The sequence below is a fragment of the Daucus carota genome, chromosome 3, assembly GCF_001625215.2.
Source record: "Daucus carota subsp. sativus chromosome 3, DH1 v3.0, whole genome shotgun sequence".
Taxonomy (NCBI): domain Eukaryota; kingdom Viridiplantae; phylum Streptophyta; class Magnoliopsida; order Apiales; family Apiaceae; genus Daucus; species Daucus carota.
The window spans coordinates 34438943-34511031 of NC_030383.2; the positions used below are offsets into that span (position 1 = coordinate 34438943).

Below are 72089 nucleotides of genomic sequence, written 5' to 3' on the forward strand. Positions count from 1 at the left end.
CGTTATATAATTAATATGGTTCGTTTTAATGTCCACTAAAGTTCGTAGAATAAATTCGACAGGATGTATTCTAGTTTAGTGATTAAAACAACCGAGTGATCAAAGCACAGAAAACTGTGGATATAACGAATAGCAAGTTACTAACAACTTGAAAGTTTACAAAGCTTTGAACAAGAACTAATGAAGAGGTTGAAGCCATATTTATAGGCAACACCTTGAACTTGTATGACCAACTTGGTATGACCATGCTACAAAGATCAGTATGACAATGTGAACTAATGTCATACTACAATTGAAATCAGTATGACAATAGGAGCTAATGTCATGCAACAATTGAATCAGTATGACAAACTGAAGCATTGTCATACTATACAATTTTCGGTATGACAATTGAATATGACATAAGACTTGGAGGCTAAGTAAGAAGCAGTATGACAATGCAAAGTAATGTCATACTACTTTACTTCGGTATGACAAAGCATACAAATGTCATGCTATCTCAAAATCGGTATGACAAACCATAGCATTGTCATGCTATGTCAAATCGGTATGACAATGTAGGTTATGTCATGCCACTTGACACGGTATGACAAACTATGGCATTGTCATGCCAACTGTAAAAGAAACATTCCAGGTGCGGTATGACAATCTATGTGATTGTCATACCGTGCCCAAAATCAATATAAATTGATTTTTCTTTAATATAATTAATTCAATAATTATTCACTTAATTATATTAATCATATAAATTCATAAATTAAATTAATTCAAGTGTGAATTAATTTAATAAATAAATTACATAACTTATATAATTATTTTGAGATGTGAATAAATTAAAAGAATAATTATACAGAGCACAGTCTTCAGCAGCAGGTCTTCTGACTTCCTTTAAAGGATCTGATTCTTTGTCTTGATTGAACGACCACCTATTGTTGATGCAGAATATTTAATTGGAGTAGCTGACACACAAATGTACTGTCTGGTTCATCTGTATCTAGCTGAATCAAATATTCTTTATCAAATAAACATTTGAGAAGTGGCTTGTTCATCGAGTCTTTGTCTTCGTAGTTCATCTTCATAAGTAGAAATAGTTTGGAATCTTCTGAATAAATAAAGTATTAACTTTATATCTTCTGGACTTTTGGACGTGCTACAAAATATTATTTGTACACTGAGGCTTGAACATATTAATGAACTTCTTTCAGTGGTGTGCAGCAGCATCCTGAAATTCTTCAGACATATGATTTTAATAAATCACTTGACGTTCTTCGTACGGATTCCTTCAATAGAGTTTGCTAATTTACTTTCTTTCTTATCAGAGTTGAGTTAATACTCTTAAATACAAATAGGCTTAACATATGCCTTTCACTAATAGTTAATTTATTGATATTATCCACCAATATCATGTCAAGACTATATTCTTTCCCCCTGTTTCAATTTGTCGACTCCTACATAGCGATTATAAACAAAATCAGATTCTGAAACTTGCTTCTAATATACCCGAAACTAAAAAAGGTAGTTCTAATTTTTGATATTTTTCATCCAAAAATTTCAGAAAAATAGAACGGAGCGATGTGAGAGGCGCCACCTACACGCCCCTCGCTTCTCCACCATATTTTTCTTATACAAAGTAAATCATACAAAAATTAACAACAACAAACATGTCCGATAAACAAAACAAATATTATAAAAGAATAACCAACAAACGTACACCACTAATAGTTAATTTATTGATATCATCCATCAATATCATATCAAGACTATATTCTTTTGCCCCTGTTTCAATTTGTCGACTCCCACATAGCGATTATAACTATCTTTGCTTGGAACAACCTTTTTTTTTAATACTATATAAACAGCCTTCACTTATCGTTACAGAAGAACAGCACCACCGAGTTAGAAATCAAGCAAGAGAACTATCACGAGAGAGAGGTAGAGCTGTGGTATTGAGATAGAGAGGAGGCTATGTTTAGATGATCCAAAACCCTACGATCTATAGGGGTATTTATAGGGTGCAGAGAGACTTGTGTGCTACTCTTTCTCATAATTAAATAATCTGAAACAAAATCAGATTAAAACTTTCAAGCTGCTATATTCCATAAATAATCTGAAACAAAATCAGATTCTGAAACTTGCTTCTAATATACCCGAAACTAAAAAAGGTAGTTCTAATTTTTGATATTTTCCATCCAAAAATTTCAGAAAATTAGAAAAATAAAACGGAGCAATGTGAGAGGCGCCACCTACACGCCCCTCGCTTCTCCTTTATATAAGTATATTGATTACAGTAGTTTTGCATGTATCAAATATATTTATTCAAATTGAAAAATTATATAAGTTTTTTGTTTACAAGCTTTTTTTTTTGTTTCTTAAAATTTTATTTAATTTGCGGAATCCGAATACGAGCTGAATTAGAGTTCAGTATTCGATTCGATTAACTAACTACTGAACCGAAGTAACTGATATAATGCGATTTGTCAACTGAATTAATATAATTCGGTTCAAATTCAGTTATTTTTAGATATTTTGATTTTTCTTTCGGTTTTTATCAAATTAATTGAGAAATCGAATAATCAAATTATATTAATAAAATAAAAATAATTATTAATACTTATATCATATATGTATGAAATATAGTTTATAAAAATCGTATGTAATTTCTTGAGTAATGAGTCATAATTTATAGTATTTCAGTTTCATATTGATATTTTATAAATTTCTATACATCGAGTAGATATGATTATTACATTGTGAATATTAAAATAAGTATTAATAAGTTGAAATATAAATTAACCTATTTGTTAGAAATTTTGTTTGAGAAATATATATATATATATATATATATATATATATATATATATATATATATATAGAGAGAGAGAGAGAGAGAGAGTTTACTCCAACAGAAACCTCCTTATCCTAAAAACTAAAAACCAAGCTGAAATATCACTAAATCCTAAAGCAAATACCACTAAATTCTTAAACAACCCCATCTCCACCTCCACCTCCATCTTCATCAAACCCACCTCCATCTTCACCAACCCCACCTCCACTACCACCACCTCCGTCGTCGCCTCCTTCATAACCACTACCACCTCTATGCCGCCCGCCCCCTCCATAACCACCACCACCACCTCCACCTCCATTATTTCTCTAACACCACAACCTCCACACCTCCATCTTCACCAACCCCATCTTAATCGATGCTTCAACCTCCTTCAACCCCGTTCATACTTCTTTCTCCACCTCGACTCAACTTCAAACGCGGAGCTGCCACTATTCCGGCAACGGTCCAACCCCCACTTCAAACCGCCCAAACCTCCGCTACAATCATTCTTCCTCCATCTCCACCTTCACCTCCACCATCTCCATTACTATCACCACCATCTGAATCGAAAACATGAACAGATCTGAAGATTCTAAGCTGGAACATATCTGGTAGGGTTGTTAACGAAACGAACATTTAATGAAATATTCGGTATTCGAATTCGTTTAGTATTATTCGTGTTCGTTTATTAACAAATACAAATACGAATTCAAATCTTAAAAAATATTCGGTTCATTAACAAATACAAATTCGAATAGATAAATATTCGTATTCGCTATTCACTTAATTATTCGGAAATTAAATATTATATAAATATTATTTTATATTATATATAAAAATATTATATTTCTTATTTAATAGGATTATAGATTATTTTGGGACCAGATATTAAATTAAACCAGCCCCGTCCATATACTAAAAGGTTGAGCCAGTGAAAGTTCTGTTGCATGATCTTAGAGTTAATTAAGACATATTAAACTTTACATTTTGGTTGTAATTGAATTTTGTTTATTTGAATTGGACGATTGTAGTCTGTATAATTAGTATTTTATAGTTTGCTTGAATTGGTGTAGTACGAGAGTTTATTACTTTTGTCACGAGCTAGCACTTCAGTTATTTAGTTCCTTTTGGTTTTAAATGAGTATCTTAAACGAATATGAATAGTTCGTGCATCTAACCGAATCCGAATACGAAAACAAATAATTATTCGGATAATAAACGAATACAAATCCGAATGTATGTATTTAAACCGAATACAAATACGAAAATTAAGATATTCGTTTCAAATTCGTTTCGTTAACAGCCCTAATATCTGGTGATTAAGTTTTGACTAAGCCCTGCAACACCTATCACTAAATTTTAAAGAAAATATCACTAAATTGTACTGAGAATATCATTAACTTGTATTGGTTTCTAGTTTTTATTTTAAGATTGGTTTCTATTTGATCATGAGCCTATATATATATATATATGGGATAGTTCAACGAGGAACTCCCCTATCCGAGGAACTGGGTAACTGCAATTTGAGCCGTACACGTTACCATGTAACTGTCATGCACACCTTACCCTAATATAACTGCAAAACATAGACATCTGACCACCACACATCGTTAATTTTAAAACACGTGTGACATATGTTTTTCCATTTTTTTATTACATATTATTAATTTTTTTTTATTTTGATATCATACTTTTGATGATCCATATTTTTAATTTTTAGGTATGTTCTTAAATTATACTACCTATATTAAAATACATCAAAAATTATATAAAACTTTTTTAAGAGTTATGAAAATAATTATATAACATATACATGTAGAATGTAATTAATAAATACAGGACATTGGTAAAACATGTACAGTACACAAAATTTACATAACAGAACACATAAAAATTACAAAATCTATGTATCTATGTATATTATAAATCCTGAACAGTGCCACGTCATCAATGCCACATATTTCAAAAAAAGTCCACCTCAATGCCACATATTTTAGATTTTGCCATGTCATTATAATTTCCCTTATTTATTTAAGCGTATCAGAATAATCAATCACATATCTTTGAATTCCTAAAATTGAGCATAATCAATGACTGACAATTATATTAAATTATGAATGGTAATGCAATAACTATATTCCATAATCATAGCATTTTTTGAATGTTAAATTTGTACGGAACTAATTAAAATTGAAGAAGATAATTATATTGAATATACTGCCACAATTGTTAAGCTTATCATGTATCATATAACTACGTTTTAATTATATTAACTTATATATAAATAAATGAAGTGCTTAAAAATTGAAATTGAAATTTATAATTATATTTTTATTTAATATTTAATATCCGGAAGTCGTCTAAAATTTAGCTATGTTACAAATATGTTGCTTTTTAATTTTTGGAATAATATATATTACATTTTCCAACATAGTGGTATAAGTATTATAAAAAGTATTTTTATAAAATTATTACGTCATTAATTAGTATGTTAATAGCATTTTATGTAGGTCAACTTAATCATAGTATATATGTATTATTACTTAGAGACAGCAATCGGGTCGATCGAAACGGGTTTCGCAAATTCCAGAATCGAATCCAAACTATATTATAAATCCTGAACAATGCCAAATCATCAATGTCACATATTTCAAAAAAAAAGTCCAAGTCAATGGCATTTATTTTAAATTTTTCCATGTCATATAATATTCCATATTTATTTTAGACCAATCAGATGTCCTGAGATTTCTAAAATTGTGCGTAATCAATGGGTCGTTCGAAACGGGTTTCACAAATACCAATATCGAACCCAAATCTATCTATGTATATTATAAATCCTGAACAGTGCCACGTCATCAATGCCACATATTTCAAAAAAAAAGTCCACCTCAATGCCACATATTTTAGATTTTGCCATGTCATTATAATTTCCCTTATTTATTTAGGCGTATCAGAATAATCAATCACATATCTTTGAATTCCTAAAATTGAGCGTAATCAATGACTGACAATTATATTAAATTTTGAATGGTAATGCAATAACTACATTCCATAATCATAGCATTTTTTGAATGTTAAATTTGTATGGAACTAATTAAAATTGAAAAAGATAATTACTACATTCCATAATCATAGCATTTTTTGAATGTTAAATTTGTATGGAACTAATTAAAATTGAAGAAGATAATTATATTGAATATACTGCCACAATTGTTAAGCTTATCATGTATCATATAACTACGCTTTAATTATATTAACTTATATATAAATAAATGAAGTGCTTAAAAATTGAAATTGAAATTTATAATTATATTTTTATTTAATATTTAATATCCGGAAGTCATCTAAAATTTAACTATGTTACAAATATGTTGCTTTTTAATTTTCAGAATAATATATATTACATTTTCAAACATAGTGATATAAGTATTATAAAAAGTATTTTTATAAAAATATTACGTCATTAATTAGTATGTATTAAGCATTTTATGTAGGTCAACTTAATCATAGTAGATATGTACTACTTAGAGACAGCAACCGGGTCGATCGAAACGGGTTTCGCAAATTCTAAAATCGAATCCAAGCTATATTATAAATCCTGAACAATGCCAAATCATCAATGTCACATATTTCAAAAAAAAAAAGTCCAAGTCAATGGCATCTATTTTAAATCTTGCCATGTCATATAATTTTCCATATTTATTTTAGACCAATCAGATGTCCTAAGATTCCTAAAATTGTGCGTAATCAATGGGTCGGTCGAAACGGGTTTCACAAATACCAAAATCGAACCCAAATTATATTATAAATCATGAACAGTGCCAAATCATCAATGCCACATATTTCAAAAAAAAATCTACGACAAAAACACTTATTCTAAATTTTGACGTGTCATATCATATTTCGTATTTATTTTAGACCAATCACATGTCCTAAAAATCCTAAAATTGGGCGTAATCAATGACTGACAATTATATTAAATTTTGAATGGTAATGCAATAACTACATTCCATGTATCATAGCATTTTTTGAATTTTGAATTTGTACACAACTAATGAAAATTGAAGAAGATATATAATTATATTGAATATACTGTCACAATTTTTAAGCTTATCATGTATCATATAACTAAGCATTAATTATATTAATTTATATATAAATAAAATGTTTAAAAATTAAAAATTTAAATTTATAATTATATTTTTATTTAATATTTAATATCCGGGAGTCGTCTAATATTTAGCTATGTCACAAATATATCAATTTTTAATTTTGGGAATAATCTATGTATATTATGAATCCTGAACAGTGCCACGTCATCAATGCCACATATTTCAAAAAAAAGTCCACTTCAATGCCACATATTTTAGATTTTAGAAATGAGTTCCGGGTTTTCAGGTCGGGTTCGAATCAAACCCAATCCTGGCCCGAAAATTATTCGAGTTTAAAAACAAATTTTTATCCGAAACCCTATAATTTGGGTTTGGTAAAACACAATCCGCTCGGTACGAGTTAGACTCGGATCGGGTAGAATTGTGACTGCCCAATACCTCATGAAACAAGAATGTAGTATAACTATCATCATAGTGGATAGTCATTCAAATCTATTTATTCGATTTGACGTATAATTTTGATGTTCTTATTAACATAATGGTTAGTAATGTTTTGTTTGATATATAATTGTAGTTTAATATTGTTTGACATATAATTTCACTTGAATTTTCTTGATATATAATAAACTTAAATATAAGAGAGTTATGTCGAATATAATTTTTTTCTTCCTACTTTATACTTTATTTGAAAATTCAAATATAATTATTTATTAAATGTATTTGTGAAATAATAATAACAAAATTCAATAAAAATTTGAAGCCCGTGCGCGGAGCGCGGGCAAAAACACTAGTATTAATAACTACTATACAGTACGCAAAAAATTTAATTGCAAAACACATAAAAATTACAAAATATTAATAAATAATATACAGTACATAAAATAATTAAAAAATATAAAAATAATTATATAACATATACAAGTAGAATATAATTAATAAATACAGGACATTGGTAAAATATGTACAGTACACATAAAATTTAGATAAAGAACACATAAAAATTACAGAACATTAATAAATTATATACAGTACAACAAAAAATATAATTACAGAACACATAAAAATTACAAAATATTAATAAATAATATACTGTACATAAAATAATTAAAAATATATAAAAATAATTACGTATACAGTACATAAAATAATTAAAAATATATAAAAATAATTATATTACATATACAAGTAGAATGTAATTAATAAATACAGGTTATTGATAAAATAGGTACAGTACACAGAAAATTAAATAACACAAAAAATATTGTGAATCCAAAAAATTTATGTAGCATTAATAAAAATACAGAACACTAGATCGTGAGTACATGCATACAGAGCATGTGATTTCCATGTATTTTATTGAGTAACTAACTGTTACAAAATACATAAATTATATAAAAAACAAAATAAAATGACGAGAACGTGCGGTTAAAACTGAAAAGGCCATGTTGTGTTGTTAGACCTAACGACGTTAGTATACAGTTAATGTTACTAGGTTACTCAATGAAAAGGTTACCCACTGAATCTCCCCCTATATATATATTTAAATTAAATTTTACTATCATTGTCCTTTGCTTTTCTAATTTGATTGGAGCGGTGATCTTCTCTGCTTTTCTAAAATTTGATGTTTTTTTCTGATAAAAGAAGTTAATTTAATAATAAAAAAACCGTACGGCATCTATATAAACAGTAGCGTCGAACAAACAAAATACAGAAACAATAACTGATTAATCCATTCTTCTTGGAGATAAAATCACATGATTTGTTGAAGATGATATATACACATACTTCACCACTTTCGCTTCTGCCATAAATAGTTTGAGCTATCGACTGAGAATACAGTCCCCTGACAATTTCTATTACTAAATCAAGTACCATACTCACACAAACAGTGTGAAAATAACAAACTCACACAAAACGGTGAGACAACCAAAAAACCAAAACCAATCGTGACAACCTAAAATCCAAATGCGTCAATGAAATATTAGCTAAATCAAGGCAATCCTTAGATCGGGGGAACAAACCCACAAAAACAAGATAACTCGGACCACTTTCGAGGATAAAAGCATCGAGAAGAACGAGAAATCTGTAACTCCGTGAAATTGAGATCTAATAAAAAGAAGGCCGAATCGAAAAAGTTTTTGAATCTTTAGATCCGAAAAAACAAGCTAATGTCAAAAAAGTGGTATTGGAAAGAAGGAAGAAACACAAAAGAAAAGAAATAAAAGATTTTGGATCTTTCCATCCATAGATATCCCGTGGAAGCCCATGCTGCCGCTAAGCAAGAGAAAACGATAGGGCAGAAAATTAGGGTTTTCTCCTTATTCGAATGGTTAAAATTTGATGTTTTTTATTTGAGTATTCACTTTTAACTTAAAATTTAAAAATATTAAAATTATTTAGATTCTTAGTTTGTGCTGATGACACAATCCGACAATAACAACGATAATGACAAGTACCATGATAAAAAAAAACGTGTAGACATTACGGGCAAGAACAGTTAGGTGAGAGGTTCTTTCAAACTAAATACTCAAACTCAACTCACACTCCCGAATCATCTATTTTTTTTTAACATATGAAGTTTGATTTTTGACACACACTTAAAAGTGATTTGATGGGATAGTTAAAAATATTATTTTTGAAATTTTCTTTTTCTAAATAAAAAAAATATGTAATCAAAATTTAAATTCACAATAAAAATCAATTAAAAATATTAAATTTTATTATCCGGTCAGCCCACCTAAAAGTAAGCCCACCTAAAAGTATGTATCCAAGTAAAGAGTGACATTAAAAACTGAGGTGTTTTAAAAAAAAAAAAAAAACTGAGGGAGTGAGATATAAGGTGCTGCTGTTTTGCCAAAGGCTCTCATCACTCCTGGACGCACTCTTGATTCATTCATGTGCTTCTTTCCAGTTCTTGATAAGGTGTAGTAACCGAGTCCACAAAATATGTTTCTTCTCAATCATTTGCATGCATGTGTGTCGTGTTATCATCTACTTAACATAGTAGCTACTTTGTTTAGTTTTAAATTCCTTACTTTAGTTAGCTTTGATCAACTTATTACTTGCTTCTGCCATCAAATTTATGATCTAGGTTCTTAAGTTTTATGTTACTTTAAGTTAATTAGTTGCTCTGATTTGTTGTTACCTTTTCTGCTGGGTTGTGAAATAGAAAAGGGGATTTGTTGAATCAATTCCTAGCATTTGAGTTTGTTGCTAACTTAACACTTGTGGACCAATAATTATAGCTACTTGGATAGGAAGAGGAAAAATGCATGCGGAGAGGCAACAAAAATTGACCAGACAGCATACAATCTGTTATAAATTTGATATAGTTATATTACATATTGTTTAGTACTGGCAAGTGGCAACAAGAACTATGCAAAAAGTTTGTATTAATCATGAGGATTTTAATATTATTACTCTTAGTTTATCTTAGTCTCTTAGATTATAAATTTACACTAATATCACATTACAATTACCTGTAGAGGTATCGATTTGTACATATGCGTGGTTATATATCAACATAAAAGATTGTCATTTTTGAAATTTGTAATATTTATTTATAAAACTAAGGAAAGAAAAATTATTCTGTTCACTGATTTTCATATATTAACTAGCGTGGAAGCCCGTGCAAGGCACGGGCCAGCATCAATGATATATATTATTTATTTTAAGTAATAATTTTGTTATAATATAATTATGTTTTTCTTAAATTTTTAAGTATATTTTTATTTTAAAACAAACTAATAATACCAATAATATCTAATTCAATATAGTGAATATATTTTTATTTACTCAGACTAACACGAAATAATTTGTACATGAGATATTTTTATAGTGAAGTTTGGTGGCCTATTCAATCCAATTTTAATGACATAGTTAGAACTTTTAGAAGCAAATTATATATCTCAATTTATAAAATAGATAAATAGTTGAAATTGATTTAATATGTTCACAATTTATAGTCACTGTTATAGCCAAATTTGGCTTGGCCCTTGTTGGGCCGGGTACGTACCTAGCTGATCTAGACAAATATAAACTTAGCTCATCCCTCGGAGGGCGCGGCCCTCTCGTCCCTCGGAGGGGCGTGGCCCTCCGAGCCCTCAGAGTGCGCGGCCCTCGGGAGGGCTCGGCCTCTCGTTCCTCGGAGGCCTCGGAAGGGCGTGGCCCTCCGAGCCCTCGGAGGGCGCGGCCCTCGGGAGGGCGCGGTCCTCTCGTTGCTCGGAGCCCTCAGATGGGCGTGGCCCTCCGAGCCCTAGGAGGGCGCGGCACTCTCGTTCCTCAGAGCCCTCGGAAGAGCGTGGCCCTCCGAGCCCTTGGAGGGCTCGACCCTCGGGAGGGCGCGGCCCTCGGAGGGGCTCGGCCTCGGAGGGGCATCTTATGTACTCAGACAAAGAGTGAATGAGCACCTATGATAGAGTTGGAAACAAAGGTATGTGGCTGAATCAAACTATCCAGGTAGTTGTCTCCTTAAGCGAGGGTGCGCCCACTTGTGTTCATCCCACGGAAGGATGTGTCCACTGAAGACGCATCTCTTGTGCAAATATACTAGCATAGCTGGATGAAATATAGAAGACCCTTTCTATTGGAAGGGGTGTGCCCATTCGATAATTCATGAATATCAACCCTTCCAGGGGATATTGAAGACAACCCCTCCGGGGGATAAGAAGACCTACCCCTCCGAGGGATATGACGACCCATCCGAGGGACATGAAGACTAGTTACCAGGCTCATCTGGTAGTTATCAGGCTCATCTGATAGTTCCCGGGCTCATCCGGGCATGATCTACAATCCTCAATCCTGCTATCTGCCGAGTTAACCCTCGTGTGGGGGCTTGAGGTGATCATGGCTCTTAAAGGCCCTCAGGGGTAACATGAAGGCCGATCATATGTCTGAATCCTGTATTTTGGTGAGTTAGCCCTCATTGGGGGATTGAGACGATCGTGTAACTTGGATCCTTATTTGCTTTACTTCACAATGAAGACCTCACCGGGAGGTGAGGACGCGTCCCTGCACCTCGAGGAATGGCCATGGCTCTCCCAGATGACCCTTCCATGTCACAAGGAGTCATGGTTGGTGTTATCTCTCGTAGCGGAGATAATGCTGTGTCCGTGATGTACTTGGACTAGGAGTCTGAGGTAGTCGGCCTCAAGGCTAATTCTAACTGGAGTGGAACTCTAAGTGATAAGTCACCGGCTTGAGGTTGGTCTTATCCCCAAGAAGCCTAGTCCTGATCAAACTAGGAGTCTTGGTTCAACAGAACTACGTATGGCTTGATCCCCTATAAATATAGGGGTACGTAGGCACATTAGGGGATCATGAGTTGAGAGCACAAGGAGGCAACTCAAAACCCTAATCTTAGCCACCCCCTAAAACGCACAACCACCACACTCCGGTGACCAAAACCACCGTCACAGATCTTGATTCCGTCCATGAACCTCATCTTTGTTGATTACCAAATTCCTCTATCAACAAATTGGCGCTAGAAGAAGGGGCTATTCAAGATCTTCATCTTAGGAGGAAGAGATGTCACGTGACGACGATTCGTACGTAGAGATGGAGCGTTTCGTAGGAGGATGATGGCCGGAAAACAAGCGAATATGAAAGCTTCATTCATATCTTCAGAGAAGGATGAAATCCTCACCAAGAGTTCGGAGGAGGATGTTCATCAACGAAATTCTAGGAGGTAACCTAATTTGTGAGCAGGGTTTTCTGGACCGGGGAGTCAGCGAAGAATGCGATTTTCGGAGGCCTGACACCTCCGAAGAGGGTACACCTCCCCTGAAGAGGGTACACCTCCCCTGAAGAGGGTACACCTCCCCCGAACAGGGTACACCTCCCCCGAACAGGGTACATCTCCTCTGAAGAGGGTACGCCTCCCCCGGACAGGGTACACCTCCAAGTGATGTGGATCCCGACTACCACCGCGAGGAATGCATCCCCTGACACCTATGAAGAGGGTACGCCTCCCCCTGACAGGGTACACCTCCCCCTGACAGGGTACACCTCCAGGTGAAGTGGTGCCCGACTACCACTGTGAGGAATGAATTCCCTGACACCTCCGAAGAAGGCGCACCTCCGGGTAAGAATCTCACAATGCTTTTGCATGTTATTGCTAACAAGTCTGTTGTAGTTTGAGTCTTTACGAGAAGGAGATCGCCTCCCTGGAAGCCTCGACGGTTTTCTGAAGGGGCGCGCCCTCCCCAGAGCAAGTGATTCGAGGTTCGCGAGAGGCGCATGTTGAAGGCCTGACCACAGGTGATGATATGAAAGGAAAGTTACGAAGGGCGAGCTATTCAGATGGGACCTAGCTCGAAAAGTCGTAAGGGTGCGCGCCTTCCCCTGACTGGGCACGCCTTCAGGTAAATACTAAACCCCCTCAGTGTTTAGTTCCCTAATACTACTGCATGTATAAATTCACAGGTAATGTGGTGTTCGACTACCTTTATGAGGAATGCACCTCTTCGTCGTGAGGGATAGTCGCACCTTCCTCTAACAAAGCACGCCCTCATAAAGGGGTGCGCCATATCCAACTAGTATTCTATCAGGGAACGAATTGTGCGCCTCCTTCTGACAGGGTGCGCTCTCAGGTATGCTTGATGCATTGATTGCTAAATATGATTTTGTGTGAAAACAAACATACGTAGGAAAGGAGCTCAATAGTCTTGAAGAGGTCACGTCCCTCCCTAGGGCGCGCCCTCTCGGGAGTATTCATCACTTGAGTGCGCGCCCCTTATGAGTGATATGAGGGTTCCCTTGATAGGGCGTGCCCCCAGGATGAAAATGAAGGAGGATACTTGAAAGACGTGCCTTCACCTAATAGGGCGCGCCTCGAGTTCCTAAGTCATGTGCAGGGATTAATATTTTCTGAGAGGGCGCGCCTCCCCCTAACAGGGCACGTCATGAGGTCAAGTCCAACATTCTAGAGGAGTTGTTTGTCTTGATTAGGACGCGCCCTCCATTCTACAGGAACGTAGCATGATACCTGCACAGTCTTTGATCATGATACACTCAATACCTTTCAAAAGTTTGCCTAATTATCCATGATACGCTCTGGATTTAATACTTGCACATCCATGATACATTCTGGATCTTACATATCCATGATATGCTCTGGATAACGTCCCCATTGAGCCATAAGCTCTGGGACCCGTGCGATGCACCAGAATTATTTAAACCACGATAAGATTCGGGACGCCCCGTATGGGGTGATGTATGGACTGGGGAGTAGTCCTCAGGATTTTCTTACACAAGCAGGTGATTCACACATGAAAAAGATAGGCCGTGCCATTCTCCTAACTACGAATAGGCTGCGCCCTCTGCTCATAATATTTTTGGGAGAAAAGGAACATTGCAACAAGGCTACGTCATTCAATAAGTCGCGCCCTCCATTTACCATTCATAGGCATCGTGGACACAGTAAGACTTGAAAATAGTCGTGCACCTTCATGACATGAAATCGCGCCCTTCTTTTGAAAAAATTCATCGCGCGAATCTTATGATTGAATGTGTCCCTTAGAAGGAATAAGTAAGGATGCGCCACTGTCAACGACAGATAGGCCGCGCCCCTACTTTGTGTCTACACATAGGTTGTTCATAACTTATGAACATATATATCATGGCGCTCCAGACTCATCTTTAGCCACCTGAGCAGTTATAGAAAAGTGCAATGCACATCACAAGAGGAAAAGGTGAAACCATCCACCGAAAGCAGCTGAAGAGCGCGCCAATTGGCTAAATGTTCAAAGACACCGACATTATATACTGGCAAGGCCTGTGCAAAGCCTGCACCTTGAAATGTCGAGGAACGAAAACGGCTTACGTCGCATCTCTATGTGTGGACGCGCCCTCGGAAGAGGATATGTGACATGGTATAAAAATTCCCTTGATATCTTTAATATCAAGAGAATTTGGGGAGTACTTGTTAGAGCCAAATTTGGCTTGGCCCTTGTTGGGCCGGGTACGTACCTAGCTGATCTAGACAAATATAAACTTAGCTCATCCCTCGGAGGGCGCGGCCCTCTCGTCCCTCGGAGGGTCGTGGCCCTCCGAGCCCTCGGAGGGCGCGACCCTCGGGAGGGCGTGACCCTCTCGTTGCTCGGAGCCCTCGGATGGGCGTGGCCCTCCGAGCCCTCGGAGGGCGCGGTCCTCGGAGGGCGCGGCCCTCTCGTTCCTCAGAGCCCTCGGAAGAGCGTGGCCCTCCGAGCCCTTGGAGGGCTCAACCCTCGGGAGGGCGCGGCCCTCGGAGGGCTCGGCCTCGGAGGGGCTCATCTTATGTACTCAGACAAAGAGTGAATGTGCACCTATGATAGAGTTGGAAACAAAGGTATGTGGCTGAATCAAACTATCCAGGTAGTTGTCTCCTTAAGCGAGGGTGCGCCCACTTGTGTTCATCCCACGGAAGGATGTTGTTCGCACAAAATCACGCAAGCGTACGTGGTCACAAGTAGTATAGAATCAAATTCAGTTCGTTCCCACAGAGACTGGTGTATTCAGAAATATGCACTTATGCACCAATGTATGATTATTATTCAATGCTTGGACAAATAACAATTTGGTCGGTTTTATCTAAATTAACTAATTTAATCGAATTATAGCTAAGAGAATTAAAATCAAATTACTAATGAGAATAAAACATGGGATTCTAACTTCATTATATACTTCATTCAGAGTTATGCCTTATCGATATGTGATGGTTGATAACTAATCAGATAACACGAAACTGATACACGCTAACTGTCGTTATACGTGTACCATACTGCTACACATCCACAATTAAGATAGAAGGTAAACAGACACCAACTATGCTTAGACCCTATATGTCTATAGAATTTGAAAGCATAACGGTTGAAGAACAAGTTATCTATTACGATTACATAGGGCGATGCAAGATGGTTAAAATCACACCACTAATCATGTATATCGAATACATAATCCTATGTTCGCATGGCAAGTTCTAAATCAATATATCCACTGTCGCTTCAATAAAGATTAACCCACAACTTAGATGTTAGCTACGCATCCAAGAAGAATAAGCACAACCAATACGAAGAAATCAATCATTCATCACACAATTAATTGAGGCAAATCAACTACTGAAATCCATATATAAATCCGCTAGAATCCCACGATAATGATTAGCTCATAATCGAACTTCTCATCATCATGGGTTCGAATGTAAACATGGTACTGAATATGAAAAACAAAGTTAAAGTACGAGAATAAGAGTTAAGAAACAAATCCGAAACGAGCATCCAAAGTTACGCCTACTTCGAAGAATTACAAAAGTAAAAGCTATGAAATTCGATCTCGATCTTCTCCGTAGCCGTCACGTGCTCCTTGGAATGATTCTCGGTTATGTTTTTAATCCCCCAAGTCTTTCTTGTACTTCCCCAACGAACGGGCCTTCAAACGGATCAAAAACGGTCAAAACGGGCCAAAAATCCCGCTCACAGCTCAGGCCGGGGCCTCACAGCTCAGGCCGGGGCCTCACATCTCAGGCCGGGGCCTCACAGTGGCAGAATTCTCAGGCCGGGGCCTCACATCTCAGGCCGGGGCCTCACGGTGGCAGAATGCTTCTTTGCCCATAACTCTCTCCTCGGGCATCCGATTGCTTCACCGTTTTTTTTCAATGAAAGCTATGATTCTCCTCTTCATCCTCCTTCCAAGAAACCTACATAACACAACACTAAAAAATATCAAAAATACCAAAAGCTTGAGGCCATTCCATCGTTTTAAGTCAAAACGAAAGCTTCCAAGTGGATATGAAATCCACTTATCACACCCCCAAACTTAAACCGATGCTTGTCCTCAAGCATAGACACACACACAAACACTACTAATGCATGAATGCAACTAAATGCCTACATCTAAATGAATCATGAAGTGTAATCATTGTTAACATATAACCCTCAGAATATGCAACATTCTCGGCATTCATCTCTTTCACATATTAGCCATGTTCTCTTCCACTAACAAGTGTGAAGTGCATCGTGTGTGCTAGCATGCTCTCTAGTGAAACAAAACAAAGACCATCAAACTTCAACAGAGTCCTCACTATGAGCCGTTAATCAGAATCAGGTTTAAACACTTCTTTACTAAAGAGTCAACTACAATTTAGGGTCACTAAAGAATTCCTATGCCTCTCCTATTTTTTCTATTTTTTTTCTTTTCTTGCTAAGTCTAAGGTTGGGACGCTTCTCAGTGCAAGTGAGTCACGACCGCCATTCGACTTCGCTTATTCTATTTTTTTTCTTTTTTTTTAATCAAGTAATTCTCCAGTAATCAAGGGTTGTGAAAAGTCACCAAGAAATTGCTTATTTCTAATACATCTGCACTTAATACCAGCACAAGTACATGGATCGTCCCTTTCACATGGCATTGCATTCTACCCATTGATCTCAAAGGAGTACTTGATAAATTTATTCTCTTTTTTTTTTCTCTTTTTTTCTTTTCTTTTTTTTTTTTTTAGAAAGGCATATTCATCTCTTAACTCCCCCAAACTTAAGATTTACAAACTCTAAGTTCAAAAAGAGAATAATCCTAACTCTACGCCCGACTCAACGCGAGGACTCAAGAAATAAGTTAGTCTAAATCTTATCTCTAGAGCATAAGTGTAATTACAAATTTCACACAAGTAGTTTCCAAGTAACAACGCATCACATGCAATCAAGACTACTAGCCAAGAAATTATGCACATAAACTCATCATAGGACATCAACTTGGAAAACAACTTCAAGATTCATGCAAATGCAACTATATGCAACTACTAACACATACTAAACACAAGCATATATATATATAAAAAAACTAACTAATATGCAACTATATGCGATAATATGCTAAACTATATGCAACATGCAATCTATATGAACACACACTACTACTAGTCCTTAGATTACCACCCTCAAACTTAAAATATTCAATGTCCTCATTGAAGGTGATAAAAAGGATCGAATGTACCTAGAAGTCGGGAGGATCACCCTCTTCGGGTGGAGGATCAGGTGGTGAATATACCATGCCAGCTCCAAACACTGGCCAATCAACCTCCACACCAATAGCTCGAAAAGCACTCCCAAGAGCCTGAGTCAAATCCTTTGCAAAACGGCGGTGAATGTCATGCATGTCATCTATGCGCCGTGACAGCCTTCTAAACTGCACATCACTTAAGAGATCCGGTGGTAGTTTGAGTTCGAGTATGGGAGCTTCTTCAATAGATGGTTTAAGATGCTCCTGAATATTTTTAAGCTCTGTTACTCCTTGAGACTCGAATGGCATATAAACCTTCCTCTTCCATGGAGATGCATTCAAGAACTGAAGTTGCGCTGCTTCCTCTTCACCTCCGAATTCAGCTTCACCTATTAGAACCCTTTCCAAGATGTCAGTTTTCAGCCTTGGGTCAATTTCTGGATGAGCTGCAGCTTCTATTGGCTCCACCTTAAAGCATTCTTCTTCGTCAGTTGGAAATTTCATTGCGTTGAACACTTTGAAAGTGACACTCTGATCTTGAACTCTCATTGTAAGCTCTCCCTTTTGCACATCGATCAAAGTTTGGCCTGTAGCTAAGAACGGCCTTCCCAAGATAATGGGAATCCCTCATCCTCCTCAAAGTCTAGAATGACAAAATCAGCAGGAAATATGAGCTTATCCACCTTAACCAAGACATCCTCCACTATACCTCGTGGGTAAGTGATGGACCGATCAGCCAGTTGTAATGACATGTTCGTAGGTTTCGGCTCCGGCAGCCCAAGTTTCTTGAAGACAGACAACGGCATCAGATTGATGCTAGCTCCCAAGTCACACAAGCACGTGTCGAAAGATAACTTGCCAATAGTACACGGGATTGTGAAACTTCCCGGATCTTTCAGCTTCAGTGGCAATTTCTGCTGCAACACAGCACTACACTCCTCGGTCAAAGCCACAGTCTCCAATTCCTCAAGTTTGAGTTTCCGAGAAAGAATACCTTTCATGAATTTAGCATAACTCGGCATTTGTTCTAGAGCCTCCGCAAAAGGTATGTTGATTTGTAATTTCTTGAAAACCTCTAGAAATTTAGCGAATTGCTTATCGAGCTTATGCTTCTGAAGTCTCTTCGGAAAAGGGGGAGGTGGATATACTTGCTTACTACCAATATCATCTTTCGGACTAGGCTTCTCGGCTGAATCCTTTCTTGCTTCCTCGTAGATTTTCTTCTTGTCAGCTTCAACAACAGTTTTTCCACTATCAGACTCAGATGAGAGCACGGTTGTTTCAACCTTTTGATCACTCTCTTCCTCGTTTTGCTCTGTTGCTGATTCTTTTTCCTTTGTAACCTTTCCGGACCTCAAGGTGACAGCCTGTACCTGTTCTTTCATCTCTTTCTTACCCGGATTGGCCTCGGTATCACTAGGAAGCGAACCTTGTGGTCTGTTTATCAACGCGTTAGCAATCTGCCCAATCTGATTCTCTAAAGTCTTGATTGACACCGATTGGCTTTTAACCATTAGTCGTAATTCTTCCAATTCTGATCTTTCATTGGAAGACTGTCCAGCCACCCCATGATTTTGTTGCTGGAATCCAGGTGGATGGAATTGCTGCTTCGGTGCAAACTGTTGTTGAAAACCAGAAGGGTTGAAAGGTCTAGCTCCTTGCTGCTGAAACTGTTGTGGTTGTTGTGGCATGAAGTTCTGATTATTGCTCCAGCTGAAATTCGGATGATTTCGATTATTCGGGTGATAAGTAGCCAGAGCTGGCTGCTGAGATCTCTGAAAATTGCTCACAAACTGAGCTGACTCGCTAGATATGGCACACTGATCAGTGGAATGTGTACCCGTACAAAGCTCACAAACTGAAGGTTGCTGATGAATCCCCAAGTTTACCAAAGAATCCATCTTCATAGAAAGAGCCTTAAGCTGAGCAGTCAAAGCGGTAGTAGCATCAACATCTAGAATTCCTGTTGCTTTGCCCTGATGAAGACGCTGGGTAGGATTCTGATATTCATTTGCAGCCATCATCTCGATCAACTCATAAGCCTCCTCATAGCTCTTAGTCAATAGAGCTCCACCTGATGCTGCATCGAGCATTGGTCTCGATTGAGGACCCAAGCCATTATAGAAGCAATTGATAACCATCCAATCAGGCATCCCATGATGTGGGCACTTCCGAAGCATCTCCTTGTAGCGTTCCCATGCTTCACAAAGAGTTTCACCAGATAGCTGAGAGAATTGAGTGATAGCATTCCTTAGTGCAGCTGTTTTAGCCATAGGGAAGAACTTAGTAAGAAATTTCTGAGCCAGATCCTCCCATGTCGTGATAGATCCTGCAGGAAGAGAATGCAACCACCCTTTAGCTTTATCCCTCAGAGAAAACGGGAACAGCCTCAATTTGATGGCATCTTCCGTAACACCATTGAACTTGAAAGTGTCGCAGATCTCAATGAAGTCCCGAATATGCATATTAGGATCCTCTGTCGGAGAACCCCCAAACTGCACTGAGTTCTGTACCATCTGAATAGTGCTAGGTTTGATCTCAAAAGTGTTGGCCTCGATCGTTGGCCTGACAATGCTCGATTGAATATCATTGATTTTAGGCTCTGATAAAGCCTTAAGAGCCTTAGTATCATTAACTGCTGGTGGTTGATCATCCATTGTAATACTCACTGTTGTTTCTTCCTTAACCAATGCTTCTTTACGAGCCTGAGAACGTGTTCGCATACACGTCTCTCAAGTACCTGAAACACACACAAACGAACTAAAGTGAGAAAAGAATCCAAGTCAGTGAACTTTAACGACCACTGATGACAAGCACATAAACTAAAATATAACACCGAGTCCCCGGCAGCGGCGCCAAAAACTTGTTCGCACAAAATCACGCAAGCGTACGTGGTCACAAGTAGTATAGAATCAAATTCAGTTCGTTCCCACAGAGACTGGTGTATTCAGAAATATGCACTTATGCACCAATGTATGATTATTATTCAATGCTTGGACAAATAACAATTTGGTCGGTTTTATCTAAATTAACTAATTTAATCGAATTATAGCTAAGAGAATTAAAATCAAATTACTAATGAGAATAAAACATGGGATTCTAACTTCATTATATACTTCATTCAGAGTTATGCCTTATCGATATGTGATGGTTGATAACTAATCAGATAACACGAAACTGATACACGCTAATTGTCGTTATACGTGTACCATACTGCTACACATCCACAATTAAGATAGAAGGTAAACAGACACCAACTATGCTTAGACCCTATATGTCTATAGAATTTGAAAGCATAACGGTTGAAGAACAAGTTATCTATTACGATTACATAGGGCGATGCAAGATGGTTAAAATCACACCACTAATCATGTATATCGAATACATAATCCTATGTTCGCATGGCAAGTTCTAAATCAATATATCCACTGTCGCTTCAATAAAGATTAACCCACAACTTAGATGTTAGATACGCATCCAAGAAGAATAAGCACAACCAATACGAAGAAATCAATCATTCATCACACAATTAATTGAGGCAAATCAACTACTGAAATCCATATATAAATCCGCTAGAATCCCACGATAATGATTAGCTCATAATCGAACTTCTCATCATCATGGGTTCGAATGTAAACATGGTACTGAATATGAAAAACAAAGTTAAAGTACGAGAATAAGAGTTAAGAAACAAATCCGAAACGAGCATCCAAAGTTACGCCTACTTCGAAGAATTACAAAAGTAAAAGCTATGAAATTCGATCTCGATCTTCTCCGTAGCCGTCACGTGCTCCTTGGAATGATTCTCGGTTATGTTTTTAATCCCCCAAGTCTTTCTTGTACTTCCCCAACGAACGGGCCTTCAAACGGATCAAAAACGGTCAAAACGGGCCAAAAATCCCTCTCACAGCTCAGGCCGGGGCCTCACAGCTCAGGCCGGGGCCTCACATCTCAGGCCGGGGCCTCATAGTGGCAGAATTCTCAGGCCGGGGCCTCACATCTCAGGCCGGGGCCTCACGGTGGCAGAATGCTTCTTTGCCCATAACTCTCTCCTCGGGCATCCGATTGCTTCACCGTTTTTTTTCAATGAAAGCTATGATTCTCCTCTTCATCCTCCTTCCAAGAAACCTACATAACACAACACTAAAAAATATCAAAAACACCAAAAGCTTGAGGCCATTCCATCGTTTTAAGTCAAAACGAAAGCTTCCAAGTGGATATGAAATCCACTTATCAGATGTGTCCACTGAAGACGCATCTCTTGTGCAAATATACTAGCATAGCTGGATGAAATATAGAAGACCCTTTCTATTGGAAGGGGTGTGCCCATTCGATAATTCATGAATATCAACCCTTCCAGGGGATATTGAAGACAACCCCTCCGGGGGATAAGAAGACCTACCCCTCCGGAGGATATGACGACCCTTCCGAGGGACATGAAGACTAGTTACCAGGCTCATCTGGTAGTTATCAGGCTCATCTGATAGTTCCCGGGCTCATCTGGGCATGATCAACAATCCTCAATCCTGCTATCTGCCGAGTTAACCCTCGTGTGGGGGCTTGAGGTGATCATGGCTCTTAAAGGCCCTCAGGGGTAACATGAAGGCCGATCATATGTCTGAATCCTATATTTTGGTGAGTTAGCCCTCATTGGGGGATTGAGACGATCGTGTAACTTGGATCCTTATTTGCTTTACTTCATGATGAAGACCTCACCGGGAGGTGAGGACGCGTCCCTGCACCTCGAGGAATGGCCATGGCTCTCCCAGATGACCCTTCCATGTCACAAGGAGTCATGGTTGGTGTTATCTCTCGTAGCGGAGATAATGCTGTGTCCGTGATGTACTTGGACTAGGAGTCTCTGAGGTAGTCGGCCTCAAGGCTAATTCTAACTAGAGTGGAACTCTAAGTGATAAGTCACCGGCTTGAGGTTGGTCTTATCCCCAAGAAGGCTAGTCCTGATCAAACTAGGAGTCTTTGTTCAACAGAACTACGTATGGCTTGATCCCCTATAAATATAGGGGTACGTAGGCACATTAGGGGATCATGAGTTGAGAGCACAAGGAGGTAACTCAAAACCCTAATCTCAGACACCACCTAAAACGCACAACCACCGCACTCCGGCTACCAAAACCCGTCTACACATATTGTGATCTCTCTTTGTCTCTTTCTCCCCGTTTTCTCAATCATCTTATAACACTCTACACATATTTATATGTTGATCATTACTATGATCATCAACTGGTCGAACAATCATTTACTACCCTATTACTATCTTATCATGAAAGTTTATCAATATTTAATAAGGTGATCTATATTTATAAAATCATATGTGATTGTTTTTATTTAATAGTCAATTGTCTAAAACTCGACTGATATGAATTGTAATTCGGTTGAGTACATGCACTCAAACTCTTTTCCAAACTAATTTTATATTGTTTGGATGATAACTCAATTTTGAGTGCCACTCGAAAAAAACTCGATTTTGTTTGTGTTTTATAATATAATTATGTTTTATTAAACTTCTAAGTATAAATTTTTTTTTGAAACCAACTAATAACATCAATAATATCTAACTCAGGATAGTACATATAATTTTATTTACTCAGACTAACACGATATAATTTGTATATGAAAGATTTTACAATCAATAACACATGTTCAATTTTTAGACGCAAATTATATATTTTAATCTATAATACATATAAATAGCTGAAATTGATTTAATATGTTCACAAGTTACGATCGCCCGTAGTGATATGACCGAATTCAAATACATGCGCATATAAAAGTTTAACCATACGAGTCGATCGAAGTTCAGATACACATAATGATACACATAATTGTTGTTGTCTCCCTTTCTCTCCTCGTCTCTCTCATCTTCTTATAACCAGTCTACACATATTTATATGTTGAACATCAGTCGGTCGAACGATCATTTGCTACCCTATTACCATCTTATCACGAAAGTTTATCAATATTAAACAAGCTGATTTATTTTTTATAAAATTATATGTGATTATTTTATGTAATAGTGAGTGTCTAAAAGTCGACTGATTTGAGTTGTAATTCGGTTGAGTAGCTGCACTCGAACTCTTTTCCAAGATAATTTTATATTGTTTGGATGATAAGTCAATTTTAAGTGTCACTCGAATAAAACTCGATACAAGCTTGTGCCAACTTGAATTAGACGTTAAGAAGTTTAATAAATGGAAAAAAGTTTAAAACTGAAAAGATTGAATAATGACATAATTATTCAAGACTCGTGAAATTGGATATAGTATTATAATATATAATATAATTTATCGTATAAAATACATATGTTAATAATTTAATCTCCAAAATTAATTTATAAATAAATCCAATTTTTCCCGGTACTTCAATATTTACCCCGAGCACTCATTAGTCGATATAATCAATGAGTCAAGTCATAATTTGGTTTGTAAACAGTGGCTACCGAAGTAAGTTGTCACTTGAGTTCATTCTAAAAAAAAAAAGGTTTTCACTTGAGTCCATTATATGTAAATATTTTTTATTTTTTAATTAAATGAGAATTAAAAGATCTTAATTTAAATTTTTAATTAAAATTATCTGATTAAATGTTCCAAAATCAGTTCAGATAAATATTTTTTTGTAAATTAACTAACTATTAGCATTTAATATTTTTTGTATGAATATATTAGTTAAAAAACTTTTGTAAAGGAGGGGTCATTAATAAGTGGCAAGTGTAATTAACATAAATATTAATGTACAAATACCTTAATAAATGATATTTAATATGTTGAATAATAAATGAACTATATTGGTATTTTTGTAATTATAGGTTAAGTAGGGGTATAATGGACATTTCACGCCTAATTCTTTTGCTCTTTTTGCCCTTGGTTGCAATTTAATATATAGAAGTAGATTCTCTGTATTTCATCTTTGGTGTAGAATGATATATGTAAGATAGACTTGAGCATGTTGGCTCTGAAAATGAGCTTATTATGATACTTTATAAATTTCTTTTGTGTGTCAGTTAGTGTTAGAGTTCACTTTAGTGAGGCTTCATATCTACCTACATCTTATTTAAGTGAAACTGAATGTGTCATATCTTGTTAATTGTTATCTTTTTTATAGTTTAAATTTAGTGTCAATGAGTCATATTAGTCTATTTCTTTAGTGGGTTACTATCTTTATGATGATTCTGGGATAGCCTAGTGGTTCCCTCTTCTCCTCTTGTTATGATATATTAGGGGTGATCGCGGTCCGGTTTGGTTCGGGTTGGAGGTAGAACCGGAACCAAACCATATATTAGCGGTTTTTAAAAATCTCAAACCAACTCGCGACCCGCAAACCAATTAACCCGGAACAAGCGGTGCGGTTTTTAATGGTTCGGTTAAGCGGATTGATCGGTTTATGACTAAGGCTTATAATCAGAAATGAGAATTTATGAATAACACTAGAAAATAGAGGATCATTTTGTCTCAATTTACATAATTTCACATAGTTAAATTAAAATACAAATTTTAGTCTAATAAAATGCATAAAGTTGAACCGAAGTCGTGGATTACTGAATTGATATGACACTTAGTTGGTATTGATAAGGTAAGCAACTAAACAACCTAGCAAGTATAAACTAAAAAAATTAATATATTTATGTAAAACTAATATTTTGTATATATATAATATTAAATATTTATACTATATATATACACATGCGGTTCAGTTTTATAACGGGTTGGTTTAATATAAAACCGAAACCAACCCACAAACCACGGTTTTTTAAATTAGTCGAACCGAAACCGTAAACCTCATTGCGGTTTCGGTTTGGATCGAATTAATATCGGATTGATTTATGCGGATTTTGCGGTTTAAACCAGACCGTGATCACCCCTAAGATATATTATATATATATATATATATATATATATATATATATATATATATATATATATATATATATATATATATATATATATATATATATTAGTGATGCACTTAAAAATAAAACCAAGGGTAAACCAATATATAAGCACCTAGCCGTTTATTTGTGTTGTGACTTTCTGTTCCAAAGAGCCTCAAAGAAGGCTGTTCTGAGTTGGGAAACTTCCGGCTGTCTGCATATCCATCTGCCTTTAAGATTGTAGATTTTCCGGTCTGTGTCTTATAATGGTTACCTTCTTGATTTCGTGTCAGCACTATCCCAATGTTGTACAAAGCTCATTCCTTGCTTTTATTCTGGTTGTTAAACTGTTTTTTTTACAGACTAATTTTGTTATCTTAGCATCTTTAATTTGTAAATATTCAAATGTCTTTTTGTTTAAGGGACAGGAGCTATTATTAATTGTGTCTTAAAATGGACATGGCAGTGTACTTTCAGCTTCTTAGCATTTTGTACATGTCAAATTTTTGTGGCATACTCGTCATGAACTCTTAAGTGGTGAGAACGTCTAGTTTTATAGCTATTTATTTCTCTACAAAAACGGTTGTTGCACTCGCCCAAAATCTTTTCATCCCAATCAGTAGTGGGTCACTTTTCTAATGCAGTGCAAAACTGTTATGTGTTATTAGTAATGTCGTGATTCATGACAAATTTATTTGTCAAGACAAACCAATTTGTTTTCTTTTTCCTTATTTGAAGCAGATTTTGCTACCCCGACGTTCATATCCTTAATTTGTTAGTTTAGCCAGAGATGATATTGCATGGATGAAAAGTGATAATCAAATCTGCTCTAATTTATTTTTTGTATCATATTTTTATTTTGCATATAATATGATTGTGTGTGAGAGCATGAGGGAAAGTGTGTTAATGGTGTCTTCTATTCGTTTCATTTAATCATAGTTGTTTATACATGCAAGTCACTTATAAACTCTTTCCCAGATATGTTTGTCAAGCTAGCAGTTGCGGTAGTTGGCGGTCTTCTAGGTTGCATATATGTGGTATCAAAGAGACCTCCTTCAAAAGTTTGTGGATCACCAGGTGGTCCACATATAACTTCACCCAGAGTAAGGCTCGCTGATGGAAGGCATTTAGCTTATAAGGAAGTGGGCGTTCCCAAGGAAACTGCCAAGTTAAAGTCATAATTATTCATGGCTTTGCTAGTTCCAAAGACATACATCTGCCTATTTCTCAGGTATCTCTAGTACCAAAGTCACGCGTGTAGAATTCAGATTGCATATTTGAACTTGTTTATATATTCATCACTGCCTTAGGTTTTAATATGTCATGGATATTGCAAGTTTTGACATTTTTCTTGTCATTTAATTGTTTATCTTTTGGTGATATTGCATGTGTGTCTGAGTGCTCCCATGGGCTAGAATAATAATGTATGGGGTGTGATAGTATTGAATCTAATATGTCTGTCCCCTTCAGTCCTTGAATCCTAGCGCCAGTGGGTTCTGCTTGCAGAGGCGCGTCTGGAGTTTTGACAGAGTAAAAGAAATCTTCATTTTCGGAGGTGCATCATAAGAATTTATCTTTGTATCTGAGTTGCATATTTTTTGTGTTACTTGGGCTTACACCACCATATCAAGGATTTCAGGTTTAACAGGGGGCGCAGTGTTAATTTTAACCATCTTTACAACTGCTTTATTAGATTATATTCATAACATTCACCTTACACTTTGATGATCAGTTTATAAGATCTAAAACTCTAGGCTATGCTCTTAGCTCTCTATTTTAAGATTTTTAATATTAGATTGAACCATATTATTTTTGTCCTCTCGAGTCGGGCATTTCCTATCAGCTTGGTCCAGTTTGGTGCAAAGTTCATGAAAAATTCCTTCATTTCTTAGACTTGTCACAGAGAAGGATATTCTTTAACCATCTTCTCAATGTACTCAGACCAATGTTCTCATTCCCGTCAATTCCTTTGAGTTCCGGTCTTGCGACTGTGCTGAGCGGGCGAAAGGAAAGGCAAAAGAGCATTAGACTTAGTTTTTTCTTAGCCTTATCACAAAGAATGGTATTCTTTAACCATGCTCTCAATGGACTCAGACTAGTGTGTTATGATTTATGAAACACAATAAATGCAATAAATATTTAATCAAACAAATCTCAAGAATTGTTTTGTGCATCGGTTACAGATTTGAAAGAGAGGATTTGTGGAGATAATAATATTTCAGCTTTATTTTAGGGATTGAGTAGAAGTTGGAGTTATAAATAGGGAGGTCATTTATATGTAAAGGAATGAAGAAATTAGACTGAAGTGTGTGTGGAGAGTGGGTAATTTCCCAAGGCTGTGTTTTCAACAGTATCAATAATATGATTTTATTCAGATTGGCATGAACTCTTTTAAGGCCCATATAACTATAAAATACTTCTATTTTATCAAGATATTCCAATTTCTAACATTGGCATAACTCATAAGAGCATATCCGTTCTTGGGGCCTTGGCAAGAACAAATTAAAACTTGAATCAACGTTTTACAGAAGAAATTAGAAGCAATTTGGCTGGATATTGATTTCTTCAAAGAAAGTATGGTTATACTTAAAAAGATAGACAACATTAATCATGAAACTACTGGACGATCTACACCTACAAATGTTTTTGAAAATTCATAGCAACCTTTACCAAAATATGGAGATGTGTTTGCGAATCAGGAATCCTTACCACAACGTCTTGAATTCTATACCGATATAACACACTAGCTGCTTCTGACGCTACAGTAGCTGCTGTATTAGCTACACTAGCTGTAACAACCTTATTTATTGTAATTAAAGTAGAGTTAATTGCAATTGGCACCCCTTTGGTTTCGGCTTATTGCACATTGCACCTAATAGTTTTGGAAAATACACTTTGCATCCCCAGACTTTTAACCCGTAGACACTTTGCACCCTTTGCGTTAAATTCTGCCGTTACCGTTAACTTTTGCATGGGCATTTTGGGAAATTTTCGTAAAGGGTAACGGGAATTTCCCAAAATGCCCATGCAAAAGTTAACGGTAACGGCAGAATTTAAATAAAAGTCTGGTTTTAATTAAATATAATTAAATTTACCAAAATGCCCCTACAAAAGTTAACGGTAACGGCAGAAATTAACGGAAAGGGTGCAAAGTGTCTACGGGTTAAAAGTCTGGGGCTGCAAAGTGTATTTTCTAAAACTATTAGGTGCAATGTGCAATAAGCCGAAACCAAAGCGGTGCCAATTGCAATTAACTCGTTAAAGTACAATATCTGTTATTCCAATAGCTAGTCTGCCTAAATCATAAACTTCCTTAATTCTGATCTGTTAGACTCCTGAAAACATTCCTATAGTAGATTATGGAATTGTAGTCACAGGTGTAGAATGTTTAGTATTCCATAATTTAGAGGAGAAGACAGGTGAAAGATAAAGACCCAAGATATTCAGGAAGAGCCTTGGTTATTTGTTTCAGTTGTGTGTTCTTTTTTTCTTTTTCTTTTTTTGTAACTTTCCTGTAGTCCCCATATAGATTAAATACAATTTAAAATAAGTATTGTTAGTGACTATACGAGTGGTGGATGTTGATATTGTTAAACTTGTCCATCTTATACACATTCTCTGCAGTACTGGACCAGTGGTTTGATTCTTTGTATAGGCCTATAATGTCTGGTTCTTACCATTGTATTTAATGTAGGATCTTTATTTCAACTTTCAGGAACTAATAGAAGAGCTCCAGATATATATCTTGTCATTTGACAGAGCAGGTTATGGAGAGAGCGATCCGTATCCAAAGCGCTCAGTCAAGAGTGAGGCATATGATATACAACAATTGGCAGACAATTTGCAGATCGGTCCTAAATTTTATGTGATTGGGATCTCGATGGGAGCTTACCCTGTCTGGAGTTGCCTGAAATACATACCACACAGGTTGTATCTTTCTTCTATCTTAGCCCCATGTTTAGAATTTTTTGTGTTTCTTTTTTCCATAAAATGCTTAGAATTCTTTTGCAAATTTGTATTTGCAGGTTGTCTGGAGCTTCACTAGTAGTCCCATTTGTCCACTACTGGTGGCCTTGTTTTCCTGCTAGCCTGTCCAAAGAAGCTTTGAGTTTATTACTTGTGCAAGACTAGTGGGCATTTAGAGTTGCACATTATGCCCCTTGGCTCTTCAATTGGTGGATGACTCAAAAATGGTTTCCTTTTTTATCTATCAACGAAGATAACATGGCCATTTTCAGTGAACCGGATTTAGAGATACTAAAGAATGCACTAGAAACTCCAAGTACTGATCAGGTATATAGTTATTACATGAGATGATTCTTTTGCACCAACTCTGCAGCCTGCAGGTTAAGCGATTCTCTTTTTAGTTGCACCAACAAATGATTCTTTAAAAAATTATAATAATTACTGCATAAACTTTTGCACAATGATCAAGCAAAAAAGGGTTCTTGTAATGCGGCACAATAACTATAATGTTGCCTGCTTGTGGTGCCCCCCCCCCCCCCCCCCCCCACACACACACACACACATAATTGCGGCCCTCCACATCCTCTCTGAAACTACTTTGTCATCCTTTTCTGTTAATACCCTATAATTACTAATTAGGAACACATTTTTTTTGTCAAAGCTCAATCATGTACCCTCTTCTTCAATCCCTGACAGTTTCATAGGGAACCAAATTGTTGCATATTGACTGCAAAAAAAGAAACTTTTTCATGTTTGAGCCAAAAAAAACTAAGACGTTAAATCAAACATCGATAAAAAGATCAATTTGAAGTTAAGATCTGCAGTGGTTTATTGATTGGTTTTTAAGTTTGTTTAGTCTTTGAATTTTAAATATACTTGGAGCATGAAGAATTATACACAGAATTCTAATTCTGGTAGGTTACTTGGTTAGCTATTGAGTGACAAAGTAGGAAGACTCCTATTGAGTGTTGCTACTGAAAGAGTCGATAAACATAAACTTGTTCTTTTGTTTAGTAACTTAAAATGGCAATGTATGGCAGAGATTGCAGACGGCAGCATAAGAGCTCTACCACAAAGCTAGAACACCCGGGTTAATCCATTCCACAAATAGATTTATTGATCAAAGCTGAATGAATAGTAGACAAATTCGTGTTGCATGTCATTTTGAAATACATTTCTTATGAGTTTTAGTACAAATGCACAAGACGATAAATCCATGGAGACTTAGAAGTCAATTTATTTATTTTTGTTTTACAACCATATGGAGTAGTTTTTTTATGAAGCATGCAAAACTTCGGAACTTTTATAAATATAAACAAATTTGAAAATTTTGCTTTTACTTTTCTTAACAGATTCTTTGGTCATCACTGATTATGTTACAATGTGTTATCCAGGAAAAGATAGTACAGCAAGGCGAGTATGAGTCTCTGCATAGAGAGGTAATGGTTGGATATGCGAACTGGGAGTTTGATCCAACAGATCTCCAAAACCCATTTTACTACTCTGTCGCCCAATTATACGAGTCATTTTGACTAGTACAGTGTATAATTTTTACAAAATTAAACATTTAACTTAATTTTAAATGTTTTTTCTTTCGGGACATCAAATGATTTGTTTTAGGCGCGGATCTTATTAGGGGCAAGGGGGCAACTGACCCCCTTAATTTTTATTTTTTTAAAATTATACATATTTTACTACAATGAAGATCCTTTTCCCAACAATGAAGGCTCAGTTCACATTTGGCAAGGCTTGGAAGATAAGGTAATTCCGTACAGCCTTAACCGTTATCTCTCACAAAAGCTTCCCTGGATTTGATACCATGAAGTTCCTGATGCTGGACACCTTTTAGCATTTAAAAGAAACTTTTGTGAGGCCAGAGCATCTCCAAGGGTAATCCCTATATTGATTACCTAAAAAATAATAAAATAATGGTTACCTAAAATATAAGTAAGCAAAAAATTGTTTTACTCCAATGGTATTACCTATACTTGTTACCTATAATTTAAAAATTAATATTTATTCAATATTTAAGGTAATATATGTGAGAAGAGGTAGAGTTGGAGTAAATATATGTTATATTATATAAGTAGTATTGATGACGTGGCATTATAGGGGTTGGCTTTTTGCTCCCTCAAATAAGGGGATGAGTTTTCTCTCCCCTAAAATTTTTAGGGGATAGAGAGTTGCGTTGGAGGACTGATTTTTGATGCTAAACCCTAAATCTTGTCCACCTAGACCAATTATGAGTAAGGAGAGCGTGCATTGGGGTTGTTCCCTATTTGATTCCCTATATTTTAAATCTATATATACAACTCAAGGAGAGAGAAAAATTGCACTAATAAATAACAGAAAAATAAGAGGAGATATGAGCTGGTGATGACATGGAGCATATAGGGGGTTGCTTTTTCATTACTCAAATAAGGGGTTGAACTTTCTCTCACCTGAAATTAATAGGGGATAGGGAGTTGCGTTGGAGAAGCTCTTTTTGTTCTCAACCCTGAAATCTTGTCCATGTGGATCAAATATAGGTAAGGAATGGGTGCATTGGAGTTGCTCTAAGAGCATCTGCAAGGGACTAAAACCATTAGCTAAATTATCTAGTTGGCATCCAGTGGCACTATTTAGATATTATGTAAAAAGTTAAGCACTCCAACCATTACCTCTTAGCAAAAAAATAAATAACTAAAATTGGAGTAGCTACATTTGTAAAATCTCTAAAGCTATTATGCATAATTTTAGATAATATAATTATACATAACACTATTGGAGTGAATCTAGGACCTCTTAACTATAATTTTAGATGATTATCCATATCAGGATTATCTATATATCATATTATAGCTAATAAATATGCATAACATCCTTGGAGTTGCTCTAATAAACATAACATTCTAGTAAAATCCTGCTGCAGCATTTCTTGTATACATATTGTTTTAGTTAAAGCATTACTCCCTCCGTTCCATTTTATATGACCTTTATTCCTTTTTGGGACGTTCAAAAAGAATAAATCTATTATACTTACTATTTTTTTATTAAATAAACACTATTACACCGATTACTTTTTTTCACTATTTGCAAATCTGTTATTAAATATTGATAGGTCCCATCACTCTATCCACTTTTCAACTAAATTTAGTATTTTTTTTTAATCTCCGTGAAAGTCAAATTAGCTCACATAAAATTGGACGGAAGGAGTATTAAAGTTCAACGGAGGATGTAGCTCCAGGTGCACCGGCTTCTAATGTACTAGAGGCCGAGGGTTGTATTTATCGTTTTGTGACTGCATGAATATGTCAGCTTCGTTCTAAGCTTGTGGGTCATTACATCAATTTCCTAAACCAACTTCACCTCCAGTTTATTACGAGAGTTCCTATAATTACTCCATAAACACTGCACGACCAAATCATGCACACACACATTACAATACACGCTAAAAACAAAAACTGAACGTTATTATTTTATATTGAGATTAAACCCAACATTTCCTCCCCTAATCTCAAACTCACTTTACTAACTCCTTAACTCCCAACAGGTTGCGATTTTCTCGAATTTTATACTTGCCAAAGCTTTTGTAAGTCCATCTACTCGCTGTTTATCACCACTTACATGCTTCACAATAATATCTCCGATTCCACACATTCATGGATGAAGTGAAATAAAATGTCAATGTGCTTACTTCTTTCATAAAACACCGGATTCTTAGCTAAGTCAATCGCTGATTTATTATCGACTAGCTTTCTGACCCGTGCAAAGCACACGTTGTTTTAAATTATCTTTTTAATATTTCTTATATTTCCTTGTTCATCTTTTTAAATTAAGATTATTTGTATTATAAAAAATTAATTTGATATTTAATTTTTCCATCATCTAATTAAAAAAAATATCGAATGAAACCTAACAAAAAAGCAGTGAACACTTTACTGTGAAACGAACCTTCGTGTTTGTTTTTCTTCAAACTCCCAATCCGCTTTCGCTCGCCGCTAGTAACAGAGTCTCGGTTGATTTCCTTTCGTTTAGCTACTTAGATGTTCCAGTTCATAATTTAAGCTAGTAACGACGTCTCATTTATTTCCGTTCCTTCAGCAACTCAGATATTTCCGTTATATTTTTTAATTCATATTATGTGAATGTCTATATGTACTTATATTCTCGCTATTATGATGTTTGTTAAAATATATATATAAAAAAGATACATCATTTAAAATTTTATTATATAATTAAATTACCACCCACCAAAAAATTGTTGAAAATTTGATGAAAATGAGATTTTTGTCATATTAGAATTTTTGTCATGTAGTTATACATAATATTTATAATTATATATACATAATTTATTAAATCTTAATAATTAAATATTCTAAAAAGCGCCGATTAATCGATAATCGAATGGATTTTTAATCCGATTTGACAAAATTCGGTTAAAACGATGATTAATTGGTCAAAAATTAGAAAAATCAGGTAAAATATTACTCAAATTTACAAAAATTGTGGGGCAACTTTAAAATTTTAAAATTTTAAAATATCATTATATATATATATTAAATTAATTCTAAATAATGATCCTATTAATTATTTATTAAATCATAATTATAAATATAATAAACTTATTAATGTATATTAATTAATAGTCATTAATGTCTAATAAATAGGTTAGTATTAAAAGTCCATAATAACCTTTACATATATTAATATATGTATAGTGAGTAAGGGTAGTTTGGTCTTCGAATTAAATTACTTGCAGTTGCTGTATTATATATATAACTAGCTTTCTAACCCGTGCAAAGCACGGGTTGTTTTAAATTATCTTTTTAATATTTTTTATATTTTTGTGTTCATCTTTTTAAATTAAGATTATTTGTATTATAAAAAAAATTAATTTGATATTTAATTTTTCCATCATCTAATTAAAAAAATATCGAATGAAACCTGGTAAAAAACAGTGAACACTTTACTGTGAAACGAACCTTTGTGTTTGTTTTGTTTCTCAAATTTCCAATCCGCTCTCGCTCGCCGCTAGTAACGGAGTCTCAGTTGATTTCCTTTCGTTTAGCTACTTAGATGTTCCGGTTCATATTTTAAGCTAGTAACGAAGTCTCGTTTATTTCCGTGCCCTCAGCAACTCAGATATTTCCGTTCATATTTTTTAATTCATATTATGTTAATGTCTATATGTACTTATATTCTCGCTATTATGATGTTTGTTAAAAAATATATATAAAATATACATCATTTAAAATTTTATTATATAATTAAATTACCACCCACCAAAAATTGTTGAAAATTTGATAAAAATGAGATTTTTGTCATATTAGAATTTTTGTCATGTAGTTATATATAATATTTATAATTATATATACATACTTTATTAAATCGTAATAATCAAATATTCTAAAAAGCGCCGATGAATCGATAATCGAATAGATTTTTAATCCGATTTGACAAAATTCGGTTAAAACAATGATTAATTGGTCAAAAATTGGAAAAAATCAGGTAAAATATTAAAATTTACAAAAAGTGTGGGGCAACTTTAAAATTTTAAAATTTTAAAATATCGTTATATATATAATATTAAATTAATTTTAAATAATGATCCTATTAATTATTTATTAAATCATAATTATAAATATAATAAACTTATTAATGTATATTAATGAATAGTCATTAATGTCTAATAAATAGGTTAGTATTAAAAGTCCATAATAACCTTTACATATATTAATATATGTATAGTGAGTAAGGGTAGTTTGGTCTTCGAATTAAATTACTCGCAGTTGCTGTATTATATATATAATAGATTATATATATAATAGATGAACATCGTGACTGGACCAATAGGCTCCGTGATTTGACTCAATAAATTTCGCATCCAAATACCTTGACAAGCCGCGGTTGTAGCAGTCATAAATTCGGCTTCACAAGACGATAGTGCTACCGCCCTCTACTTCTGCGACACCCATGAGATCAAACGATCATTTAGATAGTAAACCATGTCCCCCGTGCTTCTTCTGTCATCGATCATTCCTCCTTGATCACTGTCTGAAAAGCCCGTAACTACATTATTTCCACTGTTCTTGGCATATATCAAGTCATATTGCATCGTCCCCTTAATATAACGCAAAATTCTTTTGACTGCAACTAAATGGAGAGTTGTGGGGCGTTCCATATATCGACTCACGATCCCAATGGAGAAAGCTGTTATTTGACAATGCAAACAATAAGTTAGATTGTAGAAGGAGGTTGAATACAATCTAAAAAAAATTTCAACTAAGTTTTGTTTAACAGATCATATTCAAAGCATAAGAGATATTTAAAACTAAACAAAAATTAAAAAGAACAATGATCTTAAAAATTCCAGGTGGATTGTTTGATCCACCTGAGAGATTTTTATATTATGAACCTTCCAAGTAAGAATACTTGGCTGCTTACAAAAAATTGAAGAGTAGAAGCTTACAAATTTTTGCTTGCTATCTTTACTGTTTTGCTCTTCAGTTCTCAGTGTTTGGATACAATGAAATGAAAATTACAATGTGATTATATACTAATACAAACTAGGATAGTCTGCAAAAGTTTTTTCCTACACCTTTTCTAGCTATTACAAATATAGAATTTCCTGGACTTGATAGCACATTTGGCAGCTTGAAATTCTTGTTGCTTTGCCAGAAATTGTAGGCTTCGAGGTTCTCATTATTTGACTAAACTGCTTTTAAATTAGCTTCCAAAACTGGTGCAACACCTTTCACATCAACCCATGTGCTTTTTGTCCTTTACTTGACTTGTAGCTGTCAATTGGTAGTCATCAACTGCTAGAGTAAATGAGCCGTTGATAACTCAGTTACCGATTGATAGCTCTCCTTGATAGCCATTGATGGAATTGATGTAGCGATCGATAGTGTGTTTATTTAGCTATCGATGCTTCTTGACTAGCAATCAATCTTCACTTCACTTGAATAGATTACATGACTTCAAATATTTACAATTATGTCACCCTATCTACTCATACATTGATAGATCAACTGCTAATCTAAAAAGATCATATTATTAACCTATCAATTGCTAAGGTACTCCAGTTTTGTTACAATATCATATCAATCGTTGATGGGTGAATCTGATCAATTGCTACTGCATAAGCATACTAGCCATTGATCAGCTACATTAAATTTTATTCAAAGTACATAATAAAATAACTTTTTATCATCAAGCATCACATATTCCTAACAATCTCCCCCTATTTATATCTGTAAGAATTTCAGATATAAATCTGGGGTGCTTGATGATAACAAAACACTAAACAATTAAAAATTTAAAGAAAAAATAAAGATTGCAAATGTGTTAAAATACAAGAGAGAAGGAACAGTACAATGAGTAGAAGAAGTGCTCCTCTAGACTGAGAAAATTGAATTTGGTCCTTTTTCATTCTTCACATGACTATTTCTTTTGTTGTCTTGCCATTTTCTTGTTGATCTCCCTATGCAAATCTTCAATGAACAAAGCTTCCTCAGTTATCTTACCATTGAGCTTCTTTTGCATAGCTCTCAAGGTGTCAATGTCAACACTCCTGGCATGATCTCTCAGTACGAAGAATCTCTTTATTCCTTGATCATCTCTGAAGGTCATGAGCCTTGAAGGTTGGTTGTAGATTGAACTGCCAATATCTGGAAGAGATAGTTTGAGAGGCAACTCTGATGATTCATTCCGGTTCTTTCTAATTTCTCCAATCTTCCTCGGAATCTCACTCCTTATACCTTGACCAAAAGAATTCTTGCTATCCAATTTTATGTAGACAGTTTTAAGCACATGATAGTCTTGATCCAAAATTCTTTGAAGAGGCCATGCAATCCTTGTTCCAGAAGAATAGTGAAATTCCAACCTTTTTGGATATCTTTTGGTTTTAGTCAAGGCTTTTACCCATTCCAACTCATTCAGATACTGCTCAATGGGAAGCTGTTCACTAATATGAAAAGCATATGCATAGTTGGACTTAGGAATTTTGACTATCTCAGGCACAATGGAATTACCACTTCTCTTGATGGGGATTGAACTTGAACTGGACCAACTGGATCAAATCTCTTTAGATGTCCATGTTTCTTCTTGATCTTCTCAGGAATATATTTTGTTTACATTCTAGACTTGCCTTTTCTTGGCCTTAAAGAGTCGGCCATTTCATCTTCCTTAGTCCAATGAACTTTAGGATAGTTCATTTTTGACAAGTCAAAATCTTCAGGTTCTTCTTTAATCTCTTCAGGATTGATGATGGTCTCAGATAGAAGTGGAGCTATTGATTCTAGCACTCAACCAAATACATGATATCACATATGACACCTATACTCCATACCAGCTTAATCCGATTCCTAATTTCAACCCCATACCACTTCTCGAACCAAATGACCCCATAATGATATGTGAAATGCGTAGCACCTTAACCCAATTTCTTATTCTTATTTCGTACCACTCACGACAGTATATATATTTGTCATCTTCAAAATTAGAAGAGATAAGGGGGGTGTATTCGATTGGGATTTTAATGGATTGTTTTTAGTCTATGGATTTTAATGGATTGTATGTAATTTTGATTTTGTGCGGATTCTTAATAAAATGTCGCAGAGTTGATAGGATTTAAGTACAATGCTTCAAAATCTCATGAATTTTGGTGGGATTTCAAAAAACTTTAAATACACTGAAGAATGCCACAAAATCCATCATTTTATGAAATCCAAAAAAATCCATCAGCATTTGAATACCATTAGATTTTAATGGATTTTAAACAATCCCAATTGAATACCATCATATTTTAATGGATTTTAAACAATCCCAATTGAATACCACCATATTTTGTAACATAATTTAAAATCCCAATTGAATACCTCAAGATTTTAATGGATTTCAAACAATCTCAATTGAATACCCTCGGATTTCATGAATGAAAAAAAAATGTTTTAAAATCTCAATCCAATACACGCCTGTAAGTTCTCCCTCCATTCCATTTTAAGTGTCATTTTTTGACTTGACACAACTATTAAGATGTGCAATTATTATTATTAAGATGTGTAAGTTTCATTTTCCAATTTTGTCTATCTAACTAACATGAATAAATTTTAATGAGAGTTTCAAAGGTAAGGGTATTGTGGTAAAAAGAATATATACTTTTTTTTTGATAAATGAGTTAATTCAATAATAAAAAGCCATACGGCATCTACATAAACAGCCGCGTCGAACAAACAAAATAGAGAAACAATCACTGATTAATCCATTCTTCTTGGAAATAAAATCACGTGATTTGTTAAAGATGATATATACACATGCTTCGTTACTTTCGCTTCCGCCACAATCAGTTTGAGCTATCGACTGAGAATGCAATCCCTTGACAATTTCTATTACTAAATCAAGCACCATACTCACACAAACGGTGAGAAAATAACAAAATTCACACAAACGGTGAGACAACAAAAGAACCAAAACCAAGCGTGACAACCTAGCAACCAAATGCGTAAACGAAATATTAGCTAAACCAAGGCAATCCCTAGATCTGGGGAACAAACCCACAGAAACAAGATAACTCAGATCTTTCGAGAATAAAATCACTGGGAAGAACGAGAAATCCGTAACTCCGTGGAATTGAGATCTAAGAAAAACAAGGCGAGATCGGAAAAGGCTTTGAATCCTTAGATCCGAAAAGACAAACTAATGTCCAAAAAAGTTTTATTAAAAGAAGGAAGAAAACACAAAAGAAAAGAAAATAAAAGGTTTTGGGGGCTCTCCACCGATTTGGAATTCAAACCCGATCAAAAAATGACACCTAAAAAGGAATGAACGGAGTATAAGTACTATCACTCAACTCCGTTATACTCCCTGCATCCCAAATTAGATGATCCCGTTGATTTTGAGCATACAGTTTAAGGTTCATTGACCGCATAACTACATGGCTTATTTTTATAATTTTATTTTTGCAAATAAATATTTAAATATGAAATTTTTATTTACAAAAGAAAAAATAAAAAAATAAATTTCAGAAATAGACGGTCAAGCTAAAGTTACGTGCCCAAAATCAACGGGGTCATCTAATTTGGGATGAAGGTACCAACTACCAAATCACAATTCCAGCAGTTCTCCTCAAATTTATTATCACTGAATTCCTCGCCTAACGATCACGGTTCGACCTAAATGATGTATTCCATTTAGTTAGATCATGTGTTGAAGTCCTTCAACCGAAAACAAGCACGTTGAAAGTCGTGAAAGGGAGGCAGAAAAAACATTAAAGTTGCGGGAACATTCCAGCATCTATGGAATCAAGAACCATGAGTCCATGACCCTGCACAATAGTCAATCCGAACACTGCTAAATTATCAGATCCATTTTAAGCGCAATTTCCACCGTAGTTAGTCTCTCCCTCCGTGAATTTATATATGTCCACTGTTCACGTATTTTGAAATTCATATAATATATTATTTTATAATATTTTGTAAAATTTATTTTTTCTAAATAAAAAAATTACACGTATTTTGAGACTTATATAAAATATTGTTTCATAATATTCTCTTAAAATTTTCTTTTCTAATTAAAAGTTTAAACATTAAACAAAATACGTGATATGAGAAAATTAAAAAATTACAAAATTATTTTAATAAGATATGAAAGAAATTAAGGATGAAAGAAATGAAGAACTACTTCTTAAATCAAAATTCGGGTCTGAAATGGAATCCAAGAAGAAATGGAATTTCATAATAATATAATTTTAATTTCATTTTTTTGGGAACAACTCTCCATCCAAACACAAACATGAGCGTTTGGACAAACCTTAAAAAAAATGATTCTTTGCTTGAAGTAAAAAAGTTGGTTAAAAATAGAAGTAAATAAGTTAATAAAATGTTTGGAGAAGAAGTAGAACTGTGAGCAAAAAATTTGCAGCTTATTAAAAATGCTTTTATTTATTTACACAAACCGATAAAAAAAGCATAAGCAAGAAGTAGAAAATGATTCCGCTAAACAAAAGGATCCGAAGTCATAAGTCAATTGGCCGATTGCCGTCCACGAGCAGTAACATGATTTCACTTTGCCCCGCACGTAAAGGAAATTTGAAAATGAACTCTTTTTGTCAGTAAAGTGAAAATTTTATCTGCGCGACAGGTGTAAATGTGCTTTACCGTTAAGATTAACTGATTAAGCTACTATTTGGCAGACAACAACAGTAGCTTTTTGCTGAAAAACAGGTGGGAAACTGTTTAGTAAATTAAAAACAGTTTTTAGTTAAAAAATTGTTTTTAGAATAAGCAGATCCTCACATGCTTTTGGAAAAAGTTGTTTTCAGCTTTTGCTGGAAACTGTTACAAATTTCATTATCAAATCTCACCAAAAAATTATTTTTTTTATATAATAATTCAAAATAAGCAAGTATCAAAAAAATTACCAAACAGTAATCTGATTTCTGCAACAACACTTTTTTTTTACTAACATTTTTTCTGACAGCACAACAATTTTTAACACTAGTACCAAACAAACCCTAGGTAGCACTCTGAACATCTAATGAGGTAATTAAGTCGTCCTATTGTTAACGAACAATAACATGAGTCATGACTTGGCCTCTAGTCTCTACAGTTGAACATTGATGCCTTCCATACTTTTCGCCCCGCGAGTAGCGGAAAGTCAGAAAACGAAATTTCTCTATTTCACGCTGCCTAAAGTCGGGAAAAATCGAAATTTTTGTTTACTTCTTTTTAAAATCAAGAAATATATATTAAAAAACATATTGAAGTTTTTGATTTAGGGTTGGTTGGCAAAATAAATTAAACAAGGAGATGAAAATTATTAATTCAGTAGAATGCCGTTGAAAAGGACAAAGTTAGGTTCCTTCGGAAGAAAAAAAATTCTCCATGAGAAATGATTACTTTGAAGAAAAATCTACGTCGGCTTAACCAAGCCTTGAAAATGAGTGGATGTTTTTCCGGAGTTATTTTGTATATATTAGTATTTATAATATTAAGAAAAAAACTTCATATCCATATACTCTCGTTCAAAACTAAAATTAAATATTTTAAAAAAAATTAATATTTTATTATTTCAAAATTTATATATAATTTTAAAATTTACATCTTAATACTTTTATCTCGAAAATTACTCTAAATCCTTGAAATAGAGATTGATAGAAGAGTGAACCAACATTTGGACGTATATATGAATATTCATCCAGGCCATAATTAAACCTATTCCTCTGACCATCAGTAATTATTATTTTAGTCCTTCTGAGTTGTGCAATTAGTACTATTTTCTTTAACAAATTTTATTATTAAACAAATATAATAATTATCCTGTGATATTTTTATATTTTTTTTCATATTTTGATCTTGGGCAAATTTTTGTTCAACATTCTTGGGCCAGTTTTTGTTCTAACATTCTTGGGCAAATTTTGATACAATTATTATATTTTCTCTTGCTGTGTTTTAATAATTTTACGCAAAATACTCATCGTCTTGATAAAATCCCAACCTTTTTCAAGAGATTAGCCTTTTGTGAGCATCAAACCCTTAACTAAAAGTCTAGTTGGCATACCAAATTTAAAAAATATAGCCAACAGCGAGAAAAAATGTCACTCCAACCATATACATCTATTGTCTATAATTATAATTATAGTCATCCCCTATATATGATTATATTTGTCGAACCACTACAGAACTGTAGTGAATTCCACGTCATCTCCCGCAATTTATTTTCTTCCTTCATGATTATTACCATATTAAACTGATATATTCTATTTATAACAATTTAAATATTAATAACATACTATTTTTAAATTATAGACAACCAATATAGCTAATACCATTGAAGCACAATGTCTTACAAGTTCAGCAAATTTTACATGTCTTGCAGGTCTAATTTAACCAACTATTATAGTCAACGACATTGAAGATGCTCTAACAAAATATGTTAAAATAACATGTGAACGGTATATAAAAGTGGGTTTCTTTTCAAATAAACACTATACGTAGAAATTAACAAAAAGAACCTCACATTCCACAAATTAATGTAGTAAATTCCGGCAATATACAGACGGCATAGATGGCGGAGACTTTGACCAAGTACTCATTCAGCTGTGAACCAGCGTGAGAAGTTTCTGGTGGGCTTCATTCATTAGTTAGGTACTCAATTAATCGGTACTTTCTGGGTCCCATTTCAACTGTCTTTTTAGAAATCATAGATGTCTTAAAATAAGTGATTTTTTCTGTTCTTGTTTTCATACACTATTTAACAGAAGAATTCAATTTTGCCCCTCAATTAATGCAGTTTATATTTTCTATGTAATGCAAGTACTCCCTCTGTTTTGAAATATAAGTCGCTTGACTTTTTTGCACGTATTTTTAAATCCTTTGACCGCATGCTTAAAATCATTATCTTCAAAATTTTCTTTTTATGAATATAAGTATATGATTGATATTATAATTCAGAAAAAGAAAATTTCAAAATTAATGATTTTAAGCATGCGGTCAAAAGACTTAAAAATACGTGCAATAAAATCAAACGACCTATATTTCAAAATGGAGGGAGTAGTAGTTTAGTTTGATTTTATGAGGGGTGGTTATGTAAAAGTATTCAAATTAACATCTCAGTAAATATAAAAATTGGTCTGTGTGTATCTCTCTTAAAAAAACGGTTCAAATAGGACAGAGGTTTTTTTTTTTTTTTTTTTTAAATAGGTAGGATTAAACGGGTCTTAACATACCAATATTTTATCATGTTATCGACAAGCTTTTTAGAAAATTTTAATTCTATATTTTTCATATGTATCCAGAAAAAATACAATATAATTTATCAGATAAAAATTTAATTTAGATTTTCTCACTTCGAAATGATTTTTTCCTCGCGGATATATGTTATTAACATTCAACTAATGCTAGGAGTAAAGAACTGTGTACAAAAAATTCTTAAATAATGATATGATAATTGACGTGGAATGTTTTAATTGAATTGATGTGAATAAAAAGGTCCATTCCGATTAAACCCACCACATATCATTAAGCACAAAATTTTTACACAATTTTGTAGGTCAAACATTTTCTGCTAAATAGTGATCTTGTAACTCCATATTATATTATTATTCTAAATATTTATACTACAGTAAACGGTTGGTTACTTGGTGCAAGCCTTGGCATCTATAAATAGCTTGCTTCATATCAAAGACTTAATATAAGTTTGAAGCAGTTGATCAACTTCCAAATATCCAAGTCCTCTCTGCTTAGCCAACTATATACAGTTGCAGTGATAATTACGGCACCAATCACTACAATGGCTTCTTCCGCTTTGTTAGCGTTGGCTCTTGCACTGGCCTTTTGCATACAAGGCTCCTTAGGTAAAATTCATTGTGCTTTTACAATGCATGTTCAGTTTTTTGCATCTAAGTTTGTTTGTGATTCTCATTGAACTAATCTATGGTTTTGTAGGAAATGTCATCTGTGAGAATCTGAGCAAAGACGCGTGTGCTTTCGCCGTATCCTCTGAGGGGAAACGGTGTGTGCTGGAGCAGCGTATGTGCAGGAGCGGGATGGGGAAGTACACTTGTCGAAGCTCGGAGATTGAAGCTGATACTCTCAAGGATTGGATTGAGAGTGATGAATGTATTAAAGCTTGTGGACTTGAGAGAAATGTGCTTGGAATTTCGTCTGATTCTCTTCTTGAGTCACAATTCACGCAAAAGCTTTGCTCCACCCCTTGCTACAATAGCTGCCCCAATATTGTTGACCTTTACTTCAATCTTGCTGCTGGTGAAGGTATTATATTCATTTAATTTTTCTAATATACTCGGGTCGTAGAATGAGAAAACGGAAGTTCATGCTTAACTTCAAATATTGATAATTTCTCTTTTTTCAAATAATTGATTGCTAAAATAATAATTTTAAATACGCGGTCAACACTAGTTAAAAATTGGGCAAACAGAATAAGTGATTTTTTTTAGCCTCGACTCTCTCGAAAATGAAGTTCCACCACAGTATGCAGCTGAGTGAAAATATATTAATATTGTGGTATTGACATGCAGGAGTATATCTTCCAAAACTGTGCGAAGCACGAGGAGTGAATGCTCGTCGTGGAATGGCAGAGCTGAAAAGCTCCGGACTAGTGTCACCGGGACCGGTGGCTAGCGAGAGGCTGGGGGAGGCACCAGGGCCTATTTCCACGGAAATGTTCGTGGAGGCTCCGGAACCGGCCATGGGTCCAGCCAGCCTCTAGATTTCGGTAGACACCTTGGATTTAAGTATGCGTGCTCTTTAGCTATATAGGTTTGAATAAAGTGGGGCCTGGGGGAAGTTCCTCACTAGTGTGTACTTTTGAGTAGTTGAATGTTTCCCATTACAAAGGGGAAGAAGGAATAAAACAAGAACATTGTAAGATATGTTTAACAAGGAAATACAATATAATATCTGATTTGCAATATACTCCTTCTGGTTCCTTTTTCATTTCCAATTTGAGATGGTGGAACAGTTTACAACACGAGATGGATTACTAATTTAAGCATAATTAATTTATAAGACCAAATATATATAATCATGAGTAATTTTGTTAGATTCATATTTATAATTACTTTAATACGGTGGAAATTTTTATAATTGATACTAATACGAAATTAAAGATATTAAAGATTAAAAGTACTGATGAAAGAAAAGTTGAAACTGTATATTAAAACTTGTTGTTCAAATCTGTACATGATATGTTTATATAGCCTATACAGAACTTTCTAGAATCATTACATACACTAGATATATCTGCAATTTGTAACTAACTCTCCACCACTGATGTCTCCTCTTGCTTACCACCTTATGCATCCTTTATACTTTCATCATTAGTGTTGCCACGAGTACATATATCTGTAACATCCCCCACTACATCAAATATAGACTTTTCTGACAGCCATTTTCTGACGGAGCGCTCTTTGGTGTATAACATCTGACGGGGGTTAGCATCTGACGGACAAGTGAGCTAACATCCGACAGAGCTCTGTCTGGTTGTCGGAAATTGAATATTTTTTTTATATAATTTGGTGGCAAAAAAATAATTTTCCCGCTAAATGGATCTTCTAACAGCAAAACCTTGTTCTGTCAGAAGATGTCAGAAAATATATCTACTTATTAAAAAAATAAAAAACATTTTTTTTATTTAAAAGAAAATTAACGCCTGAAATATATGCTTGCCACTAGATACTTCTGACGGATAACCAATCAGAAGTACTTGGTCGAAAGAAACATTTCTAACCCATAGCTACTTCTGACGGGTAACCTGTCAGAAGTACTCAGAATGATTATTTTTATCAGATAGATACTTCTGACGGATATCCGGTCAGAAGTACCTCTGTACCTACTGTCCACACACTTTCTTATCACTTATCATCTAACTTTTTCATTCCAAGTCACATTCACTCTTCACTCTTCACTCTTTAAACATAAATGTATGTTGGCTAATGAATCAAGGCCAACATTTTAAGTTCATATCTTCCTTTCATCAATGTGAGTATTTAAAATTCTTGATAAATAACTTGTTGATGTTTTTATGTTTAAATTAAATTTATGTTGTGTGCAGTGATTAATATACTTGTGTGCAAGTGTAGGTATATATGATATGTTTAAACTTTCATGAGCATTCATTAAAATTGAATAATAAACATAAACATTATTTTTGAATATTTATAATTCAATATTGGTGTAAATTGTAGCTTTGATTTATATGTCATTTTTTACATTGTTTAGATGTCTATGGATCGTACTTGGATTGGTAGAAGATCCAATCCGAATGGTTATGGTTTTACAAACGAGTATTTTGCCGGAGTGGATGAATTTCTAGTATTTGCGCAAATAAATTGTAGAGAGCCAAATGGTCTTATCTTATGTCCATGTAAGGCGTGCAAAAATCAGCACTTAAAGAGTGTAATGGAAGTCAAGTATGATCTGATTGCAGTTGGATTTCTCGAGAGTTATGTTGTATGGTATTATCACCGGGAAGTTGTTGCTAGTGGTTCGAGTAATCAACGACGAAATATTCAGTTTAGAGATGTGTTTGATCAAACAGAAATGTTGAGAGATGCTTTTGGGGAGGATTATATTAACCATGAAGAGCCTAACATGCAAGCAGCTGAATTTCTGAATAATGTGAATGGTTATGGGGCCCCTATATATCTGGGAAACACAAAATATACGCAGCTGACTTTTGTTATGAAATTACTGCATTTTAAAAATCGTCATGGGTGTAGTGAAAATGGCTTTAATGAGCTGCTCTTCCTACTTCGAGATGTATTTCCGGAGCATCACAAAATACCAGAAAATTATAATGACTGTAATAAGATGGTCAAGAAGTTGAACTTGGGTTACGAAAAAATACATGCTTGTGAGAATGATTGCATGTTGTTTTATGGTGATGATAGTCATAGAAAGTATTGAAAGTATTGTAAGTTGAGCCGATACAAAGATCCCAAGGTAGGGGGAGTCGGACAATTCCAAGAAAGATCTTAAGATATTTTCGTCTTACTGATCGTCTACAACGGCTCTATGTGTCTGGACGTAGTGCTGAACAAATGCGGTGGTACAAAAATTAAATTGTGACAGATGGAGTCATTACTCACCCTGCAGATGGAGATGAATGGAAAGAATTTGATAGGAATTATCCTGATTTTGCACTAGAAGTACGTAATGTAAGATTTTTTGTACTCTTCAAATGTAGTGGACAAGTAGCTAGCTCTTTATGTTGTATGTTATATCCATGAAACTTTGCTACTGTTGGTTTTGCTTTGTATCTAAGTTTAACTTAAACTCGTGACTTTATGGTATTGTAAATTAGTAGCTTTTCTTTCAATTTCAGTTGTGTTGATGGTTTAATGCTATAGCGGCTAGTTTGTTATACAGAGGATATGTTTTAATGTTTTGAAGTCTATTTGGTATTGCTGTTGTTTGTTGTTGATTAGAGCCAATTTGGCTGGGAAATGAAAAAACAGGGTAAAGATCTCTATGGGAAGGCACACTTCCAACAACATGTCTGTAAAAAATTCACAGAAAAATCTGTCAAAAGTTTATGCATGTGACAGCCATAATCGTCGGAATAACATACTTTTGACCGCAGGGAGGTTACACAACATTTGTTGGAAATGAAGTCTTCTTACATACCAATTTTGTAAGAAGATAATATTTCTGACAAACAATTACAGTCAGTAGGAAGTTCACAATTTATGACAAGTTTTATCTGTCAAAAGGTTAGTGTTATTTTTTAATGTAAAATTATTTTTATCAAATTTTCTTTTTTATTTAATTGTGAACTTCTGACAGATAAGTTGTAAGAAATTTGTTTTTTGATTTCTATTATTATTTAATAGAAATTCATTTAAATATGAATAAATTATATTTCTGACAATGATGTCCGTCAGATGTTAAGTTTAATACTATAATATGCATGAAGTAGGCCCCACATTTATCTTCCGACAAAACTAAAATTTCCAACGAGTTTCAGAACTTTTGACTACAAGTCGGAAGAAAGCATTCTTTTGACAGAACGCAGGCTAAAATAGCTGTCGGAAATACCTGTATTTGGTGTAGTGCCCCTCAATTTGGCATTGTGAAATTTGTTACAAATGCCCAACTTGGACCGCAGCTGAGTCAGAGTATGCGAAGCAAAAAAAAAAAATTCATCTAGTTGCATGTTAGAAGCAATGTAGGCTGTTGTAATGACACCCAGTTGCACTTTCTCACGAACTACATGACAAGCAATTTCAATATGCTTCGTACGCTCATGAAATACCGGGTTAGAGGCAATATAAAGAGCTGACTTGCTGTCACAAAACATAGTTACCGGGGTAAGCTTGTAGATCCAAACGTAGCAAAAATGTGTAGAAGCCACGTAATTTCATTGCATGTGGCTGCCATGTGTAGAAGACAATATTGGACCAATCCGTAATGGTGGTAGATGCAAGGTGAGAGGAGAGTGTAGTGTTATATCCAAAAGGCAAACACATGTATACACTCTCATTTAAGTTCACATGTAGAAATGCATTTGTAATATCTAACTGAGATATTTTCCAGTTTTGTGAAGCAGCCACATCAATGAGAGTTCGAACTTGGGTCATCTTGGCCACATGTGCAAACGTTTCAAAATAGTCCAATCCATGCGTTTGAGTGAATCTTTTTTCCACAAGACGGGCTTTGAAACGCTCAACAACACCAGATAGTTGATATTTGATTAAAAAAAGGTATTTGCAATCTACAATATGTTGATTGTCAGGTTTGGGTACCGGCTCCCAAGTGTTGTTGCTCTCAAGAGCATGTAGCTCAGTCTTCGTTTGCATCCAGTTGGCATCAGTAGCAGCTTGTTTAAATGTGTGTGGAACCGGAATCACAGCGGTAACACACAAATATTTTTGATATGAAGGAGTAAAGTAATCATAAGTCATGTATTGTTGAATATGATAAGGACAAATGGCTGAGAAGTGCATACATGATGTACCTCAAGATGGAGGAGACATGATAGTATGCACAGATTGCAAGCCTGTATAGTCCTTGTATTTGACTGGCAATTGTCTATTTCTGGTGGGCTTGGAAATAGCTATGGGAGTAATGTTTTGTGTAGATGTAAGAACAGAATTGTGTGTGGGCGGCTAGCAGTGCACTACACCAAATATAGATTTCAGCAACACCTGAAAAAATATGTTGAAAAGTACAAAAACTGTTGTTAAAAGCAAAAAAAATAGGCTATGGCTATACTTTTGTCAAATTTCAGGGTGTTACAAAAATCGCCGCTACCGTAGGGGTCTGAGGTAACACTTTTGGTTGTCTATATGAAAGGCATATGTTTAGCCTATTTGTAATTAAAGAGGTACCAACTCACCTCTGATAAGAAAGCAAGGTAAATAGCAAGTACTGTTGAAGGAATCCGTACGAAGAACGTCAAGTGAATTATTGAAATTATATGTCTGAAGAATTTCAGGATGCTGCTGCACACCACTGGAAAAAGTTCATTAATATGTTCAAGCCTCAGTGTACAAATAATCTTTTGTAGCACGTCCAGAAGTCCAGAAGGTATAAAGTTTTAATACTTTATTTATTCAGAAGATTCCATACTACTGTTACTTATGAAGAAGATCTACGAAGACATAGACTCGACGAACAAGCCTCGTTTCAAATGTTTATTTGATAAACAATATTTAATTCAGCTAGATACAGATGAACCAGACAGTACATTTGTGTGTCAGCTACTCAGATTAAGTGTTCTGCATCAACTACAAGTGGCCGTTCGATCAAGACAAAGATCTACAAAGTTTAATCAAGCCTGAAGTCTCTGCTGATGAAGATATACAATTTTATAAGTATTTATTTAATTATCTCACTAATCAAAATAATTAAATTGGTTGTATAATTTATTTATTAAATTGATTCACCTTCGAATTAATTTAATTTATGAATTTATATAATTAATATAATTAAGTGGGTAATTATCTAATATTTATATAAATTAATTAAACTGTTTTATGCATCAAATAGCTCGGTATGACATTTTTAATAATGTCATACCGTGCCCTGTCTTATGACATTCCCAGGAATGACTTTAAAAAGTCATTCTGATGCTGTTTGTATGTATATTTCATTCGGTATGACTTTCTGATTAAAAGTCATACCGTTTGCATGCATCAGACTTACACTGGTATGACATAATAATGTCATACCGTGTCCCGTATTCAGACATTCTCTGTTGTGTGTATGACTTGCTTGTTTATGACTTAAAAAGTCATACAAAGCTCAACCGAATGACTTTCTTTAGTTATGTCATGCCAAATGAAGAGTAGTGACCAAGAAATTAAGTCATACCGCCCCTGGCAGTATGACATTCCATTTAAATGTCATTCCTTCTTTGTTTTATGCATGGCATGGCTTTGTGTAATAATGTCATATCTTCTATTGTAATGTCATTCCTAAGCTAGAAAGTCATTCTTTTCTTTGTCATACCTAGATCCAAGTGTTTTGCCTATAAATATGGCTTCACTTCTTCATTTGTATGTTGTTCAAGCATTGTAAAAGCTTTCAAGTTGTTTGTAACTTGCAATTGTTATATCCACAGTTTTCTGTGCTTTGATCACTCGGTTGTTTTAATCACTAAACTAGAATACATCCTGTCGAATTTATTCTACGAACTTTAGTGGACATTAAAATGAACCTTATTAATTATATAACGACTTAAAACATTGTTATATTAATTGATTAAAATCTGATTAACAAGTTTAATTCAAATCAGATTATTCCGCCGCGATTTTTAGTGACGATTGTATTCAACCCCCCCTTCTACTACAATCGTTTCAGGACCTAACAATTGGCATCAGAGCGGTTGATACCATTTTTCCGTATCAGATCCTATACACACTCTATAACGTCCAAATACTTTTTATTCGAATTAATTTTATTCCAAAAATTAATTCTGATTTAAAATATTTTTCTTTCAAAAATCCAAATCTCATCCTAACACTATTAACTTCAAATCCTTAAACATGAGTACACAAAAGATCTGTAGCATCAAAATCCCACCGTTCAGCAAGGAACACTTTAGCCTATGGAAGAGGCACATGTTATTATTCCTCCGCACAGCCAACAGAAAATATATCGGGATATTAAACAAGGGTGTTTCTATTCCGATGAAAGTCATATTAGCACACGAAGAAGAAGGTGTGTTAATACCTCATCAGACCATTCCGAAAGAACTTCATGAGTACACAGATGAAGAGGGTGAACAGATGAACTTAGATGACGCTCTTCAACTGATTTTGGTAGAATCTCTAGATCCAGTAATGTACAATGCTGTTGTTAATTGTACGAACGCCAAGCAAATCTGGGATACGTTAGAGATTATCAATGAGGGCTCAGATGAAGTCAAAGAAAACAAGAAAGAGATACTGATGGCTCAGTATGAACAGTTTGGTTCCAATCCCGGAGAAGGGATTTCAGAAGTGTTTATCAGACTTAATAATCTGATTAATAATCTAAATTTAAATGGGAAATACTACAACAAGAAAGAGGTCAACATGAAATTTCTCTTAACACTTCCTGAACATCTGGAACACATGATCACTGCCATCAGGGAAAGCAGAGATCTGAATGAGATATCTCTGGAGAGACTCTACGGAGTGTTGAAAACTGATGAACTTGAACAAGTTCAAAGTAAACAGAGATATGGCTGGGGTAAAACACTGAACCATTCGAGAGCTCTAGTTGTTGAGTCACCTGTACCGGAAGAGAAGAAGGATGTTGTTGTTCCTTCTAAAACCACTCAAGAATTTGTTGTACCTGAGATGAGTCAGACTGCTTCTTCCAGTGGTGACGAAGAGTTCTATACAATGGAAGAGCTAGAACAATTAGAAGATCAATCTCTATCACTGTTTGCCAAGAAGTTTGGAGACATGAGATTCAGAAAGAACCCCACCTACAAGTACAAACCTACTGTCAACAGGTTTAAAAAAGGAGGTTATTCATCTTCTACGAGCAAAGGAGGATACAAGACTGGGATGGTGGATAGAAGCAAGTTCAAATGCTTTAACTGTGGTGAACCAGGACACTTTACAACTGAATGCAAACAGCCCAAGGTTCAAGGAAAGAGAAAAGATTCCTACGACGAGCTGAAGTAGAATTATGATGCACTAGTGAGAAAGCATCAGGGTACTTCTGGAAATCAAAGTTTCAAAAGCAAGTCTTATCTGGCAGACGGGAAAAGCTGGGATGATACAGATAGTGATGAAGAGGAGCAGCTAGGGAATGTTGCTCTTATAGCTAATGCTGGATCATCTTCACCTCCTCCTGCTGGAAGCTTTCAGGTTGATCCTACATGCCCTAAACTTTTTATGCAATTAGGACTCGAAAGAGATGATGCTATTAAAAAGTTGAAAGCTGCCAATCTTAAAATTGATACGTTAGTCTTAGATATTCATGCTTATAAGATGAATGAGATGAACGTATTAAAACCTAAAATTGAACAACTGACAATGGATTTAGGATTACAAGTTGCTAAAGTCAGAGTTCTAGAGAAAGGTGAGATTGCTTTAAGACTTCAGCTAGACGAAGAGAAAGTGAAATGTAAAGCCTTTAAGGATGCCTCCACTATATATAGTCAAAGAACTTAATGATAAACAAGAGATCAAGAGAACTGTTGGAATAGGTTTTGACTATAACAAATCTGTAGGTAAGGCTAGTAACATTACTCCCTTTAAGAAGAGTGCTGAGGAGAGAGGAATTCCTTTTGTTTTGAAAGATTCCCCTCAACCCCTGTTCAAATCCTCAGAAGCTGAACCTCTGTTAGAAACTCTTGTTGTCATTAAATATGAACTTAAACAGGAAGACCTTGAATTGAAAGAGAGTAATGACAAGAGAGATGAGATCCTGACATCACTGAAACCAATCAAAGTGAAAGGCAATGTTAGGTTGCCTAAAGCTGGTTTAGGTGTCAACTCTGAGAGAACTAAATTCAACAAGCCTAATAATTTTGTGAATAGTAAGAACAAGAACAATAGATGTCATTCTACTGAGAACTTTAAATCTGTTAATAAGGTTAGAGTAGAATCTATTGATGTTCCTACTGCTGTGACTGATATTCCTGTTGTTCCTGTTTTTGATGCATGTCATAAATGTTGTGGTGTTGATAATTGCATGACCTGTGCTTTCAATATGATGTCTGCTTATTTTAGAAATTTGCATGCTAATAATGAAAACACATCTCCTAGACAACACACAAACAATAAACATGCTAGATCAAAGACTGCTAGTCCTCCTCGTGTTAGGAAGGAGACTTATGTTCCAAAGCCTAAAACCAAGGTTTATAAGGCTGTTGTTAAGGAAGTAAGTTCAGTCAAATCAGAACCAAGTATCAGTCCAAGAGGCTCTCTTGTATTACCTGATAGAAATCAATTCTTTAAGTTTGCTGGACCCAATCAAGTGTGGGTCCCAAAGAAGGTTTAATCAAGTTGTCTTTTGCAGGGTGCCAGTGGAATTGTACGAGTTACCTGGGTGCTTGACAGTGGAGCGTCAATTAATGCACATGACTGGCAATAGATCCCTGCTGGAAGACATAAGAGAAGGAGCTGGCCCAACAGTCAGTTTTGCTGATAATAACAAAGGTCGTACTGTGGGATATGGCAAGTACAAAATTGGAAGGATCATCATAGAAGATATTGCTATAGTTGAAGGACTTCAACATAATCTCCTGAGTGTCAGTCAGTTTTGTGACAAGGGATATTATGTTCATTTTGAAAAGGAGATATGTATCATTAAACATATCAAGGATAAGCGTCCTTCACTATGTGGCATAAGGAAAGGCAATATATTCGTAGCTGATTTGTCTTCAGGACCTGGAAACGAAGTTCACTGTTTCTACGCCAAAGCGTCTGCTGAAGATAGTTGGTTATGGCATAAGAAGCTCTCACACCTCAACTTCAAAATTATGAACTCTCTAGTCAAGAGAGATCTAGTGAGAGGTTTGCCTTCCCTGGAATTCTCAACTGATGATCTCTGTGAAGCTTGTCAGAAAGGAAAAGCGAAGAGAGCATCTCACAAAGGCAAGACCATCAATACCATTACAAGTCCACTTCACTTACTTCATATGGATTTGTTTGGTCCCGTGAATGTTGCATCAATTGATGGAGGAAGATATGCCTTGGTTATTGTGGATAACTTCTCAAAATTTACTTGGGTTTACTTCCTGGCTTCTAAGGATGAAACCCCGATGACAGTGATTGATCATATTAAGTCACTTGAATTGGATAAAGGTGTGCCAGTGAAAGCTGTAAGGTCAGATAATGGCACTGAATTCAAGAATAAAACTCTAATCAACTATTACTCTGAAAAGGGAATTAGAAGGCAGTATTCAGCACCAAGGACTCCACAGCAGAATGGAGTCGTCGAAAGAAAGAATCGTACACTGATTGAAGCTGCAAGGACTGTGATTGCTGAATCAAAGCTTCCACTGTACTTTTGGGCTGAAGCTGTGTCTACTGCCTACTATACCCAGAATAGAACTTTGATCAACAAGGATCATATGAAAACTCCATTTCATCAGTATAACAACAAGAAACCATATGTCAAACACCTTCATGTCTTTGGAGCTAAGTGTTTTGTTCTCAAAGATGGAGAAGAAAACTTGAACAAGTTTGAGCCAAAGGCATCTGAAGCAATCTTTGTTGGTAATACTAATACTGCCTATAGAGTTTTTGTAATTGATACTCTGTCAGTGAAAGTTAATGTCAATGTAACATTTGATGACACTAAACTACCAAGTTTACAATCTGCTAATCCATCTGAATCTCTGGAGTTTGACAACTATCCAGATTCTGATTCAGATGATGATATGCCACCCGAGGTTGCAACAGGTGATGACAACAATGATAATGATCCAGGCAATGGTGGAGGAAATGGCAATAATGCTGGAGATTCCACTAATGCTAGTGGTGGATCATCAAGTCAACCTGGCAACAGCTCAGGGGGAGCTGGTGGATCAACTAGTCATACACATCAGCTTAGTGATAATGCTGCTGAATCATCAAGGACACAACTTCCAAGGGAAAGGAATTGTGAGCAGAGATCATCCCTTTGATCTGATTATTGGTGATCCTGATGTTGGTGTAAGGACTAGAAGTGCTACGTCTAACGAATGTTTATTTTCTGGATTTCTATCACAATTAGAACCAAAAAAAATAGATGAAGCACTTGCTGATCCTGATTGGGTTCTTGCCATGCAAGAAGAACTCAATCAATTTGAGAGACAAGAAGTCTGGGCCTTGGTTCCAAGACCAAAAGGAAAGTCTACAATTGGAGCTAGATGGGTCTTCCGTAACAAGTTAGATGGTGATGGCATTGTTGTGAGAAACAAAGCCAGACTGGTTGCAAAAGGTTATTCTTAGGAAGAAGGAATTGATTATGATGAAACCTATGCTCCAGTTGCTCGTCTTGAAGCCATCAGAATATTCCTTGCATTTGCTGCACACTCCAACTTCAAAGTTTATCAGATGGATGTGAAAAGTGCATTTCTGAATGGAAAGCTGGAAGAAGAAGTATATCTGGAACAACCCCCTGGCTTTGAAAATCCAGAATTTGCTGATTTTGTGTACTTCCTATTCAAAGCTGTCTATGGGCTCAAGCAGTCACCAAGGACATGGTATGACACCCTCTCTGAATTTTTAATTGAAAATAAATTTACTAGAGGTGTCATAGACAAAACTCTCTTTTACAAATTGCATGATAATGATATGATATTTGTTCAAATATATGTTGATGAAGAGTCTTAGTTTCAATGAAGAGTCTGACAAAGGTTACTACATTAGGCTGGACAAGGACATGAAAAGGAATAAGATTTATGATCTTAGAGCTGCCATCTATCAAACTGGAGTTTCAGATCCAGAATTAAGAGAAGTCAAAAGACAGATGACTGCAACACTTGCAGAAGTTGAAAGGGAACTCCTCAGAGAATACTTAAAGACAGCCAATGGTGTCTATGAAGCTAAGGAGTAAAAGTATCTGTAAGTTTTAAAAGTAATCTGTTATATAGCTAAACTCTGTTGCATTTGACTTATTTGTTTTGACATCATCAATTATATGTTAACTTGCACATAACATATTTATGCACAAGTTGGGGGAGATTGTTAGATATAATTGATGATTACTAATGTTCTTAAAGTTTGTTTTAGAACAGGAGTGATCAGAGTTTAAGCTGGAAGCTGATCAGAGTTTAATAAAGTCTGATTAGAGTTTACATAGTCAAGACTCATCAGAGTTTACATGGGGAAAGAGCTCAGAAGCGGATATACTTCAAGGAAGGATAGAAGCGGAGGAGTGATTTGCTGACTATGGAAACCAAACAGAAAACAGTAGCAATCTTTGATTGATAGAATACATAGCTGATTTATAGGATATCAAATCAGAGATTGATTTTGTAACTGTGTATATATAGACACAGATTAGGGTTACTCTATACGAGTTGAGTTATCGAGTATATTTTACAGAACCCTAGCAGCTCTTAGTGATAATATATAAATCACTGAGAGAGTTTTTGTAACCGATTAAGCTTGGTGAATAAGAGTTTACTGCTTTCAATCTCTTATATTGTCATTCTGTGTGATTGATTGTGTTCATTATATAAACTGATATAGTAAGTTTAGAGGACCTAACAAGATCCTATACAGACTCAATAACGTCCAAATATTTTTTATTTGAATTAATTTTATTCCAAAAATTAATTCTGATTTAAAATATTTTTCTTTCAAAAATCCAAATCTCATCCAAACACTATTCATTTCAAATCCTTAAACATGAGTACACAAAAGATCAGTAGCATCAAAATCCCACCGTTCAGCAAGGAACACTTTAGCCTATGGAAGAGGCACATGTTATTATTCCTCCGAACCGCCAACAGAAAATATATCGGGATATTAAACAAGGGTGTTTCTATTCCGATGAATGTCATATTAGCACACGAAGAAGAAGGTGTGTTAATACCTCATCAGACCATTCCGAAAGAACTTCATGAGTACACAGATGAAGAGGGTGAACAGATGAACTTAGATGACGCTCTTCAACTGATTTTGGTAGAATCTCTAGATCCAGTAATGTACAATGCTGTTGTTAATTGTACGAACGCCAAGCAAATCTGGGATACGTTAGAGATTATCAATGAGGGCTCAGATGAAGTCAGAGAAAACAAGAAAGAGATACTGATGGCTCAGTATGAACAGTTTGGTTCCAATCCCGGAGAAGGGATTTCAGAAGTGTTTATCAGACTTAATAATCTGATTAATAATCTAAATTTAAATGGAAAATACTACGACAAGAAAGAGGTCAACATGAAATTTCTCTTAACACTTCCTGAACATTTGGAACACAGAATCACTGCCATCAGGGAAAGCAGAGATCTGAATGAGATATCTCTGGAGAGACTCTACGGAGTGTTGAAAACTTATGAACTTGAACAAGTTCAAAGTAAACAGAGATATGGCTGGGGTAAAACACTGAACCATTCGAGAGCTCTAGTTGTTGAGTCACCTGTACCGGAAGAGAAGAAGGATGTTGTTGTTCCTTCTAAAACCACTCAGGAATTTGTTGTACCTGAGATGGGTCAGACTGCTTCTTGCAGTGGTGACGAAGAGTTCTATACAATGGAAGAGCTAGAACAATTAGAAGATCAATCTCTATCACTGTTTGCCAAGAAGTTTGGAAACATGAGATTCAGAAAGAACCCCTCCTACAAGTACAAACCTACTGTCAACAGGTTTCAAAAAGGAGGTTATTCATCTTCTACGAGCAAAGGAGGATACAAGACTGGGATGGTGGATAAAAGCAAGTTCAAATGCGTAAACTGTGGTGAACCAGAACACTTTGCAACAGAATGCAAACAGCCCAAGGCTCAAGGAAAGAGAAAATATTCCTACGACGAGCTGAAGCAGAAGTATGATGCACTAGTGAGAAAGCATCAGGGTACTTCTGGAAATCAAAGTTTCAAAAGCAAGTCTTATTTGGCAGAAGGGAAAAGCTGGGATGATACAGATAGTGATGAAGAGGAGCAGCTAGGGAATGTTGCTCTTATGGCTAATGCTGGATCATCTTCACCTCCTCCTGCTGGAAGCTTTTAGGGTGCCAGTGGAATTGTACGAGTTACCTGGGTGCTTGACAGTGGAGCGTCAATGCACATGACTGGCAATAGATCCCTGATGGAAGACATAAGAGAAGGAGCTGGCCCAACAGTCAGTTTTGCTGATAATAGCAAAGGTCGTACTGTGGGATATGGCAAGTACAAAATTGGACGGATCATCATAGAAGATATTGCTATAGTTGAAGGACTTCAACATACTCTCCAGAGTGTCAGTCAGTTTTGTGACAAGGGATATTATGTTCATTTTGAAAAGGAGATATGTATCATTAAACATATCAAGGATAAGCGTCCTTCACTATGTGGCATAAGGAAAGGCAATATATTCGTAGCTGATTTGTCTTCAGGACCTGGAGACGAAGTTCACTGTTTCTACGCCAAAGCGTCCGCTGAAGATAGTTGGTTATGGCATAAGAAGCTCTCACACCTCAACTTCAAAACCATGAACTATCTAGTCAAGAGAGATCTAGTGAGAGGTTTGCCTTCCCTGGAATTCTCAACTGATGATCTCTGTGAAGCTTGTCAGAAAGGAAAAGCGAAGAGAGCATCTCACAAAGGCAAGACCATCAATACCATTACAAGTCCACTTCACTTACTTCATATGGATTTGTTTGGTCCCGTGAATGTTGCATCAATTGATGGAGGAAGATATGCCTTGGTTATTGTGGATGACTTCTCAAAATTTACTTGGGTTTACTTCCTGGCTTCTAAGGATGAAACCCCGATGACAGTGATTGATCATATTAAGTCAGTTGAATTGGATAAAGGTGTGCCAGTGAAAGCTGTAAGGTCAGATAATGGCACTGAATTCAAGAATCAAACTTCAATCAACTATTACTCTGAAAAGGGAATTAGAAGGCAGTATTCAGCACCAAGGACTCCACAGCAGAATGGAGTCGTCGAAAGAAAGAATCGTACACTGATTGAAGCTGCAAGGACTATGATTGCTGAATCAAAGCTTCCACTGTACTTTTGGGCTGAAGCTGTGTCTACTGCCTGCTATACCCAGAATAGAACTTTGATCAACAAGGATCATATGAAAACTCCATTTCATCTGTATAACAACAAGAAACCATATGTCAAACACCTTCATGTCTTTGGAGCTAAGTGTTTTATTCTCAAAGATGGAGAAGAAAACTTGAACAAGTTTGAGCCAAAGGCATCTGAAGCAATCTTTGTTGGTTATACTAATACTGCTTATAGAGTTTTTGTAATTGATACTCTGTCAGTGAAAGTTAGTGTCAATGTAACATTTGATGACACTAAACTACCAAGTTTACAATCTGCTAATCCATATGAATCTCTGAAGTTTGACAACTATCCAGATTCTGATTCAGATGATGATATGCCACCTGAGGTTGCAACAGGTGATGACAACAATGATAATGATCCAGGCAATGGTGGAGGAAATGGCAATAATGCTGGATATTCCACTAATGCTAGTGGTGGATCATCAAGTCAACCTGGCAACAGCTCAGGGGGAGCTGGTGGATCAACTAGTCATACACATCAGCTTAATGATAATGCTGCTGAATCATCAAGGACACAACTTCCAAGGGAAAGGATTTGGAGCAGAGATCATCCCTTTGATCTGATTATTGGTGATCCTGATGTTGGTGTAAGGACTAGAAGTGCTACGTCTAACGAATGTTTATTTTCTGGATTTCTATCACAATTAGAACCAAAGAAAATAGATGAAGCACTTGCTGATCCTGATTGGGTTCTTGCCATACAAGAAGAACTCAATCAATTTGAGAGACAAGAAGTCTGGGCCCTGGTTCCAAGACCAAAAGGAAAGTCTACAATTGGAGCTAGATGGGTCTTCCGTAACAAGTTAGATGGTGATGGCATTGTTGTGAGGAACAAAGCCAGACTGGTTGCAAAAGGTTATTCTCAGGAAGAAGGAATTGATTATGATGAAACCTATGCTCCAGTTGCTCGTCTTGAAGCCATCAGAATATTCCTTGCATTTGCTGCACACTCCAACTTCAAAGTTTATCAGATGGATGTGAAAAGTGCATTTCTGAATGGAAACCTGGAAGAAGAAGTATATCTGGAACAACCCCCTGGCTTTGAAAATCCAGAATTTGCTGATTTTGTGTACTTCCTATTCAAAGCTCTCTATGGGCTCAACCAGTCACCAAGGACATGGTATGACACCCTCTCTGAATTTTTAATTGAAAATAAATTTACTGGAGGTGTCATAGACAAAACTCTCTTTTACAAATTGCATGATAATGATATGATATTTGTTCAAATATATGTTGATGATATTATATTTGGTTCTACTAACGATAACTTGTGCAAGAGATTTGCTAAGTTAATGCTGAGTAATTATGAAATGAGTATGATGGGTGAGCTATCCTACTTTCTTGGTCTTCAAGTAAGCCAAAAGGAAGATGGAATCTTTATTTGCCAGTCAAAGTATGTCAGAGATCTTCTAAGAAAGTACAATCTAGAAGACTGTTCACCGGCAAAGACACCCATGGCCACTGCCACAAAGCTTGACCTGGATAAATTTGGTAAGAAAGTTGATATCTCAAGCTATCGAGGTATGATTGGCTCATTACTCTATCTCACTGCTAGTAGACCAGATATTATGTTTGCAACATGTTTGTGTGCTAGGTTTCAGGCTGATCCTAAAGAATCACATCTTATAGCCGTCAAAAGAATCTTTAGTTATCTTAAGGGCACACCTGGTTTAGGTATTTGGTACCCTAAGAATACTGGTTTTGACTTAACCGGCTATACAGATTCTGATTATGCAGATTGCAGGATTGATAGAAAGAGTACGTCTGGAAGTTGTCCATTTCTAGGACGTCGGTTGGTTTCCTGGTACAGCAAGAAGCAACACTCAGTGTCCACTTCTACTGCTGAAGCTGAGTACATAGCTGCTGGCAGTTGCTGTGCTCAGATTCTCTGGATCAGAAACCAATTAAATGATTATGGTAATTCTGTCAACAAAATTCCAATATTTTGTGACAACACCAGTGCCATAGCTATTTCAAACAATCCAGTGCAACACTCCAGGACCAAGCACATAGATATCAGGTATCATTTCATTCGAGAACATGTCATGAATGATACTGTGGTGTTACATTTCGTACCCACAGCTGATCAAATTGTAGACATCTTCACTAAACCACTTGATGAATCCACTTTCTCTAAGTTGGTTTGTGAACTAGGGATGTTAAATATGCCATGATTCTCTTTGTATATATTTAATATGTATTTTATATATTATTATATATTTTTGTTAATTTTGTGTGTAATTATATCTATTTTATTAGATTTTATATAATTGTTTGTAAATTATCTGATAATTTTATGTGTAATTATGCATGTTCATATCGGTCTCTATAATTTTCTAAGTGCTGCATACTCCCCTGTAATATTCTCCATGCATTTAGATAATTATATGTATTTATTTTGTATTTTTCAAAATTAATTAAGCATAAATATTTGATTTTAAGTTAATTCATTTTAATGAATTAAAGTTAAATTCATAAGTATTTATATTTGATTAAAGTTGAATTTTACAAAATATATGTGTAATATATTATATATTATGTGTAATAGATTTTTGTTTAAATGTGCAAAAGGTTTTATTTTTTTTTATTAATCAAAAATCGTAATATTCTATTTTATTTTATTAAAATTCTGTTGTAATAGCTCGGTATGACTTTTCAAAAGATAGTCATACCGGCTGTAGCGTATTCCACAATTTTCAATGCTTCGGTATGACATTTCGAAAATGTCATACCGTGTTTGAACGACTGCCATGCACATCTCGGTATGACATTTCTTATTAATGTCATACCGCACTTCACAATTTGTCATACTCACTCGTTCGGTATGACATTTCTTTATTAAGTCATACCGACCATTCAAAAGTCGTATGACTTAACTAAAGAAAGTCATACCTATTCTCACTTCATCTCCCTCACATCACATACACATGACTGCCATTGTTTTTGCTTCGGTTTTCAAGTTTTAACCGCAAAACTTGTTGGTTTCGATTTACAAGTGTATTACACTTGCTGGTTACTCGTTTTAATTGTGAAAACAGTCGAATTGCTGCCGGATTTTTGAAAATTCGAAACCCATTTCACTGAGTTCACCGAGTTCGACCGAGTCAAGGGTTTTATCACCGATTTTGAACGATTCTCGACTGGGTTTGTGAGTCATTGGCAGTGTGTTATCCGTTTTGATCGATTTGTGGTGATTTGGATCAACTGATTTGAAACCCCTTTTCTTGGAATTCGAAATTAGGGTTTTAAAAGCTAATTTGGGGATTGTTTGGATTAATTGGAGTTTAAGGCAGTGTTTGGGACCTTGTAAAGCCATTTTAAGGATTAATTAAATTTTAATTCGATTTTACACATATAAATCGAATTATTAATTAATTAATTAATTGATATTTAATTATTAATTGAAATTTGTGAGAAATTTGAAAATTAATATTTTATTTGAAAAATTCTCACTTAATTCAATTTTTAATTTTAAAAAATGGCCGGTCGTTTTGTAATCGAGGAGACGAATTTGAATGGATTCTTTGACCCGGAAGCAAGTTTGGCTCGTTTTAGACCGTGGGTCCGTTTTCTGAATAGTTAGTCGCTCGTCAGCACTGCTATTACTGCTCATGCAGAACTCCAAATACAGCCAATTCAGGACTTCTACTCGACAGCCCTGAACACTACTTTATTGGATAATTATCGGGTTTCTGGAGATATACATGGAGGACGTACCATTTATATCAACTCTGACGATGTGAATAGGATACTGGGGTTCCCGAGGGAGAATTTTGCTGAACTCCCCACTGAAGATGAGATCACCCAATTCTTTCAGACGATACTATATCAGGGTGAAATAACTTGCCTAGGATGTTGAAAAGCAATCTGAAGCCCGAGTGGGACCTTTTCTTCGACACTTTGGCTAGAGTGTTTGCTCCTACCACTCGCAAGAACTTCAATGTTATAACTTCCTTGCTTCAGAAGATTGGATTCTGCATTGCTTTTAATCGTCCGATCAACTTTGGTAAGCTTATACTTCAATCCATTCTTACCAAGTTGGGACCACTGAGGAACAGATCCGTTGAGCAGAATGCCAAAGTCTCATGCTTTTATCCTCGATTTATCTGATACTCTTAGTGTTTTGATGATCACACTGCCAGCAAGCTAATAGCATAAAACTGGTGTTTGTTAGCGAGCTATTAAAGTTATATATACTTGTGCTAACAGCTTGATAAGTTTCAGTGTTATGTTCAACTGTCAGCAAGCTTACAGGTTATTATTCAGGCTTATCAGCAAGCTCACAGCGTGAACAGAATAACAAATGGATAAGGATCAAAGTCGAAAAGCAAGGATATTTATTAGGAATCGGTTTGTAAGGACTTTAATATTTATATATGACTTATATAAATATTAGAGCTCGTTTTTAAATCAGAATTTCAAACAAAAACGATTTCCTAACATATAGGAGTTTTTATCTCTTAGTCGATCTTATCTAAAACTACTCCTATTTGAATTCAAATTATGGTTTTTATATAAACGTTTTACTGAGATATATTCACAACGTTTTGACGCTTTTTACTCAGTAAACTTCACAAAATTAAACGTTCAAATTGAGAACAAATTATGCGTGAGTTCGGTTGGAACAAGAATTGAAAGGCATATGTTAAGCCTATTTGTATTTAAGAGTTTTAACTCAACTCTGATAAGAAAGAAAGTAAATTAGCAAGCTCTACTGAAGGAATCCGTACGAAGAACGTCAAGTGATTTATTAAAATCATATGTCTGAAGAATTTCAGGATGCTGCTGCACACCACTGATAGAAGTTCATTAATATGTTCAAGCCTCAGTGTACAAATAATATTTTGTAGCACGTCCAGAAGTCCAGAAGGTATAAAGTTTTAATACTTCATTTATTCAGAAGATTCCAAACTATTTCTACTTATGAAGAAGAACTACGAAGACAAAGACTCGACGAACAAACCACTTCTCAAATGTTTAATTGATAAGGAGTATTTGATTCAGCTAGATACAGATGAACCAGACAGTACATTTGTGTGTCAGCTACTCAGATTAAATATTCAGCATCAACTATAGGTGGTCGTTCATTCAAGACAAGAATCAGATCTTTTAAAGGTTGTCAGAAGACCTGCTGCTGAAGGCTGTGCTCAATATAATTATTCTTTTAATTTATTCACATCTCAAATTAATTATATAAGTTATGTAATTTATTTATTAAATTGATTCACACTTGAATTAATTTAATTTATGAATTTATATGATTAATATAATTAAGTGAATAATTATTGAATTAATTTTATTAAAGAAAATCTATTTAAAACTGATTTTGGGCACGGTATGACAATCATATAGATTGTCATACCGCACCTGGTTTGTCATACCGTGTCTGTGGCATGACATAAGTTCAATTGTCATACCGAATTGTGTAGCATGACAATGTTACACTTTGTCATACCGAATTTGAATTGGCATGACATTACCATGCATTGTCATACCGAATTCAATCAGTATGACATTGCTATGAATTGTCATACCGAATTCATGCTGTATGACATTACTAAACATTGTCATACCACTCCATGACTTAACCTGCAAGTCATATGTCATGCTATGGATTGTCATACCGAAAATTGCAGCATGACAATGTCCTGCTATGTCATACCGATTTCTATTTCAGCATGACATGAGCTCACATTGTCATACTGATTTCATTTGTAGCATGACATTAGCTCACATTGTCATACTAATCTTTGTAGCATGGTCATACCAGCTTTGTCATACAAGTTCAAGGTGTTGCCTATAAATATGGCTTCAACCTCTTCATTTGTTCTTGTTCATTGCCTTGTAAACTTTCAAGTTGTTTGTAACTTGCTATTCATTAAATCCACAGTTTCCTGTGCTTTGATCATTCGGTTGTTTTAATCACTAAACTAGAATACATCCTGTCGAATTTATTCTACGAATTTTAGTGGACATTAAAACGAACCTTATTAATTATATAACGACTTAAAACATTGTTATATTAATTAATTAAAATCTGATTAACAAGTTTATTTCAAATCAGATTATTCCGCCGCGATTTTTAGTGACGATTGTATTCAACCCCCCCCTTCTACAATCGTTTCAGGACCTAACAATTGGCATCAGAGCAGTTGATACCATTTTTCCGTATCAGATCCTATACACACTCTGTAACGTCCAAATATTTTTTATTCGAATTAATTTTATTCCAAAAATTAATTCTGATTTAAAATATTTTTCTTTCAAAAATCCAAATCTCATCCAAACACTATTCACTTCAAATCCTTAAATATGAGTACACAAAAGATCAGTAGCATTAAAATCCCACCGTTCAGCAAAGAACACTTTGGCCTATGGAAGAGGCACATGTTCCTATTCCTCCGCACCGCGAACCGAAAATACATTGGGATTTTGGACAAAGGTGTTACTACTCCGATGAATGTCATATTAGCACACGAAGAGGATGGTGTGTTAATACCTCATCAGATCATTCCGAAAGAACTTTCTGAGTACACAGATGAAGAGAGTGAACAGATGAATTTAGATGATGCTCTTCAACTAATTTTGGTTGAATCTCTAGATCCAGTGATGTACAATGTTGTTGTAAATTGTACGAACGCCAAGCAAATCTGGGATACGTTAGAGATTATCAATGAAGGCTCAGAGGAAGTTAGGGAAAACAAGAAAGAGATACTGATGGCTCAGTATGAACAATTTGGTTCTCATCCCGGTGAAAGGATTTCAGAAGTATTTATCAGACTTAATAATTTGATAAATAATTTAAATCTGAATGGGAAATTCTACGACAAGAAAGAAGTCAACATGAAGTTTCTCTTGACCTTTCCCGAACATCTGGAACACAGAATCACTGCCATCAGGGAAAGCAGAGATCTGAATGAGATTTCTCTGGAAAGACTCTACGGAGTTTTGAAGACTTATGAACTAGAGCAAGTTCAGAGTAAACAGAGATATGGCTGGGGTAAAACACAGAACCATTCGAGAGCTCTAGTTGTTGAGTCACCTGTACTGGAAGAAAAGAAGAAGGATGTTGTTGTTCCTTCTAAAACCACTCAGGAGTTTGTTGTACCTGAGATGGGTCAGACTGCTTCTTCCAGTGGTGATGATGAGTTCTATACAATGGAAGAGCTGGAACTGTTAGAAGATCAATCTCTATCCCTGTTTGCCAAGAAGTTTGGAAACATGAGATTCCGGAAGAACCCTTCCTATAAATACAAACCTACTGTTAGTAAGTTTCAGAAGGGAGGCTATTCATCTTCAACAAGCAAAGGAGGATACAAGACTGGGATGGTGGACAGAAGCAAGTTCAAATGCTTCAATTGTGGTGAACCTGGACACTTTGCAACTGAATGCAAACAGCCCAAGGTTCAAGGAAAAAGAAAAGATTCGTATGATGAGCTGAAGCAGAAGTATGATGCCTTAGTAAGAAAGCATCATGGTACTTCTGGAAGTCAAAGCTTCAAGAGCAAATCATATCTAGCAGAAGGGAAAAGCTGGGATGATACAGATAGTGATGAAGAAGAGCAGATTGGGAATGTTGCTCTCATGGCTGATGCTGGATCATCTTCACCTCCTCCTGCTGGAAGCTTTCAGGTAGATCCTACATGCCCTAAACTGTTTATGCAATTAGGACTTGAAAGAGATGATGCTATTAAAAAGTTGAAAGCTGCCAATCTTAGAATTGATACTTTAGTCTTAGATATTCATGCTTATAAAATGAATGAGATGAAAGTATTAAAACCTAAAATAGAACAATTGACTATGGATTTAGGATTTCAAAGTGCTAAAGTCAAAGTTCTAGAGAAAGGTGAGATTGCTTTAAGACTTCAGCTAGACGAAGAGAAAGTTAAGTGTAAAGCCTTTAAGGATGCCTCCATGATAGTCAAAGAACTTAATGATAAACAAGAGGTCAAGAGAACCGTTGGAATAGGCTTTGACTATAACAAATCTGTAGGTAAGGCTAGTAACATTACTCCTTTTAAGAAGAGTGCAAAGGAGAGAGGAATTCCTTTTGTTTTGAAAGATTCCCCTCAACCTTTGTTTAAGGTCTCAGAAGCTGAACCTCTGTTAGAAACTCCTGTTGTCATTAAATATGAACTCAAACAGGAAGACCTTAAAATGAAAGAGAGTAATGAGAAGAAAGATGAGATCCCGACATCACTGAAACCAATCAAAGTGAAAGGCAATGTTAGGTTGCTTAAAGCTGGTTTAGGTGTCAACTCTGAAAGAACCAAATTCAACAAGCCTAATAGTTTTGTGAACAGTAAGAACAGAGATAACAGATGTCATTCTACTGAGAACTTTAAAACTGTTAACAAAGTTAGAGTAGAATCTGTTGACATTCCTACTGTGATGACTGATATTCTTGTTGCTCCTACATTTGATTCATGTCATAAATTCTGTGGTGTTGATAACTGTATGCTCTGTGCTTTCAATACTATGTCTGCTTATTTTAATAATTTGCATGCTAAAAATGAAAACACGACACCAAGACAACACACAAACCACAAGCATGCTAGATCAAAGACTGCTAGTCCTCCTCGTGTTAGGAAGGAGACTTATGTTCCAAAGCCTAAAACCAAGGTTTATAAGGCTGTTGTTAAGGAAGTAAGTTCAGTCAAATCTGAACCAAGTATCAGTCCAAGAGGCTCCGTTGTATTACCTAATAGAAATCAGTTCTTTAAGACTGCCGGACCCAATCAAGTGTGGGTCCCAAAGACTGTCTAATCAAGTTGTCTTTTGCAGGGTGCCAGTGGAGTTGTTCGTGTTACCTGGGTGCTTGACAGTGGAGCGTCAATGCACATGACTGGCAATAAATCCCTGCTGGAGGACATAAGAGAAGGAGCTGGCCCTACAGTCAGTTTTGCTGATAATAGCAAAGGTCGTACTGTGGGATATGGCAAGTACAAAATTGGAAGGATCATCATAGAAGATATTGCTATAGTTGAAGGACTTCAACATAATCTCCTGAGTGTCAGTCAATTCTGTGACAAAGGATATTATGTTCATTTTGAAAAGGAGATATGTATCATTAAACATATCAAGGATAAGCGTCCTTCACTATGTGGCATAAGGAAAGGCAATATATTCGTAGCTGATTTATCTTCAGGACCAGGAAACGAAGTTCACTGTTTCTACGCCAAAGCGTCTGCTGAAGATAGTTGGTTATGGCATAAGAAGCTCTCACATCTCAACTTCAAAACCATGAACTCTCTAGTCAAGAGAGATCTAGTGAGAGGGTTGCCTTCCCTGGAATTCTCAACTGATGATCTTTGTGAAGCTTGTCAGAAAGGAAAAGCGAAGAGAGCATCTCACAAAGGCAAAACCATCAATACCATTACAGATCCACTTCATTTGTTGCATATGGATCTGTTTGGCCCTGTAAATGTTGCATCCATTGATGGAAGAAGATATGCCTTGGTTATTGTGGATGACTTCTCAAAATTTACTTGGGTTTACTTCCTGGCTTCTAAGGATGAAACCCCGTTGACAGTGATTGATCATATAAAGTTAGTTGAATTGGATAAAGGTGTGCCAGTCAAAGCTGTAAGGTCAGACAATGGCACAGAGTTCAAGAATCAAACTCTAATTAACTTTTACTCTGAAAAAGGAATTAGAAGGCAGTATTCAGCACCAAGGACTCCTCAGCAGAATGGAGTCGTCGAAAGAAAGAATCGTACACTGATCGAAGCTGCAAGGACTATGATTGCTGAAGCAAAGCTTCCTCTGTACTTTTGGGCTGAAGCTGTGTCTACTGCCTGCTATACCCAGAATAGAACTTTGATCAACAAGGATCATATGAAAACTCCATTTCATCTGTATAACAACAAGAAGCCTTATGTCAAACATCTTCATGTCTTTGGAGCCAAGTGTTATGTTCTCAAGGATGGTGAAGAGAACTTGAACAAGTTTGAGCCAAAGGCATCTGAAGCAATTTTTGTTGGTTATACAAACAATGCTTATAGAGTTTTTGTAATTGATACTCTGTCAGTGAAAGTTAGTGTCAATGTAACATTTGATGACACTAAACTACCAAGTTTACAATCTGCTGATCCATCTGAATCTCTGAGGTTTGACAACTATCCAGATTCTGATTCAGATGATGATGTGCCACCTGAGGTTGCAACAGGTGATGACAACAATGATAATGATCCAGGCAATGGTGGAGGAAATGGCAATAATGCTGGAGATTCCTCTAATGCTAATGGTGGATCATCAAGTCAACCTGGCAACAGCTCAGGGGGAGCTGGTGGATCAACTAGTCATTCACATCAGCCTAATGATGATACTGCTGAATCATCAAGGACACAACTTCCAAGGGAAAGGATTTGGAGCAGAGATCATCCCTTTGATCTAATTATTGGTGATCCTGATGTTGGTGTAAGGACTAGAAGTGCTACGACAAATGAATGTCTATTCTCTGGTTTTCTTTCACAATTAGAACCAAAGAAAATAGACGAAGCACTTGCTGATCCTGATTGGGTTCTTGCCATGCAAGAAGAACTCAATCAATTTGAGAGACAAGAAGTCTGGGCCCTAGTTCCAAGACCAAAAGGAAAGTCTACAATTGGATCTAGATGGGTCTTCCGTAACAAGTTAGATGGTGATGGCATTGTTGTAAGAAACAAAGCCAGATTGGTTGCAAAAGGTTATTCTCAGGAAATAGGAATTGATTACGATGAAACCTATGCTCCAGTTGCTCGTCTTGAAGCCATCAGAATATTTCTTGCATTTGCTGCACATTCCAACTTCAAGGTTTATCAGATGGATGTGAAAAGTGCATTTCTGAATGGAAAGCTAGAAGAAGAAGTATATCTGGAACAGCCCCCTGGCTTTGAAAATCCAGAGTTTGCTGATTTTGTGTACTTCTTATTCAAAGCTGTCTATGGGCTTAAGCAGTCACCAAGGACTTGGTATGACACCCTCTCTGAATTTTTAATTGAAAATAAATTTACTAGAGGTGTCATAGACAAAACTCTCTTTTACAAATTGCATGATAATGATATGATATTTGTTCAAATATATGTTGATGATATTATATTTGGTTCTACTAACGATAACTTGTGCAAGAAGTTTGCTAAGTTAATGCAGAGTAATTATGAAATGAGTATGATGGGTGAACTATCCTACTTCCTTGGTCTTCAAGTAAGCCAAAAGGAAGATGGTATATTCATTTGCCAGTCAAAGTATGTCAGAGATCTTCTAAGGAAGTACAATCTAGAAGACTCTTCTCCGGCAAAGACACCCATGGCCACTGCCACAAAGCTTGACCAGGATAAATCTGGTAAGAAAGTTGATATTACAAGCTTTCGAGGTATGATTGGCTCATTACTTTATCTTACTGCAAGTAGACCAGATATCATGTTTGCAACATGTTTATGTGCTAGGTTTCAAGCTGATCCTAAGGAATCACATCTTATAGCCGTCAAAAGAATCTTTAGATATCTTAAGGGTACACCTGGTTTAGGTATTTGGTACCCTAAGAATACTGGTTTTGACTTAACCGGCTATACAGATTCTGATTATGCAGGTTGCAGGATTGATAGAAAGAGTACGTCTGGAAGCTGTCAATTTCTAGGACGTCGATTGGTTTCCTGGTACAGCAAGAAGCAACACTCAGTGTCCACTTCTACTGCTGAAGCTGAGTACATTGCTGCTGGCAGTTGCTGTGCTCAGATTCTCTGGATCAGGAATCAATTAAATGATTATGGTATTTCTGTCGACAAAATTCCTATATTTTGTGACAACACCAGTGCCATAGCCATTTCAAACAATCCAGTGCAACACTCCAGAATCAAGCACATAGATATCAGGTATCATTTCATTCGAGAACATGTCATGACTGGTACTGTGGTATTACATTTCATACCCACAGCTGATCAGATTGCAGACATCTTCACTAAACCACTTGATGAATCCACTTTCTCTAAGTTGGTTTGTGAGCTAGGGATGTTAAATATGCCATGATTCTCTGTGTATATTTTATATATATTTGTTTTATATATATTATTATATTTTTGTGAATTTTCTGTGTAATTATATATATTTTATTAGATTTTATATAATTGTTTGTAAATTATCTGATAATTTTCTGTGTAATTATGCATGTACATATATGTCTCTGTAATTTTCTAAGTGCTGCACACTCCCCTGTATTATTTGTCATGCATTTAGATAATTATTTGTGTCTATTTTGTATTTTTCAAAATTAATTAAGCATAAATATTAGTTTTTAAGTTAATTCATTTTTATGAATTAAAGTTAAATTCATAAATATTTATATTTAATTAAAGTTGAATTTTGCAAAATATTTGTGTAATTTATAATATATTATATGTAGTAGATTTTTGATTTTATGTGTAACAAGTTTTATTTCAAAAGAAAATCAAAAATCATAATAGTTGTATATATATTTCTGTTTTTAAGTTTATTTAACTCGGCATGACAATTTAAAAGATTGTCATACCGAGTCTGTATTCCGAGTTTAGTTTATTCGGTATGACAATCGTAATTTGTCATACAAGTTTCATTGAAACCTCGGTATGACAAACGAAGCAATTGTCATACCAAGTTCTGACTCCACCTACCACAGTCGTTTTAAAACTCGGTATGACAATTGAAGCGATTGTCATACCGACTTT

The 72089-nt window shown here is 35.4% G+C and overlaps 1 protein-coding gene, 1 non-coding gene and 1 pseudogene across 2 annotated transcripts; all 3 read left to right on the forward strand.

Annotated features, from left to right (window-relative positions):
* The first annotated feature begins 9769 nt into the window (after window positions 1-9769).
* LOC108214636 (uncharacterized) lies at window positions 9770-31338 on the forward strand (annotated as a pseudogene).
* Window positions 20059-20165, forward strand: LOC135151781 (small nucleolar RNA R71). The gene has a single exon (XR_010290700.1). It is a non-coding gene; the product is annotated as a small nucleolar RNA R71 (small nucleolar RNA).
* Window positions 31339-43922: 12584 nt separating the features above from the next.
* On the forward strand, window positions 43923-45172 carry LOC108213162 (uncharacterized). The gene is made up of 3 exons (XM_017384921.2): window positions 43923-44093; window positions 44185-44511; window positions 44778-45172. The coding sequence occupies exons 1-3, from the start codon at window positions 44030-44032 to the stop codon at window positions 44966-44968; spliced, it is 582 nt and encodes a 193-aa protein (XP_017240410.1). The 5' UTR covers window positions 43923-44029; the 3' UTR covers window positions 44969-45172.
* Window positions 45173-72089: the final 26917 nt, after the last annotated feature.

Coding starts and splice junctions, on each gene's coding strand:
- LOC108213162 (XM_017384921.2), top strand. CDS start 44,030: ATGGCTTCTTCCGCTTTGTTAGCGTTGGCTCTTGCACTGGCCTTTTGC. Junction 44,094..44,184: donor TTGCATACAAGGCTCCTTAG/GTAAAATTCATT, acceptor ATGGTTTTGTAG/GAAATGTCATCTGTGAGAAT. Junction 44,512..44,777: donor CAATCTTGCTGCTGGTGAAG/GTATTATATTCA, acceptor ATTGACATGCAG/GAGTATATCTTCCAAAACTG.